The 72,089-nt window shown below is 30.3% G+C and overlaps 4 protein-coding genes and 1 long non-coding RNA gene across 5 annotated transcripts; 1 reads left to right on the top strand and 4 right to left on the bottom strand.

Annotated features, from left to right (window-relative positions):
• Window positions 1-6,305: 6,305 nt before the first annotated feature.
• On the bottom strand, window positions 6,306-7,548 carry LOC107430378 (ethylene-responsive transcription factor 1A). The gene has a single exon (XM_016041211.4). It carries the CDS (start codon window positions 7,410-7,412, stop codon window positions 6,597-6,599), a length of 816 nt encoding a protein of 271 aa, XP_015896697.2. The 5' UTR covers window positions 7,413-7,548; the 3' UTR covers window positions 6,306-6,596.
• A 9,445-nt stretch (window positions 7,549-16,993) lies between these two features.
• LOC112493382 (uncharacterized) lies at window positions 16,994-23,309 on the bottom strand. Its single transcript, XM_048464677.2, has 3 exons — window positions 23,078-23,309; window positions 19,158-19,248; window positions 16,994-18,515 (listed from the first exon to the last, which is right to left on the bottom strand). The coding sequence occupies exons 1-3, from the start codon at window positions 23,307-23,309 to the stop codon at window positions 18,311-18,313; spliced, it is 528 nt and encodes a 175-aa protein (XP_048320634.2). The 3' UTR covers window positions 16,994-18,310.
• On the top strand, window positions 23,238-24,583 carry LOC107430379 (ethylene-responsive transcription factor 5). Its single transcript, XM_016041212.4, has one exon. It carries the CDS (start codon window positions 23,380-23,382, stop codon window positions 24,448-24,450), a length of 1,071 nt encoding a protein of 356 aa, XP_015896698.2. The 5' UTR covers window positions 23,238-23,379; the 3' UTR covers window positions 24,451-24,583.
• Window positions 24,584-59,628: 35,045 nt separating this feature from the next.
• LOC112493472 (uncharacterized) lies at window positions 59,629-61,204 on the bottom strand. Its single transcript, XR_003057953.3, has 2 exons — window positions 60,296-61,204; window positions 59,629-60,121 (listed from the first exon to the last, which is right to left on the bottom strand). It is a non-coding gene; the product is annotated as an uncharacterized LOC112493472 (long non-coding RNA).
• A 1,952-nt stretch (window positions 61,205-63,156) lies between these two features.
• LOC132804036 (protein ALP1-like) lies at window positions 63,157-63,787 on the bottom strand. The gene is made up of 2 exons (XM_060817916.1): window positions 63,685-63,787; window positions 63,157-63,593 (listed from the first exon to the last, which is right to left on the bottom strand). Exons 1-2 carry the CDS (start codon window positions 63,785-63,787, stop codon window positions 63,157-63,159), a joined length of 540 nt encoding a protein of 179 aa, XP_060673899.1.
• Between the last annotated feature and the right edge of the window lie 8,302 nt (window positions 63,788-72,089).

Here is a 72,089-nt window from a genome sequence, read left to right on the forward strand (position 1 = left end):
ATACTTTTGGAGCAATATGACAATTTTTAAAATTCGAAGTACAAATCACATAATTATTTTGGGTGCAAAAAATATATTTTACCATATGCATCATTCGAAGACATCTTATGACCAACTAAGAAATCAACTTCCTCTCATTTCCCATATCTGTGCAAAATATTGTCATTACTCTGTTGCATACAAGATCACTATATATTGTTTTACTGCAGAAACAATATATAGTACCTTGAAAGACTTGCCACATCAAAGCTTTCATGAAGTGCATAACATTTTTTTTTTTGCTTAAGTCATGAAGTGCATAACATAAGCATATATTCAAAGCTTCATTGTATATTGAAGGCATTGTAACTTGAGTGCATCATCAATTGGGGCCAATAATGTGTTGAATAAAGCAACATTGTAACGTGCCTTGAAGCAGCATCAATTGGTAGGGGCCAATAATGTCTTAAATAAAGCAATATTTGTAACGTGCCTTAAGCATTAGAAAATTTGAGTTTATTTATTTTTGTACTTCTTCAACTTCTACATAATAGTAAATACCACATTTGCCAACAATATATAGGACAAATTATAACTGTTTATTTTCATGGATTAAAATGGTTGTTAAAATGCAAATGAAACATTGTACCCAAAAAAAATAAATTTGCATAAGAGATATCTTTTTGAAGACAGTCTAATTACCAAAATAATTCTTTTGTAAATAAAGATTCAAAATTTGAATCCTCAATTTTTTTTTAAAAAAAAAAATTTAAAACTTCAAATAGGCAAAATAGTAAATATGGATTTTAATGCCAATTCAATATATTATGAGTTCAAATGCAATATTGCGCAAGATTCCAAAGGCATTTACAAAAATGAAAAAAAAAAAATTAATCGTATTTAGTCATCACTAGTATAGGATAATTTCATTTTAAACTTTTAAGTTTAAAATAGTACAATTTAGACTCTCAAATTTTAATTACTTTTATTTTAGTCCAATATAGTTTTTTGACTGATGGCCATTAACTTTATCATCTCATTTCACTAACATTAAGATATAATTTGGTAGAAATTATTGCTAATTAGCCTTTCTAGTCTTAGTTTATTGCAATGTAGACCTTCTAATTTTATAAATTTGCATTTTAATATTTTTTTAATATAGACATTATATTAGCTGTTGTTTTTTCAAAATTTTGATTGGATTAAAATTCAACATATTGAAATTTAATCATCTAAATTTGGACGGTTTAAATTTAAAGGTTTAAAGTTCAATTCTTACAACTATTGATTAATACATCATTCATTGACCAATGAGTTGGAGATTCCAGAATCGCTCTTCCCTCTCTACTCAACATCAGAGGCATCACTGTCTCACAAACCGAGAGCTTTAGGGTCACATGACGAGCTATCATAAATAAGATTTATTATAATATATTGGGTTGATTATGTAGTCTCTCGATGGTGTATGCACCGGTACGAGAAGGCTTATTATAAGATTTTGAAGTGCTCGCCTTAAGAGTATAAAAGAAAGCTAATTATAAGATATGAATGATCAAATACTAAATTGAAATCAATTAAAAATCATTTTTTTACATATATAACTAAAAAGACTATGAACTTGTTTGTTTCCCCCAAATAAAATCTTCTTTGCCGGGAATCCAAATAAAATTCATAATCCATCCAAAACAAACGTGGGGTTTTTGACAATCCTTAAATGCGATTAAAGGTGATCAAAAAGTCTTGGTTGAATAGATAAACAAAATATCCTTGACCATTGACCAATACAATATATATTTATTTATTTATTTATTAGAATGGATATTTATTGCTTGAAGAGTCTCGTGGCCTTCACAGGCCAAGCTAACCATGCATTTGCCTGGTACTACTCAACCAGTTGAAAATCTTGCTAAACAGACCAATAATTTTATAAGTGTAACCCCAAATGAACCCAGTTTGGAATATCGTTGAATTGTCAAACACTTTGAAAGAAAAGTCAAAGGTCAACATTTTGTGGGTCAGAATTTCAAACGAAAGAACGATAAGGTTCTTCGCTTGTAGCTGTACATATGGACCCAAAATCTGTATTTTTGCGGCCCCCTCGTGTGCATAGTTTCTTCATGTTGAAATAATCAGAATTCACCTTTTCTTTTTTGGGCAATAACTCTTTTACATGTTGCTTGCTTATGTGTACAAAATGTTTGAACAATTTGACCCCATAATTTTTTTTGTGTTGTATCAAATTTTATGCAAAACTATTCACTTCGCCAATCTACTATTCATGCCTTTTTTTTTAATTTTAAAATTTTACATAACAATCTTAAGTATTATAATTTTTTTTATAATTTTTAACCCAAATGCATATTTCCAATAAAATCAATTGCTTTAGTATCATGGATCAGAGATGCTCTAATACCTGTAAAATAGAAACCTGTGACGTTTGTAAAATAAAAATAAAATAAAATAAACACTATTAGTAGGCCTTAGCTTGCTGGTGCAGATAAAAAACCACTCTGATGATTAGTCAGAAGAAATAATTTAAATGTTAAAAGCTACTAGGGTTGTTATGAGGTCGTATTGATTGAGATGCATTATTACATATTTATATGGCTAAGGCATGAAGTTTCCTTGAGAGATAAGGGAGCTAACTCCCATCCCTAATGGACCGAATCACATAGTTAAAAAAGAAAGTTAAGGTAAACCCTCACATTTCTGATATCTAAACTAACATTATAGAACTTATTCAAAAGGATGATATTTAAAAATGTTTGTGGTCTACCAAATCCAAATAGAGTTCAATCTTGGAGAGTTTAATATTTCATCATATTCATCAAGTTGATAAATGTTTTTTTTTAATTTCAATTACTAGAAATAATCTAATAACCGATAAAAAAAAAATATACCACTAAAATATATTGATAGGAAAATCATTGTAATTATATGTACTTTATATACTGATTAGACAGTCACATAATGTGAACGTGTAGAAATTGTAATAATTCATATACGTAATCATATATATAATATATTAAACATGTTTGAAAAAAGCAAATGTTAGCATAGATGTAACAGTGTAATATGTAGAAGAGTAAAAATCAAGGATGTGGAAAACAGGGTGTAGTTTTGTTTGATGTGGTTGGTGGATATGAAAGGAGGGTAAGTGCAGCGTTGAATAATCTCCCAAAAAAGTGCTGAGTTGAATTGAAAGAAAAACATGGTGCGAATTGGGAAATTCTGCGTTTAAACATAAGAAAATGTCACGTTCAATGAACAGAGACTTAGAGAGACCCAGCTTAGCAAGTAATCTATTTATTTGTCCATCAATCCATTTCTTATAAAATTCTAAAGTTTTAATTTCCTTATGGGCTTCTATAAATTTTTTAAAATCCAAATCAATTTCTCAGATCGATGTGACATAATTCAGTTTGTTAAAAATAAATAGATTTGCGTATTAATTGTAGAAAAACTATGAAAATTTTGACACTACAATAATTAATATATACTATTCGGTACTGTTTTGAAATACAAAGTCAAACCTTTTTTTTTTTTTTTTGGGTAATGATACAAAGTCAAACCTTGAACTTTATATTATATATATTTGTTTGTCACTTCATTAGTAAGAAAAATAAAGAATAAATTGATTGGATAATATAAACGGGTCTGTTGAAGCGTTAAAAAAGTTACCTTTGAAGTTTCAACTTCAAAGCAAAAAGGGGCAAAATAAAATACGTAGTTTCAAAATTTTCAGAGGAAAATATTTAAAAATTTTCTTCAAAAGTCCATTGATCATCTTTAAAAAGATATACCTAAATTCAACAAATACTATTTTTCTAACCGATGTTAGTAGACAGATCAGCCCCTTTTATTTTTTTATTTTAATTTTTACTATTTACATTAATCATTTATATTTAATTTATTTTTAAATATAATTAAATACGTACATCATATTTTATTATCTCTAATTTCTTTTTAAATTAAATTCATACATATTTTATTATCTCTAATTTCTTTTTAAATTAAATTCATACATTATATGTCAGTGCTAATTTCTAAATTTCTTTCATCTTCAACAATCTTTACTGATATTTCTTTTTATGTACAATAGCCAAGGATGTCTGAGTCTATAATCACATTTACTTATCAGCTAACTCTTTTATTTATTACCAGTCAATTTCCTTATTACTTATGCTTTTTTTCTCCTCTTTCTCTATTTTTGTACAAAAATAATAATAAATTAAAATGGAGGAAAACTGTTTTGGGTTTTGTATTCATCATGTTCAACAATCCCTCTTATAATAGTTCATCTACAAAACGTATTTCTTTTTTTTTCTTTTTTTTTTTTATTTTTTCTATTTTTATTTTAATCCAGTAATATATAACCTGGAATGATATGTTTCAATTTAGATTTTATAACCCGAATATAACTACATAGTTGGATATATATAATCTAGATGATACAATTTGTTCAAATTATATATATCAGACGACTTTATTAAATTTGAATTAGAAAATCTAGATATGATTGCATAGTTCGATATATGAACCTGGATGGATACATTTTTTCTAATTTATATATACCAAACAGCTTCATGTATCTTTATGTTTTTGTTTGGATTATATCTGAAATCTTTTGATATAAATAACTCATGTGTATTCAATTCATCTTCTTCAATTTACAGAATTCGGACATGATAAAATAGTTTAAGGTGCATATACCAAACAATTTTATAGGTATATAATGAAAACAATTGATTGAAAAAGCAGATAAAATGAAAATTAAAGAAAATCAAATTAAAAAAATATATAGAGAAAGCAAATAAATAATAAAAGAAATTTAAAGGATTGAAACGAATGTTTTGTTATTATTATTATTATTATTTATTATTATTATTATTATTTTTTTTTTTTTGCCTTTTGATAACTAGACTTCATTGTCTTGATTTTTTTTCTAAAACTCTATTGTAGTAGTATATGTAACAATTTATTTTTATTCAATCTATGTACTTGACAGTACTTTTGACTTTTTCACAGAGGATATTTGTGGAATATTAAAAGAATAATTAAAAATGTAACTACTCCATTCATACATGTTACATACCTATCCAAGTACAAACAATATATACATATAATATAACTATTGATATCTTTTTTCTTTTGGTAATAATATAATTATTAATATCTATCATAAAAAAAATATATATATATATATATATATATAAGAAAATATAAACAATAAACTATAACTAATACAAATGATATTTTCAATGTTTTTATGAATGCTATATTTTTATTGTTACATCAAAAATATGAAAAGAAATTAATAAAAAACCATATTATTGATAAGTGTTAACCTCCTTCTCCTTCAAAAGGTTTGTTACACAATATCACTCACCAAAACAATCATTTTTACCATTATTTTGTCCCACCATATTTCCAATTACGACACATGTAAAATATTTATTTTATCCACTTTTTAGTCCAAGAAACATATTTTATATGCGAACCAAATTAAAGAAGAGGGGGTTAGGAACTTATAATTACCACTAAAACTTTTATGTATAATTTCTATTTTGATGTATATGCGTGAATAAGTGGGCCAACAATTCTAGTCTTTAAACATACAATTTTATATTTTCAAAAGAGAAAGACGAAGAAAGAAGCACTTTTTTTTAAAATTTTTTTAGAGATTACATTATATTATACATTAAAGGAGGAGATTTCATCCGGAGCTAATCGAATTTAAAATTTTAAAATGTTTTTTCAATAGTTTTTACAGCTGGATGAATCTAATAAATACAAAAAGTTATTTTGGTAGTCATGTTTAAAATGTGAAGCATCATAAATGCAGCAAGATTCGAGCACCCGTACAGCAATCATTCTTTATAAGTTAAAACCCACAATGATATAAAATCCACATCTAGAATGTGAAAAAGAAAAGAGAGAATCATTCACCAAAAACAAAAAATAATAATAATAATAATAAAAAGAAAAGAGAAAATCTCTCAGTTCTAACTTTTCAAACCTCGGTCGTTGGTGATAGTGCATACAAAAATGTAGTAATTTAAATTTCTACGCAAAATTCTATACATCTCACATGCATCATAGCTCTCCATTTTTCTAAATTTCATATTACAATAAACAAATCTAAATTTCAAACTCTTAATTTTATTTAATAGTAAATGATAAGATATCAGTAATTAGTCAATTAAAAATAAAAAATTTAGTTGATAAAGAAACTCAATTTCTTTAGTATGATTTAGCATCTTTTTTTCAAATGCCATATTTGGGAACCCAAAAAAAAAAAAACAAAAAACAAAAAACAAACAAAAGATTACCAATAGTAACTTTCAATTTAGTTCAAAAGAAATAACAAATTTCGTATTCACAATGCCAAACACTCACTCATATCCCAACTTTTTTTTTTTTTTTTTTTACTTTCTTTTTTTCACTTCTTTTGTTCTTCATATCTAACAAATATTAATTTTCCAAAATTATGGGAGCCCCTAAAAAGAAAAAAAAAAAAACAAACAAAAAAATAAAAATCTTTTTTTTTTTTTTTTTTTTTTCTCTTCAGATAATTACAATGTGTTCCTCAGAGTGGCAATTTCACCTCCACAAATTTAGCTGACCAATATCTGTTCTCCAACTGTTGCAACTTGTCTTCCCACTTGCTGCTCCAATCCATTACCCATTTCAACAACTCCGGGTTGCCCCGATGACCCGGAAGTGAAACCCTTCTTCCTTCTCTTCAACGACGGAGATCCACTCTCCGACGACGAAGATGGTTCCGGCGACGACCTCTTCGAAGTCACTCTAACCGGGTCGGGTTCACCGGAGTTCACCCGGAGAGGGAAATTGAGCAAAGCTCGCGAACCACGCATCCGATAAGCGGCTCGGTCGTAAGCCAAAGCGGCGTCCTCAGCCGTCTCGAAAGTTCCGAGCCAAACCCTGGCGCCGTTCTTAGCTGGGTCACGAATCTCCGCCGCGAATTTGCCCCATGGCCGTTGCCTCACTCCTCTGTAATGCTTCCCCTTGGGAGGAACCACCGCCGGCGCCGGTTTCTCCTCCGGGATTTCGGTCTTGATAACCGTCGTTTGTGGAACCACACTCACCGCCGGCAAAGTCTCTGGTTCAGCTTTCACCGCGTAAGCAAAAGAACAGGTTTCGGGTCGATCCGACCCGAGTGATGGAACCCACCCGACATTCATGGCGTCGCGGAGTACACCAAAGAGAACCATGTCCTCCGAATCGTCCTCTTTGAGTGGAAGGTCGCCCCAATTCTCGGTTAGACACGGGTGCAAGCTACTGAAACTGGAGCTCCGACAGAAAACCGGAGCGGAAAAGCCCGAATTGTTGTTGTTGGATCCAAATCGGACCTCGGATTCGCCAAGTAAGTGTCTGCGAATTGAATCGAGAATAGCGTAATCAGACTCCATTTGCTGAATGCGAAACTTGAATCCGGAAAAAAGTCGAGTCGGGAGTTTTGTGTTTGTTTAGAAAGAGAAGACTTTATTTATTTTTTGTTTTTGGTTGAAAGGAAATTGAAAGGATCTGAATTTTATTTTTTCTTGTGGAAAGACGAAAGAGGTTTATATAGGGACGAAGGTGCATGCACTTGGTGATATTTATTTTCTAAAAAATTTTATAATATTAAATGTGGATTTAATTGGGAGGTCTGAGCTTCTGTGAAAGTTCCCATCCGAGAATGCAAATTGTATGAAAGGTGGGGGCGAGGTCTGTTTTAATCACGTGATTAAAATTGTTGGGCGAAGTATGACGTCATTATTCTTACAGAAGCAAAATTTTTTCTTGTGCCGCTTTTCTCACTTTTGTCTGCTTTCTTCCTCATTTCCTCCCCACCATACAGTCGCCGATTTGTCATTTCCTCGTTTTCATATTTTAATAATTAATTTGGAAAAAAAAAAAAAAAAGTTGTCTCATGAGAAACCTTTTAGTATAGTAAGAAATGAGAAACTATGAATGCTCTTGTCGGTTAACCTATCATATTAAATATAAGGGTTTTGGGAACTTATATCATTAATGGTAATTTTACTGTGATATGCATAAATCCATATTATAACGTGGATGTAAAAGTATTTTTAGATACCAAAAGTATATTTGTCACTACTTAATTAGTTTATATATTAATACAATGTAAAAATAAAAAAGTAAATTTTTGAAAGGATAAACTAATTAAGAATTCAAAAGTTATATTAATATGTTAATCAATTAAATAATATTATATATATTTTTGGTAAATTAGATATTGTCAAAATAATTTCTCTACATTCTTTTTTTTTTTTTTTAAATACAATATTGCTTCCAAATTTATATGAGTCTGCCAAATAGGTTTCTCTATTATATATTTTTCTTATTTTTTTTTATATAGATTTTGGCATCAAAACTCACTTAATGTTCAGTGTGAGTTCCCCCTAAAATCAGAAAATATATTTACATATAAGTTATACATCATCATTTCATTGTTATTTATATTTTAATAATGTTAGAGTTTGTAAAATATTCAGTAAATGATTTGTCAATAATTAATTATTTTTTTATTTACTTATATATTTAAATATTTATTTATTCATATTTAAGTTAATTATATTAATATTTCATAAATAATATATTGATATATATCATTTAGTAAATGTATTTTTTTTAAAACAATTTGGTGTATACTGCTTTTATAATTTTTAAAAACATATAATTTTAACTTCACCTTCCATAATGATAATGACCATCAATAATAATCTCAAATTCTACATTCGATTGAGTTTAGTGCCACTATAAAAAAAATTAAAAAAACATAAAAGGTTTTTAACTTAAGCCACCTCTTTCAAAAGACTGAAAACGATGCTTTCCTGCAATATTTTTGAATTTTTTAAATGTCCACATAACAAGAACGGGCTTCAAGATCTTACCTCACACTTTGATGAAAAATGGACCAAACTTTGCCCTGCAAAAAATGACCTTTCATAATTTCCTTATTCAAATTGTCATTATTTTATTTATAATAATCAATATAACTACAAATTTTTATATATGAAAGATATAAAAGATTAAAAACAAAAACAAAAATAAACGAGGGAGCGATGAATTGGGGAACAAGGCGAGGGAAAGGACAAATGGGCGAGGTATACGGATTCATCGGTCCTAGACATTTGGCAAAAGAAAACGTTTGGGTTTTGGATAAGTCTCAAAAAAAGTCAATGAGCCCATTAGCATTTGTAGGTTGCCCGACATCTCTCTCCCTCTCTGTCTTTCTCTGCGAATTTGCAAATTGCACTCCTTTACTTTATTGTTCTTTCAAGGAAGGTGAGCCACTCACAAACTCCCACTTTTTTTTTCTTTTTTTTTTTTTGTAATTTAAGATTTATCTTTAGCTCTCGGAGTATCTAATGGCTCAAAAGCCCTACTTTTTCTTCTTAAAATGGGAATAGCTTTCAAGTTGTTATCGTTGCTTTTGTCTTTGGTTGTGTTGTATCCTCATTGGATTTTGATCGTGAATCCACTTGTATGATCAATCATGCACTCATTTATCTTTTGGAATATTAGGGAGTGTTTTCAATTTGTTTAAAACTGGTTCTTTTTTTTTAAGGCTCATAATGCACTACAACTCAAGTGACAATTCTTATTTTGTTATTATGATTATTATTATTATTATTTTTATCATTGCTTATTTTGTTAATTTGTTGACAACCTTTTACACTTAATTTACCTCATCTATGTTGTCTCTTCATTGTTAAGTTATTAAAAAAAATAAAAAAAATAAAAACTAGGTATTCGTTAGTTTAGTGGTTTATTATATTAAAATGTTTTATAACTATAACAAATAGTAAAGTTAATTAATAATTGATCTTACTATATATATATATATATTATTTACGGGAATAAACAAATTAAAAATTGTTTTAAAATTTTTTTTCGCGTAAATGCAATGTATCATCAGAAGTTCATTCAAACATGAAGGACTTGTGACTCTTTTAATTACTTAATGATGGAGTAAAATCCCTACTATCATAAGGATTTTATAAACCCTGTAAATTGATGATGGAATCCAATAAGGAGGAAAATAAAAAAGAGAAATGGCAATGGGAATTTTCTACCTTTTCTTCATATATATATATATATTTGAAAATGTTATTCTTTCTATACTATTTTTACGTTTTTAATATTTGAAATTAAACAATGAACATTAAATGTTTGACCTTTTTTTTGCACGGATGACAGATTCACCTTTTTTTTTTTTTTTTTTTTTTTTGGGGACGGGAACCACCGTACGAATAATAGTACTTTTTTTTTTATTTAATTACAGTACAATTGATCATACCTATTTTTGGAAGCCCCAAATAATCACAACCTTCAAATTTATAGGGGTTACGAAGTATGCTTTCAATTTTTTTTTTTAAAAAAAAATTCGTAAAATTAAATACTACTATGAGACAGTGTGTACACTTAATAATTTAATTCACCCATCAAAATTTGGGTTGTTGGTGGGCATGGTCCTGAACTATACAACGTTTTCCACTTTGATCCCTAATTTTATTTTTTTAGTATTAACATTTTGACATTTTATCCCTAAATTCTATTTTTTTGTTGCACCGTCGTTAGCTCCAAACTAATTTTCCATCTAAAAATCTATTAAATCTGGGACAATTAATTTTCTCTAATGAGCTCGTTTCGTTTTATGTTTCTATTATTTCACAAAACGGCGTCGCTTTGTAAGGATGACAGATTTTTTTTTTTTTTTTTTAATCATGTATAGTAGGGATTGTCTTCTTAAAAAGAGAAGGTATAATATAAAGACCACACGTGTAATAAATGCGAAACAATTTAATAACATTAAAAATATTAGTTTTATTAAGACGACATATATAATTACAAAAAAATTATCTTTGAAAAAACAAAAAGGTGAATTTGCAGGTCCTCAAAAATATTTAGCCCATAAATGTTATTTTCAACCAATAAAAAATTGTATTTGTAAGTTTAGTTGGACAAAAAGAGATAAAATATGATAATTATTCTTAGTCTTTAATTTGGTGAAAAAAAAAAATAACGTAGTTTTAATGGTAGAACATCTCTATTTGTGTCTATGAGAACATGACTTCGAATCATGAAAAGAAAGATTTTGAATAGTTTATAAATTAGGTGAATTATTAAAAAAAAATGGAAAAAAGGTAAAAAAAATAAAAATGAAAAAGTGAAAAAGAAAATTAAAGTAGCATTTTTTTTTATTTCTTGAGCTTTTAAAAAGAAATAACATTTTTTTTAATTTTAAAAAGTTAAAATTTTATAAAAATAAATAAGCTAAATTTTAAAAATTTAAACAAATTAAAAAATATCAAAATTATAAAATAATGTATTATATTCCTCCATCTAATCATATACCGTTTAGAGTTTTTGATTGAGGTGAAATTTTTTTCTTTCCAATTTTAATAAGTTTATTGATAAAAAGGTCCAAAAAACAATTATGACATACGAAGGATTAAGAATTTTGGAATGTTACGGTTGCACATATATAATGACAACTGTTGATAAAATATAATATTTATTTTAACAATTGTGACCTCGTGGGTGGAATTTAAAAAAATACATAAAATAAACAGATTTGAAAAGGTTGGATATATCTATCTCTCTCATCTTGAAGTCTATCCATAACAAATAATATATGTTTATTTTCCGATTTATTAAATTGTTTTAAAGATCATAATTACTACATCATCACTGACCGTCCGATACAAATACAAAGCCTTGGCACATCCACGATCAACATCGAGACACGTCATCGTAACTTTCTTACCTTTGAAGTTGACCAATGACCATCTGGGTCTTATTTGACTTTGACCATTCTACTATTCTTCTTTCCATTATTGGCAATAGACAAGTCCACATGTGCAAACGGACAGCACGTGCGAGGCGCTGAAATGTTTGAGTTTGAAAGGAATTCTCAAGGGATGATACCGAATAAAGACAAAATAAATGGGACCCACTTTGTTAGATACATGAATTTAAAAAGGTTAAATTTCCAACGTGCGCTAATAGGAGGGTGCATTGTACCTTCTTAGATTTTGTTTTTTTCCACTGTCAGAGTCTTCAATCGCGCAGTAGATTTTTAACGTAATGATTTTTGTTGTTTATCTTTTAATTAATTAATTTATTTAATAAAAGATAATATTATTTTTCAATAATATATAATATTACCTCCCAATATTTTAATATGAGGTAGTTGTTGAATTGAAATTCCAATCCTAAAGCTGGCTGTATTATCATAATTTGGATACTATTTATATGCTTTTTCTTAAAAAAAATAAAAATAAAAAAGTGGTTACTTTTTTTTTTTTTTTTTTTATTATTAAGATGAACAATCTTTATTTATATATATATATATATATATATAAAAGAAAAGACAGAATCCATGTGCTACATTGTTTATGTACTAAATCTGATGGCTTAGATTGCATCAAGAACAAGTTTGTCAATCTTCACGTGGTCAAATTATACTTTGATAAGACCAAAATAGAGTTTAGGATGTTAATTAGATGAGCTAGCGCATGAAACTAGATGATGTCGGCCATATAATATATTATAATATAAACATATTATAAATTAAATTAGGCAGCCGTATAGAATCTGCAATGTCTAAATCATTTAAGACTAATAATCTTTGATTTGTGGGTTAAGGATGAAGGCGACTAATATTAATTATTGTTATTATTAATCAAGATTCTGTCAGCATTTGCTGCAAACAAAAACTACTAGGCCTGTTTGATTATTCAAATTAATTCATATTAAGAAGTAGGCCTTTGTTCTTCAAGTTGAACCCCTTTAAGACAAAACATGCATCCATTTGATTCCAATCTTCTACTCGACGCACGAAGAAAATCGATCCAACATCTAATTAGCTTCTGGCTAAAACCTCAAATTGCTACCATATTCTAATAATAATTAATTAGAATTTGAGTATTAGTAGTTGGGATTTAATTCATTTCTTAGTTGTCAACCGCTACTTTCTAATGCATTAATTAAGATTATGAATGATTGCACTTTAATAGTTACTCTTTTGGAGGGATAGCGGCATTTTAGACCTATAAACTTAAAACACTACAAACTTAAACTTTCAAAACTTTCGGGGTGTTGTAATTTGGTACAACTGACTTTTTAGCAGCAATGTTTAATTAACATCTCGAACCCATATATATTTGTCAATGCTAAAATGCAAATTTTTTTTTTTTTTTTGGGACTTGAATGTTAAAATGCAATTTGGTCTAATAGAGAGTCTAGTTTTTTAATTTGTTGTGGTCTAAAACCCCCTAGTTGTGATTTGCTGAACTTGAATACCAAAATATAATTATTCAAAACTAAAACAATACTAAAATGTAACTAATCCTTTTATAACATAACATATTGCACTAAGATTGTTTATCGTCAAAAACTGATTTTACACCTGAAATGATTTATCTATAATTTCGACATGACAAAATCATTATAAGCAATCAACAAGCCTTTATGAAATGATAAATGCCAAATCAAAAGTGACAAAAAAACCCCACCACTTCTGTTTGGTTCTTTGTATTCCACAATATACAACATTTGACATTTCCTTTTAACTTTCTCTTCCAACATTTCCTCTCTTCCTTAACAAACCAAACTGAAGCTGTTTTGAGAAATTTGAGAAAATTTATTCACTTTATTACAAGACTAATTTTACATACAAAAGTCCATCTTTTCGTCAATTAGAGACAAACGTGTAGAAGTTGAATTCAAATGTTTTGGCGTTTCTAAATTTTACTTTGTTCCAATCAAAATATAAGATATTTGTGAATATATATATATATATATATATATATATATATATATATATATATATATATAATTTGAGGGAAGATAAAAAAATTGAACTTACCAAACTTTTTCTTGCGGTTGACTTAAAAATCTGACTGGGGATAGAAGTTAAAAGAAGAGAGCTACTAACCGACTCTATGTTGCCTTAGCCAATTCACTGAATCAACCAAATGAACAGAAATATGTTAATTTTAATTTGAATTGGAACTATAGAGATTATTAGGATATAATGCTATAAAATGATATTTTGATGTTTACTATTGTTATAGGTATCATAAATCATCACCAGCAATTATTAGTTCTTAAAAATTCTTTATTTTCTACTAAATTTCTACTTATTTTCATCTTAATATAGTGTAAATTCAGGGTAAAAAAGAAAATTACTTTTCAAAAAAATGTTTTCAGTAGTGTAAAAGTGTTTCCCAGTTCTCATAATTGATTAACCAAATTTAGCCCTCCATAATTGAAATAAGAAGTCATATTCCAAAACTGGAAATAGTCTTATAATGTTTGTCAATAACAGAAATAACACGTGCCTGCCGCAGTCACTGTTCATAACCTGCTTGCATACACTTCCCACTTGTCCCGACCGATTTCAAAAAATTAATTGTTGACCGTTAGAAAACATTACCAACTCAATTATAAAGTTTCAACGAGTATCCCATTTAAGATTTTTATATATACAGAGAACGCATTAAGAATTTTATAATAAAAAATATTTTATGTGGTAAGTTATATCATCTAAATTATATTATATTATTTAAATAAGATTTATTTTTTAATTAATAAAATTTAAAAAGAAAAGTAACAAACCTGGTTTGAGAAACAACTAAATGTTTTACAAAAGGTTAATTTCATTTTTTTTTTTAAATTTGATTGATAATTTTTTTCCTATATGGCAATCAATATGGACGACATAATTTATCATATAGAATATCTTTATATAAAATCTTTGTGATGTCTTTACTATATCAAAATTATACATATATATATATATATATATATTGATAATAAGAAATTATTAAAATACCATATAAACTATATACATATAAAAAATTCATCAAGTAAGATTAATTGAGTTGGTATACTAATCACAACGCATCTACAAGGTCATAAAAAATCTAAAATAATATTATACTAAAGTTTTTAATTACAATCATTAATTACAGTCATGGATTTCTTTGGATTTACTTACGCTTAAATTTAGAGAGGTTTGTTTTTCAAAAATTAGAAGGTTGATTTATATAAAAGAAAAGTCTTTTCATAAAGTTTGATAATATTATATTAAAGTTTTTACTCTCATTCATGGAATTTTTGGGATTTATTTAATTGGACTGCCTATCTTCTTAAATTAAAATTAAAGGGGTTTTCCTTTTGTCAAAATTGAAATGTGTACTAGGGCATTTGGCAAACTGTATATACATATATAAAATCTCTTATTAGATAAATTTACTAATACTATCTAAGGTTTTAATTATAATCGTTGCATTTATTAATAGGTTGAACAAATTCAATACTATCATATTGACCTGATATTTATTAATAAATTTATCAAATTCAATATAATATTATTGGATTAACTTGATAGAAAACTGATTATATATATAATTATTCTCTTATATATTTATTAATAAATTTATCAAATTCAATATAATATTATTGGATTAACTTGATAGAAAACTGATTATATATATAATTATTCTCTTATCAAGATTGTCATGATAAAATTATTAAAACTTTTATCATGAACTTTTAAATTACTTCAAAAGCTAAGATTTGAATATATATTTTAAATTTATATAAGTATAATAAAACACGAAAACTTTAGAAATCAAGATAGACCCATAAAATATAAACCCAAACATATTAAACTTCTATAGATTATTAATTGGACGAGAGGGAGGGACTCCTAGCAACAAACTTGTAAGAGGGGACCCATGAAGATGCAGGGATGTAAGAGCCGCTAGTCGGATTGACCAATAAATGATTGGCCAGAAGGATAGGCTCCTTCGACGAATATCCCTAGCACGTATGGGTGATGGGTAAAAGTTTTTCTTCTTTTTTATTTGTTCTTTCATCCCTTATATTAGCCCAATAACCAGCTATCCCATTGGAAATAGTCCCTAATATAACATCATTAGCAGAAACGAAAAACGAAACTATTAAAAGAGACCTACAAACCGCATTCCATGCACAAGAAATAGGCTTCGGCCAGCTTTAGGCTTTAAGGAAGAGGATTCTGATTCAATCTCTCGGCTGTAGAATAAGCTACTTCCACTTGGGCAAGACTGTCTTAACTGCTTAGACTATATAAACTACCAATACTTAGGCAGCACGCATAAGGCTATGTACTGAATACTTTATACCAACTAAACTGGTCCTTAAAACAATCTAAGGGCTTAAAGGGAGGTTTTGATGGTTTTTCATTAAGATAATCCCTGACTTTAATAAGTATGTGATAAGTGTTAAACATTGTTACATCCTATATAGGGTTTTAGATTGAATTCAAATATTGATTATCACTTTATCGAATGATTATATAATTGTCACATAAGCATATCCAATTTAACCAAATTGAGACTTAGTTAATTTTACATTTAGGTGTTTATCAAAAAATAATAATAATGTAACATTATTTAGATAGTGTAAATTGCCATGTAGGATGTCCTCATGGAGTCCTAAAAATATCAAATCTCTTATTATATAGAGGAATTCCCATATTAAAATTTTGTTTATCAGCATTTAGAATTACTTTAAAAGTAAGGTTTAAATTTATATTTGGGGTTGGCTTTAGTCATTTACTTTACTATAATAGAATTTTAATATTTCATTAAATTCATATAATCTATTAATACATTTCTAAACTTAGTCCTTAAAAAAATCTAAAAATTAATAATAAAAGTTATGACAGTAAAACCATCACCAAATTTTGAAAAAAGAATAACGGTGTATCTATATATATATATATATATATATATAATGATTCTACAAATATATATATAGATATAATTTTTCTATTATATGGCTATATTTAACTCGTAGATATCTGTATGAAGAAATCGTCATCTATGAATGAAATGTTGATGATGCTTTTCCTAAAAACTATAGTCTTAATGTGCATTTGCAAATTTAAAACATGCAGATATTCATATCACAGAAAAACTCAATATATATATATATATATATATAGATATAAGCATCAAGCAAAAATTTGTCTCAGTCACCGGGCATTCTAGTAGAAAGAGCAAGAGTTAAAAAATTTTTACTCGGCCAATAAAAATCCTTCTATGGCATTCACAAATCACGTGAAACGCATCAAGCTCTGTAGTTCTAAAAGATATGCTTTTGGCTAATGCTTCAAAAGCCACTAGTTGATATTCAACAACAATTCAGGCATATCCCCTATAGAACATATCATAATGTAATAATTTCTGATGATTTATGACAGCTATCCGTGGTTCAGCTCTGATTCGCTGATCCAATACAAGAAGAGTGGAGCTAGATGAGTTTTGGCAACATTAGCCACCATAAAACGACACATATTCGGGTAGAAAATTCAGTACCCATGGTTACAAATTTAGCACACAAATCAACCAGATGACGAGGTGATAGAAATTAATGTCAATTACAGCAGATAAACAAGATCATATAATTCAAACACAAATATTAAATCATGTCACAAAAAGCCGCAACTGAAATCATTTTGAGATGTCATTTCATAAAGTGATTTTAGTTTTGTGGAATATTGATATAATTTACAGCAAAAAGTTGAGGTACAAATATGGTGTCTCATATTCCAAGTTGGAAGCATCATAAGAAGGGGAACCATCATACATAATTATATATATTTATACCAAATATGGATAGCAATAACAGCAATAATTTTCTTGTAAAACAGCTGTAACTTAGATGCTTCAAAAGGGCCACTAAATAAAAACAGGAATATATATGCAAAGATAAGCAAAACATGAGATGATACAGACAGAAAATTCACAAAATTGAGATTTGGTATTCATGTTTATATTCTGTGAACTAAATTTATTAGTTCTATTTGTGTTATGTCCACAGCAAGAGTTAAGTTCAAGACATTACTAAAAAAATCAATGATTAAAGGCATTTTTTTTTTTTTTTTTTTGGGGTCTGGATCCTCCATGTAATAGATGATATAACAACATTTTGATTTCACCTCCATGCATTTAATAAAAAAGCCAAATTTATTATTTTCTTTCTTGTATACAAAAGATGGACGGTTCATAATTGTATAAGAATCAGACGCAATTTTTAAAGATATTTAACCATAATGAAATCCATAAGAAGATGCAATCAGTTTAACAGATATTGCAGATTTTAAAAAGATGTAGTAAACCATGAAATTTTTCAACTTTTACTACAAAGGAAAGTAAACATAATTGGTAACAAAGACTGGCAATTGATATCATAATCCATAATAGAGATTTTACATAGATATCATAATCCAAGAAATTATTAACTAACTAAAAAGGTCTGATAGGAGGAATGCTTTAAAATGATAAAATCTGCTCTGTTGCATACCTGACTTGCGGCTATTCAAACTTGAGAGAGTGAAAGAAAATATGGTGTGTTGGATCAAATTTTTATGAGCAAAAGACTGTGCTCTCTGTTCTCCCTTTTGATTTAAGCCTGAGCTCCAATAGGGATGCTTTACTCTCTGATTCCTTCACAGACAACATGATTCCATAAGTCACATAAATTTTTTCTGTTGCTGGTCATTTATTATATGAAGTTTCTCAGAGCAGTGGAAATGTCTTTGATGCATTTAAGTATTGTTTCATTCAAATGAAAGCTGAATGAACCGCGGTTGTCCAGAAGAAACTGGAGATGCTGAACTTAGGCCTTGCAATCTTGGAGCAATTTTCTATTTTCTTTCTCTAGGTGCAAGAAGACACTTTTTTGGGAAACTTAGCATTAATCCTAGAGTTTCAAGATGCAATTGCAAGATCTTGCATTAGTAACTGATCTCCACAATGCTATGCAGAACCAGTTACGAAGTAATCTCAGAAAAAAGAAAACTGCACCAACAATTGCAAGGCCCAAGGCCAGTTCCTCACCATGTCCTGATGGAAGCCATAGAGAGTCAGTCTACATTTGCATCCATCTTTAGAAACTTACATGCACCAAACATACTTGCCTTTGCTCCAGATATGCATTAAAATTTTGAAGGCTGCACATATGTAAGATAAGGTAGCAATATGTTCTGACAACAAACAAAAGGATGAAAACCAAATCATGAATGTTTTAGTGAATCCTTATGTAATACAGACTACATAGAAGGTTCCTTTTTCCTGCTCTTACCTTACTCTTTCTGAAGCAATTTCTGATCCTCACAGGCAACATCAGATTTATTAAACCACCTAAATAGTTCTGCCAATTTTACTTGCTTTTTATGACCTGCAAAACCGTTGTGTCATTGGTGAAATCATTATGCATGTCTCAAAAAAAAGTGCTTTCTTGCATATATCAAGCTCCTATACAAACATGCAATTCCATGACCATAAATCCCTTTCGGATCTTATACCCCTCCTTCAGCTTTTGGTTGGTCATGTTACAGGTGCTCCATTTGAAACAATCTGTTTAATCTCATTCTTGTTCTTGTAAGATATTTTATCTTTGAACTGCTTTCCACTGTTTCCAATTTGCTAATGATATTTTCTAGTGCATTCTTCTTCTTTCAGCAGGCGGCCAAACCTTCTTGCCTCTATCTTGCCTTGAGTTCCGGATAACAATTTCTGAATCTCCATTAACATCAAAGGAAAGAACTGATTCCAATTTGGAGAGTCCTGTCTTCTAATGAAGTGAAGTTTTGTTACAGAAAAGAATTAAATTTTGCACTCTCTACTATAGTTCTCAATTCTAATCAAACTGCCAAGATCATATCTGCGAATGTACATGTCTCAGTAAAGTATTACTAGCTTCTTTCCCGTCCTTTCAAGTTATAAAGCACCAATAAGTTCATGTCTCCATATTTTTTCTACTACTCTACTAGCTCCTCAACAACAATTTTCCTTGAACTATTTTTTGGCTTTGATTCAATAAATTTTAAAATATTTGAATTACAAAGAAACCACAGCTCCTAATAAACTTTCTAATGAAAATTAGGACATTTAGTTGAGACATTCCAGGGTCCTCAAGTTTTTCCATGTTGGAAACCGTACAAGATCAAGCTCTTAAAGCTATGAACAACTCACCGTTTGGTCCCTGGATGAAATTGATTAGCAGATGTAGGGATACAGGCACAGAACTTAGAAGGTGTCTACAGACATTGCAGCTTCAGGGCTTTGTAGAGGAAGAAAGTGAAAACCATGGGTTAGGCTACACAAGAAGAAGGCATTTGCCATTGTTCTACTCATTATAGAGACCTGAGGTTTAATTAGAACAGAGGGCTATTAGTAAATTTATTTGAGAATGGTGATGCATTATACTAATACAATCATAGTTTGGGTTGGAGCAGTATATATTCATTTAAACTGTAAATGGTACCACTTGAAGTTTTGGATTTTACAAAATATATTATATGTGAAAACTTCATATTTATTTTCCTTCAGCCTTCATTAGACAAAAAATAAAGCAAAAGAACCAACTTACTAGACATCCAATAAAAACTTTTTAAGGTCAATGCAGTAAGATGAAAAAAAATTTCAATTTTGATACGGTACTTAATCTTGAACGCCTCAAGGAGAATATGGTATATTCACAATCTCTCTCTCTCTCTCTCTCTCTCTCTCTCTATATATATATATTTATATATATAATATTTTGCTTATTTAGTATTTGCTATGAAACTTTGCACCCACTATGCAACAAGATTTGTCTTTTGCATCAACAAAGAAATTTTTTTATCATCTTAGTGTCAACCAATTCACTTCTTTCTTAAATGCAAAGAGATTAACTAAGGGTCCAGTTGAGAGTGATTCCAAGGAATCACTTTAAGTGATTTTTAAAGACTTACCTAATTGGTGAGTCTCCTAAAATCACCAAATAGGTGATTTTTTTACTACAAAATCACCAAAAAATGGTTTTAAATTATTTTTGTCAAACACTGGGGTAAGGGTTTTTACCCTCTCTGCAGCACTTTGCCTCCAAAAATCATTCCCAAACAGGCTCTAAGAGTTGGTGCTGTAATAAAGAATTGATCACTTCCCAATTATAAAGAATTAGGTTTATGCATATACCTTTGGCTAGGAATGCAAATTCTCTAAAATTTAAAAGGCAGAAAGCAATATGCTGAAATTTGAATTTGTCTTCATCAGATTTATTATTATTATTATTTTATTCTTATAATAATTTTTATTTAGCTAGCAAGACCCAGCTTCCATCTACAGTATGGTAGCACAGTATTAATGATGAGTTTAGTCAGCCTATAGAAAATGACTCAATTCTATTAAATATTGTAAAAATGAAAATTTATTGCTTCGCCCAATATGAAACGAATGCCAAGCAGCGGCATGGAAAATATAGGATTAGCTCACTGTTTAACCTCAAGGTCCTTTACGACTTGGCAAATTGTTGGACTTAGTAAAAAGCTCCCACTCTAGTTTCTCTATCCTGCAAACCCATATTCAAAATGAGAAATATAAAAACATTTCCTCAGGCGGTTCCTTATAATAACAAAGGTATTATATTAATTAATTAACAAGAGTGGTTGTATTTAGTCGGAGACAAAATACTTGAACTATTATTTATACAACTGCAACCATTGACTCCTTCCCGTCCTTTTACCAATAACATTCATACGGCCCTACCTCTTCAAACCTTGTTTATACCACACATACATACAAGTTTTGCGCTTCAGGTTGGGTCAGGTCAACCCATGGAAGAAAATTTATGCAGTTTGTCCAATTCTTCCTCACTTATTATCTAAATACTTTTCTTTGTTCTTTTCCTTTCCTATCCTTTCGTTTCTTTCATTAGGCTGTAAATGAGATGGTAGTAAGTAAATATACTTGCAGGCTTGTTTACTATTTCTATAGATATTAAATGAAGATTGCCAACTACCATAAGACAACTAGAATGTTACACAGGGCTTCTAAACAAAATTTTTGGTGATAAGACGTGGGACTTGGTCACTATTTTCCTATTAGACGACTTGGTTTTAAAAAATATATAATAATAATAAAATAAAATAAAATAAAAAAATCGTAAACGCTAAAGCACACTGTTTTCACAAATATTTACAGAAAATAAATAGTGAGACAAAAATTAGAAGCTATCAGCATCGACCATAGACTGCAAATAAAATTCTTCTCTTTGAATTAAATTTATAAAAACAAAAAATGAAAACCATCTTTTCTCCAGATATAACCGTTACCAATTGATCAAAGAAAATATCCTAAATAACAGCTAACATTCTCACCTAGAATTTACTAAATAACATCTAAGATTCCCATCTAGGAGGGGGAAAAAAAAAAAAAAAAAAGAAGCTCTTTTAATCAACAAAATCCTTTTCCCATTGAGGGTGGACTAGTTATAAAGAAAAGTAACACAATTATTTTTTAATTTCGAATCTTCCATCACAACACAATGAAAGAACTAATACACCGTCTTTAAGTAATAAAACTATTTTCCACCATTGAGGCCAAGAAGCAATAACAAAGCAAAGTAACAGTTTCTTCAAAAAAAAAAATAATCTAATTTCGAAATCTACTTACCAATAAAAGAAATCTTAAAAAAAAGAAAAAAGAAAAAGAAAATAAGATTAATGAAAATTTTCTTTATATAGCATTCATGTGATTAATATAAACAATTTTCCTGGAAAATAAAAATTACAAATAGATGAATGCAAAAGTTATCCAACCAAGAACATATTGTTAGGTTAACCAAAAAAAAATAAAAAAATAAAAAAAAAAAGATAAAAGAAGACCACTCAAGAAAAAAGGGATTATAGTTGCTTGCACGTTAATGTCAATTTTTATATTGTTTCTAGAATTTTATATAACACCTCCCATAAGAAAAGAAAAATTGTTCGTATAAACGAGAAGAAAAGGTTACACCTCCATGACCAAATCTAGTTAGATCATTTCGTCTTTCACCGCGTGACTTACTGTGTTGCATCAAATCTATAATGATAATGGAAAATGTACTTTTTTTTATGTAATAGTATACTTTCATTCTTGGAACCAACCAGGAAAAAGAGAAACCAAAATAAAATAAAATAAGCATAAAAAAATATAAAAATAAAAAGTAGTGGCCAGGGAATGAGGAAAAGGACAAAAGTGTTTACCTTGAATAATCCAACGGTGGAAAACGTAAGGAAGAGACATACGTACAAAGTAACAAACATTGGAAAGCGAAATGGATAGAGCAAGACGATGCTTCCATGGAGCTCCGTTGAACCTCAGCATGAAAGTCTCCCCTTTTTTGTTTATATATAGCCTTTCCACTCTGCCTTCCACTCTCAAGAATTCCAAAGACAAATTAATAATCCAATCTCTCTCTCTTTCTCTAAAAACCATCTTCCATTTTCTTCTTCTTCTTGGAATCTCAGAGATTTGATTTTAAGCTTTGGAGAGCTTTTTTATATATATGTCTATGGCGAACCTTGATGAAGTTTCAGCGCTCGAGACCATCAAGCAGTACTTGCTTGGTGAATTCTCTCCCGTGAATACCTACTCGGCTATCCTTGACGATTGGAGTACTTACGCGAATAATGCGGAGTTCTCCAGCTCTCGATCTGATTCTCTCTGTTCCAAAAGTTCGAGCTCTGATTCGAATATTGGAATCTCTGACTGCTGCTTGAATTCCAGCGAACTCTTCGAGTTCGATTGGCGAAACCACCCGAACGTTTTCATGGAATTCGAATCGAAACCTGCACTGGTTGACCTAACAACGCCTAAATCTTTTCAGAATTCTTCCAATTCTAATTCTCAGTCGAGTTCTAACTCGTTTGAATTTGAATTGAAACCTCAAATTATTGCTTCAAACCCCCAATCGAACAGCAACAATACCTTCGAGTTCCAGCCGAATTCCCAAAACTCAGCTACGAAACCGTCGAATTCGAGCCCTCAATCGAATCGAAAACCATCGCTGACGATCTCGCTCCCTGAGAAAACCAAATGGATACAGTTTGCGGCTCCGAATCCGACACTGCCTGTAGCGCAACAGTCGGTCCAGAAGGAAGGGAAGAAGCACTACCGGGGTGTCCGACAAAGGCCGTGGGGCAAGTTCGCCGCTGAGATCCGCGACCCGAACCGGAAAGGGTCTCGGGTCTGGCTTGGGACTTTCGACACCGCCATTGAAGCCGCCAAAGCGTATGACCGAGCCGCTTTCAGGCTACGCGGCTCCAAAGCCATCCTCAACTTTCCTTTGGAAGCCGGAAAGTCGGACTGTGTTAAGAACGTAGAGAAGAAACGACGCCGTCAAGAAGAAGAAGACGAAAAAGTGGTAGCAGAGGAAACGAAACCCGTGGTTGTGGTGAAGAAGGAAAGGCTAACGGAACGTGATGAGACCGTCAATTACTTAAAGGATATTCCGTTAACGCCGTCAAGTTGGAATACCATTTGGGACTCTGATGTCAAAGGGGTGTTCAACGTGCCGCCTTTGTCGCCGTTATCTCCTCTCCCGCCGTTTGGTTTTCCACAGCTTATGGTTGTGTAACGGATTTTTACAGTGAATTTTCCTTTGGCAGTCCGTGCTTTTTTTTTTTTAATAACTTATAATGTATAGATATTTAATACAGATAAATATATACAAGTAAATTTTCGGGAAACCGAGAGAATTTGATTGATTATTTTTGTTCTTTTTCCTTTCGTTTGCGATTTATGCTTTTATTTTTCGTGGAAAATAGAAAATTGGAAGTGTGGATTTTGACAATCATCTTTTTAATTTTTTACTCAGTTCATCTAAGCATGCTCTAACCATTAAGAGTACATTTCTAAATTCAATGCATAATATATGTAGTAGAGATTATTTTCTAAAATGTTTTATTTCTATGCTAATGGATTATCTCTAAAATGATAATTAATTTTTGGTCCAAAAAATTTTATAAGAACAATTGTATATAGTTCTTTTGTTCTAAGAAATTGTATGTTATGTTATGAGAAATTGTATTTTATATCATTGAAAATTAATCTTAAATATATTTGTCTTTTTTTTTTTTTTTTTTTGAATAATCTTATATATGGTATGTTAGCATAAAAGGTTACCTTGTATTTGACAACAAATGCGTATTGTACTTTAATGTGTATTATATAATGTTAACTTTCTTTAAATCAATAACTATTCAAAAAACTAAAAAGGAAAAGGAAAAGTAATTACTTTAACATATTATTTCAAAAAAAAACTGTCGGATTTAGTTTTTATTTTTTACAAACAGATTTTATTTTATCAATATGTATCATTTTGTTGGTCAATAAAATAACAATTTAAGCTTAATTAATTTAAAAAAAAAAAAATTCTTTACTGTATTTGTATTCAGTTGTATTATAATACTTCAAGAACTTATAAATATATTTCTATAATGCAATATTATCAAATAAAATAAAACTGACATAGCAATTTTTTTTTTTTTTTTGGGGGTAATAAACTGACATAGCAATTAATACAGATCAATCTAAAAGATATTCATAAAATTCTATGATTTGGTTAAGGGCGTAGAAACCATACATGGTGGAATTTATATTTAATTAGAGATGGTGATTTTTTATATTTTTTATTTGATAGGTTGAGCATCACTAGCGGGAATGATTGAGAAAGTGCTTTGGAAAGTTTTTATTTTTTACAAACAGATTTTATTTTATCAATGTGTATCATTTCGTTGGTCAATAAAATAAGAATTTAAGCTTAATTAAATTTTTTTTTAAAAAAAATTTTCTTTACTATATTTGTATTCAGTTGTATTATAATACTTCAAGAACTTATAAACATATTTCTATAATGCAATCTTTCAAATAAAATAAAACTGAGCATTTTTTTTTTTTTTGGGTAATAAACTGACATAGCAATTAATACAGACCAATCTAAAAGATATTCATAAAATTCTATGATTTGGTTAAGGGTGTAGAAACCATACATGGTGGAATTTATATTTAATTAGAGATGGTGATTTTTTATATTTTTTATTTGATAGGTTGAGCATCACTAGGGGATCTGAATGATTGAGAAAGTGCTTTGGAACGAATAATACTCATATTAGGTTGAGCATCACTAGGGGATCTGAATGATTGAGAAAGTGCTTTGGAACAAATAATACTCATATTTTCCCATGGTTGAGGGGTGAAATTTATAAATGCATGCAGTAGTTTTCATATTTGTTTTGATTGGTAGTTGCTATTTTTCTTTTCTTTTTTTTTTTTTATGTTTTATTGTTTATTGTTTGTTAATGATAGTTAATTTTTTGTTAGAAATCTCAAAAACTAATTTAGCAGAAAGCTTAAATCATAACATTTTAAGTTTGAAATTATAAAATGCAATGTCTATTCCAAATTAGAAAATATTAAAATGTTAAACCTTCGTATTGATATTGAGGCATACATAGCTCTTGCTAACCAATAAACCAAAGAAAAGAAAACGCAAAAACGAACAAATAAATAAATAATAGAAAGTTAATTACGTCTAGCTGTCGCAATTCACATTGTTTGGATGTGATACTTCAACGATTCAAGAGGCTTTTTGGTGCCAAATTACATCATAGCATGTCCCATTCCGTTGAACCAAACCTCTCCATATTATTGACATAAAAAATTCTGAAGCTTTTTTATTTTTTTATTCAAAAAAAAATAAAAAATTCAGAGTTAAGCTGTATTCAAATTTCAGATAACATAAAAGGCCATATCACGACCGCTGCTTCGAGTTGAAACAATCTCAACGTTGCTTTTCACAATTTGAATTGGTTTTGCGTAGTCAGATTCAAATTTCAAATAATCTTTTAAACGTGTTTAAATTTTTAATATTCATTTAAACGTATTACTGATGTTAAAATTATTAAATTGATTTTATAAATGATACATATATAATACTTTATTTATCTATGTGTCAAATAATGATATAGAGAACAATATATGATTTTATTAAAAAATATTATTTATCATTATTAATAACGATTATCAATGAAAATTATATGTTATTTAGTAATTTAAATAATTTTTTAAAAGTATTCATTTTATAAATTAGTTTTTTAGAATAAAAAATTAATACATTTAACAAATATTATTTTAGTCCATTAATGATCATCATTATTAATGGCAAATAGTATTTCCATTTTATTGGTTTGTATTGAATTTAATTTATTTGTAAGGAATTTTTTTCCAAATTACTATGGGTTTCTACCTTAATATATATAATTTTAATTTAAAAACTTAGATGATGCAGTGAATTTTCATATTTAGCAACTAGAAAAAAAAAAGAAAAAAAAGAAAATCCAAACCCAAAAAATTTAAGTCATGCTTACCATTTCCCAGAGAAATTTAACAAAAAAAGATATATATATATATATATATATATATATATATATATATATATAGGAAATGCTCCTTTTTTTTTTTAGTTGGTAACTGTTATCTACGAGATGATATAAATTTTTAACAGCAACAAAGAAAAAAAATGATATAGATTATAGGTTCCACTCAATAGTTTTGTTTTATAAAGAAAATATGTTTCTGGGGAAAAATACGGTTGACATTTGATAATCAAAGTTTCTCGAACTTTCTCCTTTGGAAATCTGAAAAATGGTCAAACCAGCTCATTTTCAACTCGGTGGTTTAGAAGCAATAGCTTTAGAATGTATATTGAAAACATCAAATTGGAAAATTTAATACGTAGTGAAAAATATAAAATGCATGATTAGCGTGTGTGTATATAGCTTTTTGAAATTGCTGTTTTGAAATTCGAATAAGGTCAAACCTGATCATTTTCAACTGCTTGAGATTATAAATTTATATATTTAATTTTAATATAATAAAAGATTTATTGAAAAAAATTCCAAAAGATAATTATTCATATCTATTAAATTCATTCGTAATTGTCATCTTACGGGGTTGTAGATGATTGTCTCTCTACAAAGAGGATATTGGCATATTTATTCAAATTAACATATATCAGAAAATATATTATCTAATATTTTTCTTTTAAACAATATGTTATACACATGTTGCGTGATATACATCTATATGTTTAAAACTAAAACGCTTGAACGTCAGTATAATAGAAAAACCATACATAAAATGAAAATTTTTAAAAGATTTATAAAGAAAAACAATCATCTATAAATGTTGGATTTATATTACTATATGGTTGTTGGTTATTATTCTCTATAAACTTCTCACAATCTATGTATCATATCAAAACTCTCTTTGTATATGTATATAGACGACTTTACTTTAGTAAGCATCACACTAAGAAATTAGTCCCATGTAGGTAAGAAGGATCCTTGCTAGATTGTAACCCTTGGGAATTTAATCTTTGCCGTCGGTACGAGGCAATTAAAAGTCAAAAAGCATATACAATCTTTTTGCCTGTCCTTATTCATGCTATTATATTTTATTTTTATTTTTTACTAATCTGATATGGGTCCCTCATTTCATTAGTTGGAATTATGAACTAAGTGAGGATCTAGATGGTCACATAAAGAAATCCCATCCTCAACTATTACATAGATTTTTTTTTTCTTTTAAACAACTATTATATATTATGATATGATGAAACAGATCATTTATAATTTAATATTATTAAATATTTATTATTTATTAATTAAAGTGGTTTTTTCAATATTTAACATATTACTGATGAATAAATTATATTGAAAACATATTTCTAATGGAACAAATCTTCTTCCCTGTATATATTGATTTAAAACTGCACAAATTTATAATAATATAATTTTTATACTGATGTCATTCATATAAAATTACTTTATGTATTTATGTAATAAATAATAATAGAAGTTTTTATTATTGTTCCATGGTAATAACTTAGTAAGAAAGTTAATCACTACTTATTTAAGATCCATAGTTTAAGATAATCTAGGTAAGTAAATTATAAATTGAGATAAAAATAAATCATAAACCCCCAACTAATTTTCCAAATTCCTTTTAGTTCAAAAACTTTAAAAAAAAAATTCCAAATTATTTTGTTCAACGTCTCTGTAATGTTCCAAATCATTTTGTTTTTCTATCCATATGCTGCCAAATAAAAAGTTAGGGTTTCGATGGTGGTTAAATAACTTAAACGAGAATAAAGATGAAAAGTCGAGAATTTATCCAGATTCAAAGTAACAAAAACAATTTTAGATTTTAATCTCAATAAGGTTGCCATTAGCGAAGCGGCAGATCAGGAACCAGTTTTCCGACTGGCCAGATGGTCTGAAACCGAAGTTAATGGCCAAAAGGCCCTTTAAATCGTTCATGGCTTTCTGGGTTTCCCTTTATTCTCGTTTAATTTCTTTTATTTTTATTGAAAAAGTGAAGAAAATGAAAGACTTAAAGCTATGATAAAGATTGAATAAAAAAAACAAGAAAAACAAGGAAGAAGGAAGACGCAAAGTCATGAGCTATCAGGCTAGGGCATTTAAAGACGGGCAAAAGAAAAGAGAAAAATCGAAGGGAGAGCGGATCACATCAGCATGTGCATGGGTCCCACTGAAGACTTTCTCGGAGTTTTATTAATTTTTCATAATTGTGATAGTCTGTCAAATCACAAGTTTCAGATCCGTGTAATATTCCACTTGACTTGGTGGTTCAGCATGTAGATCAGTCTGAATTAATTGAACAGTAAAGCAAGAATTGAAATCGTATTGGTGGCGGCTTGTGAAATTATTTCAAAAATATATTTTGATTTTTATTCATCATCATGTGCATGTTAGCTCCAATTCTCTAAATAATTGTTATGATTTAAGTAATAATTGTCCAAATATGTAAGAGTGACCATAAATACAACGAATTAATTTAATTAATTCAAAATTTAAGATCTCTTTGTGTCCACTAAAAAAAAAAAAATTATTCTTCTTTGTTCATTTTATAGAAATGAATTTGGTCGGTTTACTTGCTCCAACTCCACCATATATAGTTATTCACCAAACAATAAAAAATAAAAATAAAAGTTATTTACCAAAAAATAAAAAACTCAGCTGCATAGTTCTATCGATCTAATCAAGTTAAATATTCCCGGTTTGTGTCCAATAAAAAAAGAGAGATTATTTTTCTTTGTTTATTTTATAGGAATGAATTTGGACAGTTTTCAAGATACAACTCAACTATATAGTTATTCACCCAAAAAAAAAAAAAAAAAAAAAAAAAACTCAACTATCTAGTTACATAAATCTAATCGAGTTGAATATTCGTGGAGAATCTTAATTCCTGAAATGCACGCATTTGGATTTTTCTGTTAAGTTTTGTATAAAAATATTTAGTTTAGTACTGATTATATTGTCTCGGAAATGGAGATTGTAAATTAAAAATTAAAAGCAATTTGCATGATTTAAATTTGATCATGATGTCTCAACCTTTTTTTTTTGGTTTTGTTTTTCTCCTGACCATCATGCTGACTTTGCTTAATTCAAAAAAATTAAGTAACCGTTTGTTTTGGTAAATAACTGTTTTAATTATTTGTTTGTCATCAAATGCATGTACAAACTTCATTTTTTTAGCTCCTTCAGTTTAAATTTTTATGATTTGGTTGATTTCTAATTGGTGGGTTGAAGTGAACATGCTTATGAATGTAAAACTTATTTCAAACTTTTAATAAAATTTTTCCTTGCTTATTTTTTGTGGAGTGAATTTGCTGGTTACCACTATTAAAAACTAATACAAATACATACTCCATAATTCATATGCATTATATTTTATAGGTCAAGATTCTTTGATTATCTCGCAAAACATATTTGTATTTTTTCAGTCAAGTATAATATACACTTCCTCTCTCGCTAATTTATAAACTAACAGCGCAACAATATGCAATACATAAAATTAAGAGTTATTTACACTTTAGTATATTAAAGTTATAAAATATCAATATTTTAGGCCATAGTCTTTCAATCTTTGCAAATTATACATTTGATTAACTTGCAAAACATATATATATATATATATTTTTTAGTCAAGTGTAATACACATTTCACCTCTAGCTGATTTATAAATTAACACCACAACAATACGCAATATATAAAATTAAGAGTTAATTTACACTTTAGTGTGTTAAAGTTAAAAATATCAATATTTTAGGCCATATTCTTTCAATCTTTGAAATTTATACATTTGATTTTCGAATTACGATTTGTCAATTTGTTTTGGTCTAATTGAATTCTTGACGCTTAGAGAGGCTGATAATAATCCTACAATGATCATTATTAAAATACATTTGATACCTCTACAGTTCAAGAATTTTACATCCATGTACCTAATTTAGGTGTAAAGCCCTGATTTAGGCTTTATTTATTTATTCATTTTTACTATATTAGTAATGAGAGACATTACTGTAATTTTTATTATTAAACTGTCTCTAGTCTACAGTAACTGAAAGAAAATAACCACCGTTGTGTTTAAATGTTGATAACCAATACATTCTACCATAGACCTTTTTTTTCTGGGGAAACATTCTTCCTTAGATGGTAGAGTACGTAGCCGGTGGTGGCTATTCCGACCATATTCTCTAGATTTTGCACTTGCTTCAAAATTCTTTACCAGGAAAAAAAAAAAAAAAAAGAAGAAAAAATGGAAGAAGAAGGACTTGGCAAGCACATACACATAGTTCACGCCAAATCAAGGCTGGATTTTAGGAAAATAATCATTGCTTAAGCAAAATGCATTGTTTCCATTTTAATATATTTAAATTAATTAATAAAACTTCCAAATTTAGCTGTTTAGTCAAAGTCATAGCAATTCCTTTTTTCAATCCAAAAACAAATCAAAATAAAAACTTAAATGGGTCTTTGGTTAATGTCGTCTCTGAATGACTTAAAAGTTTCCCTTTTTTCTTTGTTGGTTTGTATGACTATGCAAGTAAAGGAGAATTAAGGTGAAGAAAGCAATGTGTTTGACAAACGACCGAACATTAATTGTTGTCTACCTAGTTGGGGAAGTGTCCCAAATTTCATTCGCCCAGATTGACTTTTTTCTTTTTTCTTTTTTAAATATAATACAAATTCGTAACTTTTTAATTTTGATTAATTCAAATTGGATGACGATGAAGATTATTGAAGATTGAAAATTTCCTCATGCATACGCTATGGGATATTTGACCAATCAAGGCCGGCTAAAATCAACCCCAAAAACCTCTTTCATGTATTATTGAAGAGAGCGTAAATTTATCAAATGAACATGTGTAAGTTAGACCCACGAATGGAGGTCAATAAAGGATACAATAGAGGTTGCTTTCAACGTATGACTTGCCTGTTTTTGGACCAATAATTTAGGACTATTTTTTGGACCAATAATTTAGGACATAGTCATAGTATATTTAATACCGATAGCTACATTCACCTCTTTCAATTATGCTACCTTTTGTACTTTGTTTACTCTTCTCCTCTATGAGAATGTAATTCAAATAATCTTAATGATTTAAAATAAATAAATAAATAAAAATTGCTACCTTTTCTGCTTTGTCATTCAAACTACAAAACTCATTTCATTTCCTCTTGAATTTTTGTATTAGTAATCATACAGTTGAAAATAATACTAAATTTGGCAAAGCTAGTATTACATACAGATGCAATATAACCATTGGTGATAATTTTCAAGTTTTAAATTTAAGATCTGGTTTAAAAATATGAATAAAAAAAATTTATTGCATACGATTCAAAAGTTAAAAAGAAGAAGACTAAAACAGTTTCTAAACATAATTATATGGGTTATCTATGTTTAGCTTCATTAAATTTATCAATCAAAGTAAATAATTAGGCTTAACAAATAGGAAATTAATATAGTAGGAACTTTGCATAATGATACTATATATAGAAATAATCTTCATGTAGTTATAAATTTTTTTCTTCCCAACTTCGGCCAACTATAAATAATAATAAGTTACATATTGTAATAAATTATTATTTTTTCATCTTAAAGAACTTGCTTTCACACAATAATAATAATAATTATATGTATATTGAAAAAACTATGCGTATAATTATGTATTGGTGTGCTCATTTTGAACCAAAAGTGTCATTGGTAATCGGAAAACTCATCAAAAGTTTTGGCCAAACTTCTCATTGATGGACCTTTTAAATCGTGAAGAGTTTTGAAAAATGAAGATTACATTCGAGCTCAGAGGGTTCCACAATAGTAGATAACGGGTATGGGCCAACCTAGAATGGTTGGAAAATATCTAAATCACCATAAAACCCACAATTCGCCATTATCGGCTTTAAGCTACCGATCTTAGCCTATTCACCAGCCAACTGGCCGGAAAATTTAGGGCCAAGGTCACCGCTAGGTGGGCATCCATGATGGCCAGCACATGTGGCTTATGTTGGCTGAAAAATGATCAAAACAGGCTTGACCTGGTTGATGTTTATACGGGTTTGGGTTGACCCAGTTTAGGTTAGTCTCAAGGTCTATTGGGTTTTTTCAAAGATTTTGGGACTTTTTGGATATTTTTGCAATTGTTTAATGAAGGCACGATTCTTCATGTATATACATAAGGTCCTCGATCATTAGTGAACGAAAATTTGGGAGTAGTTTGGATACTGATATAATACTGATATTTAAAACTTTTTAGAATCATAATTTTTTAATTGTAACTCAAAGTTAGGTGTGCCACCATCCTATAAACTTGTGTCTACGGGTTCTACGTAATGGTACAAAAGTTAAAGTGAAAATCCAACTTTAAATAAAGTTAAATTTAATCCACTTAAAAAGTTCAAGTTGGTTAATCCGTCCAAAATTTCAAATTTTGGGTGTTTTCTTCGGACAGTTGTTAATTAAAAGCCACCATTATATCACCTTCTTCTATTGGCGGATTTATCACTCTCTTCTGATATTATTCTCAATTTAGCAACCACACTCGGTATGAGATTTTTTGTTTAAAGCTTCCCAAGAGATCACCCATTTTAGAATTGCCATTTTAGAATTGCTCTTGCTTAAACATGCTTGAATTCGGAGTTCTTTCAAATCCTGAATCCAACCACTTTGAAAAAGCTTCAACGTTATAAGACTAACTATTATTATATTTGAATAATCTTCTGATCTATACCAAGACAATGTGTGATTGGACACTAGGTAGCCTGCTAGTGCTTCACATCCATAGGAATAGCAATTTATCCCGAACGACCTGATATCCATGGTGCATCGCCCTTAACGGGGTGGTTTTTAGCCAAAAATGGGGATTGCAAGACAAGCTCAGAGAAAATGCTTAAAACCCAAGTCGGGGATAGGCCGAGGCTGGTGAATAAAAACCCCAGCCCAAACTCAACCCCATATATATATATATATATTTATTTATTATAATTTCATTTATGTAAAAATTATTTTCTTCTTTTCTTACAAGCTCTAACACTAACAGCCCTCAAGCTGCCAACTTTCTCCGATTGTTCTATTGCTGCCTAGTAGCTTTGGAGTTTCTATCGATCGTTCTCCACTTGAGGGAGTTCAAAAAGTTTAAGAAATCTTCTTCTCTTTGCTCTGTATCTATCTCTATTATGACAGCTCAGACCACCCGCATGCGATATTGGCCTCTTTGAGCATGGAAAATCCTCTTATAACCCAGCCCTTAAGGTTTTAAAAAGCCTCGCAAGGGAAAAGTATCCACACCCACTTATATGGAGTATTTCGTTCCCCTTTCCAACCGATATGGGACTTCACAATCCTCCTCCCTTGGGGCCCAACATCCTCGCTGGCATACCGATCCAGGTCCGGCTCTGATACCATCTGTGACAGCTTAGACCATCCGCATGCAATATTGTCCTCTTTGGGCCTGGGGAATCCTCTTACAACCCAGTCTTCAAGGTTTTAAAAGGCCTCGCAAGGGAAAGGTATCCACACCCACTTATATGGAGTGTTTTGTTCCCCTTTCCAACCGATGTAGGACTTCACATCTATCGTTTTCCTCTCTATATCTGTTCAGGTACGATATGCTTTGTTCGCTGTACATATAGGTTAGTTTATATGTGCATGTTTCGGGTTTTGGTTTTGATCTATCATGTGGTTTTTGGATCTCGAACTTAGGATTTCTTAGATGGATTTGAAGTGGATCTTGAAGGAACTCAGGGATTTCCAGAAGGATCCTCCTATAGCTTACAGTACCAGTTTTTTATTTCCTTCTTGATCTTTTAATTTTTTCTTTTTTGTTCTTTAAGTTTCCCCTGGTTTGATATTCGTGTTGACTTTTTTTTTTTTTTTGGTTTTTTTGTTGGTGTTTCTTGTTCGTTGTTGTGTTTAAATTTTGATGAATAGTTGTTTTCTCTTTTGATATTTTGTTTGCATTTATTTCAATTTTCGATGAAGCCATTTTGTTTCGTATGAATAATCTGGAATAATTGGTAGAGTTTCCAAATTTTCGATGCCAGAAGGTGTTGTCATTACGTGTAAATGATTACAGAAGTTTGCTATTTGAATATTCATCTTTCCAGTTAATGAGAAGAGAACTAAAGTAAAAGGTGTTGCCATATGCTTTACATGGGCTGGTTAACTGCTTAAATTGTACTTCAATCTTTAGGCGTTAACTAGGACCAGTTTAAAAGGAAATAGTTAATTGACTAATTGGTTTGTTTTCCATTTAAATGTTTATTTCCAAATTCCCAATAATGTCTTTTATATAGTTCTAGACGTCCATTAAAAAAATTTGTAGTAAATTGTTGTTTCTGATAAATTTGCTTAGGTACAACATTCATCCAATTCCCTTTGTTTGTTGTAAACTAGGGTTTACCTTTTGGTGATGCTATATGACTTTTTTTTTTTATATATATTTTTTTATCAATTATAAAAAAAAAGAGGGAAAATCGTCTTGCCCTTTCTTTGATTGGGAAATCCCTATTCCCACCCCGAATCTAAAGAAACAAAAAAACCCGTAGGGACAAGATGGAAAATTCCCTGCAGGGATAGAGACGAAATTTTAAAAACTTACACCGTTCCATCCCTTTGACATTCCTGCATATCCACCCATACTGGTCATCACAATCCATCCCCCTTGGGGTCCATTATCCTCGCTGGCACACTTCCGATCAGATAAAGGCTCTGATACTATTTGTAACACCCTATCTCTATTGGCAGATCTATTATTCTTTATTGATATTGTTCCCAGTTTAGCTACTATACTTGCTATGGAGTTTTTTGTTCAAAACTTTCCAGGAGGTCACTTATTTTAGGATTGTTTTCATTTGAGTATACTTAACTTCGGAGTTCTTTCGAACCCTGAAGTTAACAACTTTGAAAATGCCTCAGCGTTATGAAAGTAACTATTATTATATTTGAATCATTCCATTATCTATACCTGGTTAATGTGGGATTGAACACTAGGTAGTTTGTCAGTGCCTCGCATTCTTCCACATTAGTCATCATAACCACCACCTAGCAAAGAACCTTTCTAAATGCAATAGGTCCACGTGGCTACCGTTCTACTATTCGTGTGTCATGTGGTGCACATTCACACATTGTCCTGGCCTATAATATCTTAGGTTTGATTTTCAAAAAAAGGCCTCTATTGTTACTATTAGTGTTACTCTCGTTGAGTTACATTTTAACTTAAGCATCGAGGTTTGCATCTACTCCATTGTTGGCACCCCCTAACACCTCTTTTCTATTTTCAAATCATCCCAACAGATCATAATTTGGACTGGGAAGATGCTCAGGTCACATTGACAGGGGGATTAGCTCAAGTTGAAGGCTGTTTGATCCTTCCACTAGTGATAGCATCCCTAAATTTAAGCAGGAATAGAAATTTATGGTGGTTGTTCCTAATTATTGCATATGTAGCATTTAAAGTTTAACCATTGGCAGGGTAACAAAAGAAATAGAGAGAGAGAGAGAGAGAGATTTTTTTTTTTTGGTTATTAGTGGGACAGACAATACAATAGATATTAGAATTGTTAATTGATTTCATTTTTTCAAACTAAAAAATCTTCATGGAAAAAGAAAACATATAATAGTATTGTAATTTAAAATATATATATATATATATATATATATATATATATATATATATATATATATTATGTCAATTAAATTTCATATCAGCTCATCATTGATGATAATTAACCTTTTTTTTTTCCTTTGAAATAAACAAATATGTGAATGTATATTGATAAAATTTAAAAGTTTAAAATTCCATAAAACATGATATTACCATAGTAGGATTTATATATGATGTATGCTTTTAGATTTTTAATTTTTATTTCATTATGTTGGTATCTTTATTTTAAGAGCATCTTCAGGGGGCTCTTCATCCACTATATGTTCTTTATTTTGAAAAGCCAATCTTTAAAATCAAATTCCAACTCCCTCTGTATCTTGACTTTTTAAAATATAGTGTGCGTTTGACTCTTCAAATTTGAAGAGCCAGAAGCATCCTTTATTTTTAATATTATTTAATACTTATCAAATTCCAAGACTATTATATTATATAAATATATTTTAAAAATATTTATTGTTAAAAATAAAAAATAAAAATAGAAGAAAATAAACATAACAATAAATATCCATTGAAAAAATAAAAATAAAAAGTGTGATATAAAAAGTATTGTTGGAGAAATTTTAAAAGTTTCACTATTTATGTTTAAAGATATTGTTTATTATATGAAATATGCTTTTTATTTTCAAATAGTCCATTGAGATGCTCTAAACGTGTCAAAGTATGCATTCATATATTTTTCTCTTTTATTTTGTTGTTATATAATGAAAACTAAAATTATCAATGCATATATAGTTATAAAAAAAATAAAAATAAAAATAAAAACTTTTTGGGTAAATTTCTTTGTTTGAAAATAATGCCCTATTTAGAAAATTTCTGATGTGGTTTAAACGAACCTGAAACCTATGCTTGTTTTTCTTTCTTTGATTTCATTTTTCGAACTAAAAAATCTTTATGGAGAAAGAAAACATATTATAGTATTGCAATTTTTTTTTAAATATTATGTCAATTAAATTTTCATATCAGCGTCAGCAATTGACGACAGTTAACCTTTTTTTTTTTTTTTTTTTGGGGTGAAATAAACAAATATGTGAATGTATATTAATAAAATTTAAAAGTTTAAAATTCCATGAAACATGATATTAGAATAGTAAGCTTTATATATGACGTATGCTGTCCGATTTTTAATTTTTATTCATTCTGTTGGTATCTTCATTTTAAATGTATCAATGTATGCATTTATATATTTTCACTTTTATTTTATTATAATATAATGAAAATTAAAATCCTCAATACATATATAGTTATACAAAAAAAAACAAAAAAAAAAAAACTTTTTCAGAAAAAAAAAAAATTGAATTTCTTTGTTTGAAAATAGTACCCTATTTAGAAAATATTTGACGGTGGTTTAAACGAGCCTAAAACCTACGCTTGTTTTTCTTTCATCTTTGTATATACCTTTTTATATATATATATATATATATATATATATATATTTTTAACATTGAAAATATATATCCGTATATGTTTTATTTGGATTTATTTAACTTTTAATTTTTTTTTTTATGAAATAGTTTTGTACAATCCATTTGATTACCCATTCATATAGAGATTAAAAAATAATTTACATACATAAAAACAAAAAAAAAAAAAGAAAAAAAAGAAAAACAAAAAACAAAAACAAGAAAAACAAGCACAAGATTCTAATGGTAGTTAAATAGCTAGCAGGAATACTTGATAAGGTGGATGGCAAAATGGTAATAGACAATGTTACTTCTCAATAGATAATGAATATGGTCTACAAACATTTATGTCGCATTTAAATTAAAATTTAAACATCTCTATAAATTTATTTATTTACAGTCAAAATATAATTTATTTAAGTTGTTTATAAGGGTGTTTTTAAAAACAATTAAATCCATATTTTCATCAAAATACTTAAATTTATATAAAATAATAATACATTTAAAAATATTATATTTAAATAGCTTATTTATTTTAAAAAACGTTATTATTTTCTTAACTAATAATTTGAATCCCAATTTTATTTATCGATAATAAGTTAAAATATTAATTGCAGAAGAAAATTTGAATTAACGTTGCTTTCACAACCGTTGACAAGCCTATAATATAATATACTGAATAGGGTAAAAGTAAAAGCCCATTTAAACAATTTTTTCTTTTTTATAATTTTAATTTTCAATTAATACCTGAAAACCTTTGAATGTCAAAATCCATTGGTCAAAGTCACTGCAGAATATTGCCATAAATGTCTTAGCAGAAGACAATTCCCAACAAGCTCTCCTACAGTTAATCATAAAATAATTGCACCAATAATTTATTCAAATACTGATAGTTTGACTTACATGGCTACTCGATGATTAAACTCGAAATACAAAAATGGATTAAGATGACCACGTGTGCCGTCTCAGAATTGCACATATATATATGAAAACTAAATAATTAATGCTGATCGAAGGATTACGTTATATTAGTTTATTTTATAAAGAAATAATTAGAAAAATTATTTTCTTTGTTTTATTTGATAATAGCGGACATATCTCTTCATAATATTTGTTTTATCTAACTCTATTATTATTATTTTTGTCATTTTCTATTTTAGTCAAATACTTCCACTTAATCGTGCATAGATGATTCTTATTCTGCCTGATTTTTTCCCCGAAGTCATAAATTGATTATTGGAAGAAAAATTATTAGGTGGAAGTGACACACGATGTATTTCTTTATTAGTGAATACTTTTATTTGCACTTTTTATATTGAGAGTTTTAAGTTATGAAATAACCCTTATATATGTAATCTTTTTTTTGCAATTAATTTTAATTTTGAAAGTATAATATTCAATCTCGAAATTATTGCTCTTATATATTTACATTTTTACATGTATATTTTTTGTAGAAATGTATGCACGGTAAGATGATTATTGCAGTGGATGCTAAGTGGTCACTGGGCTGTGAAGCCCATAGTAAGTTGATTTAAATGAAGCCCAAAAAGTATTTGTAATCCGATCCAGATAGTTCATTTTAAAAAAATCTGGCCCGTTTATAAGGTCTTGACACCAAACGAAGAAGGAAGTGTCTAAGATGCTCCTTTGGAACAAGTATGGAGCTTCAATTTACAATTTTGCCGTACCAATTGCATTATGATTGTGATGCACAGAATTGCTTTGTCTAATGAAAATTTTCCTTTTATAGTCCAAAAAATAAAGTAGTAAATATTATTATAGCTCCTCCTATATTGTTTTTTTTTTTTTCAAAACTATATGTCTATTATAAAAAATATTAATAAAGCCTCCTTACATTTTATTTTTATTTCACTATTATATTTTTGGTCGTATATCAACGAATATAATTTTTTTTGAAAGTCCTTTCTTTAACATTTTCCTTGTATATGTCAGGCAATGAATATTATTGAAATACTGAACAATAATTCGTCATGTTAGAAAGACATCTGATAGGCAACCGCACTTTTTTTTTTTTTTTTTTTTTTTTTAATGCCAAGAGACAAACTTATCCTTAAAATAGATACAATAAGCTCCGGTAGAACATCGATCATCAATATTAGATGCCCAATCCACATCAGTATAACTATAAAGAGTGTTCTGGGAAGAAGGACGAATATGTAGACCAGCATTTATAGTTCCTTTAAGGTACCTTAAGACTCTTTTACAAGTTGACCAGTATATATCAGTAGGCTATTGCATGTATTGACTTAGCTTATTAACAATAAAACTTATCTCTAGGCTTGTAAGAAGAAAGTATTTTAAGGATCTCATTGTACTTCGATAAAGAAATATGTTAGATAAAAAATGTTAGAAAAGGGATTACCAGCATGTTTGCTCAACTGAACTGACGTGGAGGTCAGCATTGGACTGAATTGTATTCAAGCATGTCTGTTTACATATGTACTTGACTTGTGAAAATTGAAGACCTGTGGAGTTCCGAACAACTTCTATACCAACAAAAAAGGATATGGGACTGAAATCTTTAATTGAAAAAGAAACATTGAGCTTCTATTTAAATCTATCAACAGCCACAAAATCAGAGCCAATGATGATTATCTGCATTAGGAGTGGGCAAAACCCAAACCAGCCCGATCAAACTGATCGACCCAAACTATTTGGTTCGGTTTGGGTTGGTTTTAAGTTTTTAAAATGGTCGATTCGGTTATGGATATAAAAAATCCATTATGTTCGGTTCGGATTACGGGTTGGAAGAAATTTTATCCAATCCAACCCGAACCAACCAGTTTAAAGATTTCAAATCAACCCAAACCAATACAAACCGAACCAAATAGTCCAAAATATGATTGAAGATTAATAATTAAAAAGATCTAAAAAATTTTTATATAATTTTGATCTAATGTGTAAAATTTATATTTTAAAATAGCATACATAAACTTGTTAAAAAAAAAAAAATAAATTCAGAAGTTTGGGCCGAGGCCCAACATGAGGTCCAAACTGATCCAAACCATAAACCCAACCCAAACAAACTAATGGCCATCAGTTCGGTTTAAAAAAACCCATAAAACCGAACTGTTCCGCATCGAGCCCACCCCTAATCTGCATAAACTAGAGCCTTTAAATTATAAAAGGCGATTAAAGAACAAAGAGTAGAACGCCAAAAACCTCAAGTGCATAAAGTGGATTTAAGTCTATCATACCAGACCCCTAGGGCTTGTTTTAAACCATATAATGACCTGTTTAATTTGTAAACATAACTTGACTGTGATGGTGTTTGAAGCCTTCAAGTTGTGCCATAAAGAGCTACTCACTAAGTCATCCATTAAAGAAAACATTGTTTATATCAATTTTGCTTAGGGATGATAATAGATAGGACTAACCTGATTGTAGCTGACTTGATAACTAGACTGAAGGTCTTCTTGAAGTTAATGCAAAGGTGTTGATGAAAACCCTAACAACAAGCTTAGCTTTGTAATAGTTTATAGAACCATCAGGATTCTTTTTCAAGTTGAAGACCTAGCAATTGCCCACAATATTCATTAATCTAAAGTCCAAGTTTTGTTTTTGGATAAAGTTTCTAACTCTTCCTACATAGGTTATCGCCACTTAGGATGGGACAAAGGTTGTTTCACTGAAATGGGTTCTGTGTGATCAAGCGAAGAAATTGATTGAGTTAGGAAAAGTTTCTTTTTAATTATAACAGACTGTGAACAAGTTTGTATAGGATTTGCCAACACCAGTTGCATCCTATTCAACAAATGATATAAAATCTATTTTCTTGTTCCTTAGACTTTGTATGTGATCTTCGTGGTCAAGTCAACCATGGAAGTCTATTAAAGCTAAAAGAGTAATTTCAAAAATTCAAGAGAACAGCAAATAAGTTTTGTCCACTGGGTAATAATAGGAGGTGTCTCCTAATCCTATAAGCTTTACCATATATATATATATATATATATATATATATACAGTCCGTCTATGGTGCGGACGGTCCTCATGCGGACCACAGTATTGGTGACGGTTTTTCATAGTATTGGTGACGATTTTCTAAAAAACCGTCGTTAATACTATGAAAAATCGTCACTAATACTACAGTTTTCATGCGGACCGTCCTCACCATAGAATTTCCGTAGATATATATATATATATATATATATATATATATGAGAGAAACATAGCTAAGATTTAACTTAGAGAAGACATGTATTTTGACACTTGTATTTTCTAATGTCATTAAGGTCCTATTTTAGATCGGATAATATTGACATGTTGCTACTATGCTGCGGGCTCACATCCTAAGGTATGCCAGCCCTACATTTATGCCATGTAGCACCAGCTTGAAGACCAAGTTAAGTAACGTCGATGATTTTCCTGAAGAATTAATGAGCCTTATTCTGGACACCTCCATTGGGCCCATCAAATAATATGGGTTTTCCTTTGTCCTCTTCCTTAGTTAGGTTTAGACCATAATTAAATACGCCCATGAATTTCTTAGGAAGAATTTCGGTTCGATGACTATCCTCCTTGCTTCTCATTCATTTCTAATTAAATGAGGAACTAATCTTGGATATTTCTGAAATCGTGAACATATAAGTTTACAACCTCTTTATGAGGATAAAAAGTGATGATGAAGCATAGTATTTTATATATTATATATATATATATATGGTAGTTATATCTAAAAATCATTTGCAAGACTTGACTTTTGCTAGTAAATCTACCTGCTAATTTCTTCATTTTTTTTTTTTTTTTAAGAATCTTCAAGAAATTTATTTCCTGTGTAACTTGGCTGGTACTAAGTGTGCTTATTCTTTAATGAGAAATACGCCAAATCAAGGTCTTCCAATTCCAATCTCATGAGAAAAATTGTAATTCTTCACTAACTAAGAAAATGTAGTTTTGAAGTTGTGTTCTCGTAATACATTTTCATGTTGTTTTTGGTATTTATACACTTTGTTGAACATATAACTAATATGACATTAGCTATAAGTATTGGAATCTTCGGTGCTCTCCTTTATAATTATCGATCTATTTCTTATATGTATTTAACAAATGACTCATAGTTTAAACAATTCCAAGCTGTTGAAGAAGAATTAAGTAAGAGATTATGATAACTAAGTGGTTAAAGTACAAAAAGGTGTAGAATATATTGAGAAATGTGTCTTCAAATTAGACAAAAAGCTATGCCAAAACCAAATAGCAGCAGCAACCTTGATAGCAGCAACAAAAAAGATTGATTGTGCTTGTGCATTGTGGAGTGGAGGGCCTTGAAAGCTTTTGTAGCTGTTGAAGATAACTTTTTTTGTTTATTTTTTATTTTTTATTAATCAGCATATTATTAGTTTAATTTACTGTGGTTCTCCATCTTTTTGTGATTGTAGCAATACGTTTGAAGTTTGAACTTTAAAGATTAGAGGGCTTATGGATTTGAATTTGGAGGCACTGGCAATAGGAGAATTGGATCTTGGAGGCAATTTTTGGAACTGTTATTATTTATTTTCAATTTTCATTCTAAACATATTTTTTTCCTTTGATGTATGTTGAATTGTTAATGAATTGACATTTGTATTATTAGTATCAATATTTATAACTTTGTATCTGCGTTGTAAGTCTATAATTATTAGTATCAATATTTATAACTTTGTATCTGCGTTGTAAGCCTATAATTTAGCTAAATGCTTATATTTGACTATTTGTAATTTATTATGCTAAGCAGTAGAGAGAGATGTAGCATGCTAGTAGAGATGTAATTTTTAAAAACATGTATGTTTAGTTAATTTTTTTTTTTTTTTCATTTTTTTGCTTTTGCTATTAGGTCCAAAGATGTCCAAATGTGTTCATTTCAAAAGAATAAAAACTCAAACCTAAAATCTTGAAAATTTGGATGAATTTGGTATGAAAACAGGCCCAAAATAGTAGGCCAAACACAAGCCCAAACCGAACAACATAAACTTAACCAAACCAACCCATTCTGTTCGGTTGAAGATCAGTTTCCATTTAACATCGAGTCGGTTTGGTTTTGATATTGGTTCTAACTGACTGATCGGTTCAGTTGGATATTTCAGTTAAAACTGAGCCAACCCGACTCATGGTTCCCTAGTAAAGAATTACAATTTTTCTCATAATATTGCAATTGGTAAACCTAATCTAGCCTATTTCTTGTTAAAGAAAAGTCATACTTAGTACCAGCAGAGTTATACGGGAAATAAATTCTCAAAGATTCTCAAAAAACATCAGAAAGGAATAATCTAAGCTCTGCTAAAAAAAAAGTTTTGTAGAGGTAACAAGAGAAGCATTATCATTAAAACCCTTCTTTTCCTAACTTTGGAAAGTATAGTCGCCAAGTATAAGAAGGAACAATATCGAGGTTTAACATATTTTAAAGTAATTATATGCGTCATGGTATTTTTCCAAGTATGCACAATTATAAGCATCAAAGATGGTTGCATGGTCAAAACTAAAATAAAATGATCATTCATCACGAAAAACTTTTCCTATGATGAAATTAGCAAGGAAATTTATCAGCAGAAGATAAGTTGTGCAATTAATTTTTTGGCATAACTACCATATATGTCAAATGCGATGCTTCATCATCTACTTTTATCGTCATTAATAGATTAGAAACATTTTATGTTTGTGACTTCAAAAATATCCATGATTAGCTCCTCATTTAATTGAAAATAAATGAGAAGCTAAGGGGCACCTAGATAAGGGAGAGGACAAAGGAAAGCCCATATTATTTGATTAATCCAAAGGAAGTGTCCAAAATAAGACCTATTAATTCTTCATTAAGGTAGGAAACCATTGATGTTACAAAACTTGGTCCAAAAGCTAGCACCATGTGGCAAAACAGCAGGATTGACATGCCTTAGGTTGCGAGCCCACATCACGTCGGTGATGTGCACTGCGTATTTGGCTCGGTATTATCTGACCTGAAGTGGCACCGTGAATGACGTTAGAAAATGCAGTTGTCATGACACGTGACTTCTCCAGACTAAATCCTTACCATTTTTCTCCTATATATATATATTTGGTAAAGTCCATAGAGCAGGGAGACGCCTCTTTTTATTACCTACTCGACAATACTTCATCTTCTTCTTCTTGAAATTACTTTTTGAGCTTTGAGACTCTTCAGTGGCTGACTTGATCTTTAGAGTGACTGTGTTAGTGCCCACTAATGTTTTTCAGTGATTTCTGGCGTTCGAACGAGGGAAAAAGACAATTAGACACGTTGAACCTCACCGGAGCTCGTGGTTCTTTGGACTATCCAAAATTCATCATCAACACATGATACTTGAATAGAATGCTTTATATATGATTATATATTTTTAAATTTTAAATTTTTATTTCGTTGTGTTGGCATTTTCATTTTAAACGTGTCAGTATATGCATTCATATATTTTTCTCTTCTATTTTGTTCTAATATAATGAGAACTAAAATTATCAATACATATATAGTTATAAAAATAAAAAATAAAAAATAGATAAAAAAAAAAAAAGAAAGAAGAAGAAATTTTTTTGGGAAAAAAAAAAAATTGAATTTCTTAGTTTGAAAATTGTAACCTTTCTTTTTAGGAAATTTTTGACCGTTGAAGGTGATTTAAATGCCTAAAGCCTTTGTTTGTTTTTCTTACATTCTTGTGTGCGTGTGTGTATATATATATATATATATATATATTAACATGGAAAATATATACTTGCACATGTTTTATTTGAATTTATATAACTGTTAATTTGTCTTTCATAAAATAATTTTATGCAAGGGAATATTTCAGTATGACCTACTGCGGTTTCATAATTTCAAAAATAACCCTCGTATCAAGAATTCAATTACACCCCTTACTGTTAATTACAATCTGTTAAATTTAACAGAGCATGGACATATTTGTAATTATACATTGGTCATAGTCAAAATATGACTTGATAATATATTGAAAAATGTGCAACGAATTTTTTTTTTAAAAGGAATTTTCTAGCTTTTTAATCTCTAGTTCTTACCTCTTTCACTGTAATAATTTCAAAAACCAAAGGAAAGAAAGAAAAAAATACTTCACTCACCATAACCATTGGAAAAATCTGATGAAAAAAACAAAACCCCAGCAGAGAGCTATCTAGGTCTCAATACTTTCTTAGATCAAAATCCACAAAAATGTTAATACATATCCTATTAAATATACAAATACAAAACCATTAAACCTTTTTTCAAAAGGCCAAAAATAAATAAAATAAATAAAATAAAAAACCATTAAACCTAAGCTAAATCCGATGGACTAATCCTCATCTTCAACTCAATCTCAGATATCAAAACCTTAATTCGATGCTGAACCATTTGCACTTGCTTATACATCAATCGAAATCTCCCCTAAAGGTTGACTTTGTCATCTCCTCCATGTCAAGCATGATTCCTTTCTTCTTGTCTTCCTCAAATCCATCATCAAATCTTCACATGACCTGGTCTCTTTGAACCTCTTCCATCTCTAAATCTATCTCAGAACTCCCTGGCACAGATCCTCCTCAGTTTCACAATCCAACACCTTTGTATGTATAACTAGGAGATTGAAAATAAAAAATGAAGATTAAAAATAAAATAAAAAAGATGGATGAAGAGAGAAAAATTAATATACAATATGAATTTTGGTAAGATTTAGCAATAAATAGAAGAAGAGAGGAAGAAAACAAAAACCAAAATAATAATAATAATAAATAAAAGGTAAGAATAAGAAGGGAGAAAAAGATGAGAGGAGAGAGAAAATTAAGAAAAAAAAACTTTAACAATTTATAATTTTTATTTAATTTTAAAATATAAATTTTAAAGGTATAAAAATGAATTAAACAACCACGTAGGAGAGAGAGTGACAATGTCATAAAATAAGGGATGTGGTTGATTTTTATAAAACCTAAAGGATTATTTTGTATCCAAATTTCAGAAGATCCAAATGAAATATTTCCTTTATACAATTCAATGGACTAGCCATTCACTATCGGGATTAAAAAAATATTTACATAAAAATAAAAATAAAAATTAAAATTAAAATTAAAAAAAGAAAAAAAAAACAAAACAAAACCAAAAACAAGCACAAGATCTTTATTCGTGGTTAAATATCTAGAGGAGTACTTTTTTTTTTTTTTTGGTGAATTATCTAGAGGAGTACTTGACAACCTGTCCAGCTGAGCCCATGACTTGTGAATATGGGAAGTAAAATGGTAACAGATAATGTTACTTTGCAGTAGATAATAAATGATCTGCAAACATTTGTCTCACATTTATATTAAAATTTAAACATCTCAATAAGTTTATTTATTTACAGTAAATATATAATTTGTTTAAGTTGGATATAAGGTTACAAAAACGTTAAATCGACATTTTCATGAAAATACTTATATTTACCCAAAATAATAATACATTTAAAGTATTATATTATATTATTTATATTTAAATGCTGTTGTTTTTGTGACTCTAAATTAATGGTGAACATGAGGAGTTGATAGGATGATGTTTGGTGATAAAGTGAAGAGGAAGAAAGCAAGAGAAGAGGGGAAAAAAAAAAAAAATCAAAATTATAGTTTTGCCCCTCTTTAATGATATGTTAGTCTAGGAATTCATGCCAAACAGTAAGAAGAGTGTTTTCTACCTGGTTTTAGAGAGAGAAACAGCGGGTTCTTCAAAATCCCATCAATGGTGCTATGCTCTTGGTGATTAAGCTTGTAATCTCTTCAAGATAATGAAAATTATCATCTCTTTGCTTGCCCGTGGATGTAGATCACCTTGATCGAACCACGTAAAACTTTTATGTGTTTTTCTCTCTCTCCTCTTATATTTATGTGCTTGTCTTTCTCTCTCTAGATTTTTCATATGGATTTGTTTTGAGATCTTCTATTTCATCTATATTTGCTTGCTTATGGATTTTTGTGGGTTGTGTGCTATGTGTGGATATATATATTGCTTGCTATACACAGGTTAAATCTCTACAAATTGGTATTAGAGCCTAGATTGGTGAAAATCTAGGGATTGGGATTGGAGATTTGAGACTTTTGTGTAGCTTGTTGTTGTTAGCTTCTTGTAGTGGAATTGGAGGTTTCCTTAGTTGAAGTTAGGTTGATTATAGTGTTCTCAAGCAAATTGACCATGTCTACTAAGTTTGAGGTGGAGAAATTCACGGGCTCAAATGATTTTGGCCTTTGGAAGATGAAAATGAAGGCGATGTTAGTCATGAAAGGGTTAGATGTGGCTTTGGAAGGTGAGGAACATTTACCGAAAACAATGGATGTTAGAGAGAAGAGGGAATTATTGAAAAAGGCATATAGTTCAATAATTCTTGGTCTTGGAGACGAGGTGTTGAGAGAGGGGTCAAAGGAAACAACGGCAGTGGATGTTTGAAGAGTTTTGGAAGAAAGTTACATGGCTAAATCGGTACAGAACCGCATCAATTTGAAGCAACGGCTATATGGCTTCAAAATGAAAGAGGGAAGGTCTTTGAGTGATAATCTTGATGACTTTACTAAGTTGATTGAAGACATGGAGAGTATGCAAATCTCAATTGAGGGTGAGGACCAAGCGGTGATTCTGCTTAATTCTTTGCCTCGAGGAAACGAGCATTTTATGGATACTCTCATGTATGGGAGACAAACCTTGGAAGTGAAGGAAGTTATATCAGTTATAGTTGCTAAGGATGCGGAGAAGAGCTTGAATGGCAATAGTAGTGATGGGTTGGGGCTCACAGTGAGAGGTAGGACCTCGGATTGGCCTAGTGGTAGAAATTGGCGAGGTAAAAGTCGGGGTATATCGAAATCAAAGGACAAAATGAGATGTTTTCGTTGTAATCAATTGGGGCAGTTCAAGAAGGATTGTCCGGAGAGGCTTGGAAAGGGGAAGGAGAAGCAATCTGATGGAGATGCAAGTGTTGCCTCAGAAGGTTTTGAAAGCTCCGAAGTATTGCTTGTAACCGACTGAGACAATGGCGTTGAGTGGATACTTGACTTGGGTTTTACTTTCCAAATGAGTCTGATGAGGAGTTATTTTGATACATTTGAGGAACTATATGGAGGACGTGTTCTCATGGGGAACAATGCGGTTTGCAATGTTGAGAGGATTAGTACGATAAAGTTGAAGCTTCATGATGGAGTTGTGAGAACTTTGTCGGATGTGCGGTATATTCCTGGGTTGAAGAGGAATTTGATTTCTCTTGGTACATTGGATGAGAGTGGATATAGTTATAAGGCCGAGCGAGGCACTTTGAAGGTCTTGAAGGATTCAATAGTAGAGATGAAGGCTTCTAAGAAGAATGGCTTGTATATGCTAGATGGAAGTGTGGTTCAAGGTGAAGCTTCAGTCTCGGTGAATGAGAAAGTGAGCGACACCACACTTTGGCATAGAACGCTAGGCCATATTAGCGAAAAATGGCTAATTGTGCTTAGTAAACAAGGGCTTTTGTGTGGGAACAAGGCAGAGAAACTTGACTTTTATGAGCATTGTATTTATGGCAAGCAAGCTAGGATGAAGTTCAACATCACGGTGCATCAAACTAAGGGGATCTTGTATTATGTTCATTTCGATGTATGGGGCCCCACGAGAACGAATTCAATAGGTGATTGTAGGTACTTCATGACCCTCATTGATGATTACTCAAGGAGAGTATGGGTTTGCATGTTAAAAACCAAGGATAAGGATTGCACTAAGTTCAAGGAATGGAAAGTTATGGTTGAGAACCAAACCAAAAAGAAGATGAAGATGCTCCGAACGGATAATGGGATCGAGTGTTGCAATGAGGAGTTCAGACCCTATTACAATGAGCATGGAATTATGAGACACAAGACCATGCCGATGACTCCTTAACAAAATGGTTTTGCCAAACGTATGAATAGGACCATTTTGGAAATAGTGAGAAGTATGTTTTCCAATGCTAAGCTACCTACAAGTTTTTGGGTGGAGGCAGTGAATACTGCGGTGTACTTGATCAATCGATGTCCGTCGAGTGCTATCGAGTTCAAGACTCCAATGGAGAAATGGTCCAAGCACATACCGGATCTAAGTAATCTCAAGGTCTTTGGTTGCACTTCGTATGCTCATGTAAACGAAGGCAAGTTACATCCAAGATCTATGAAATGCATTTTCTTGGGGTACCCCGTGGGTGTCAAAGGCTATAGACTTTGGAATCCGAATAAAGGAAGTGTGTGATTAGTAGGGATGTGGTGTTCAAGGAGAGTTGGATGCTTGGGTTGGCAAAGGATGGAGAATCTTCGAGTGGAGGTGAAGTTGACAAGGAGACATTCAATCTTAAGATTGAGGATAATCCAAGAAAGAAAGTGACTCATGAGGAGCACCGTGATACACAAGTGGCTCAAGAACAAATTGATGAGGTAATTGATCGTACCGATAAGGAGGTGGTTGATGTTGATAACCTCCATGATTACAATTTGGCTCGCGATAGAGAACAGAGACAATCCAAGGCATCGGTGAGGTATGGTTTTGCGGATTGTATTGCATATGCTATCGAAGTTGCGGAAGAAATGGACTCAGAGCCTAACACTTTTGAGGAAGCTTTAGCTTCAAAAGATTCGGTAAAGTGGAAGGCGACCATGGATGAGGAGATGGATTCCTTGCATAGGAATCAAACTTGGAAGTTAGTAGATAAGCCTAAAGGTGGAAGGGTTGTAGGTTGCAAGAGGGTGTTCAAGAAGAAGGAAGGTGTACCCGGAATTGAGGCACCAAGGTTCAAAGCTCGATTGGTTTCAAAGGGTTATACTCAAAATGAGGGAATGGATTTCAATGAAATATTCTCTCCGGTGGTGAGACACACTTCTATTCAGATCTTGTTATCACTTGTGGTTCACAAGGGTCTTGAGTTGCATCAATTGGACATCAAGACGGCATTCTTGCATGGAGACCTCGAGGAAGAGATTTACATGTCTCAACCCGAAGGATATGCAAAGTGTGCCAAGGTGTGCTTGCTTCAAAATTCCCTTTATGGCTTGAGACAATCTCCTAGGCAATGGTATGAGAAATTCAACAAGTTTATGCTTGGTACTGGCTTCAAGAGGAGCACGTTTGATCTTTGTGTGTATTACAAAGAGTTGTCGAATGGGGAGTTCATTTATCTCTTGTTGTATGTTGATTGTGTGCAAACATATGGATGAGATTGATAATTTGAAGAGTTGATGAATTCTAAGTTTGAGATAAAAGACCTTGGGCAAGCCGAGAAAATTTTGGGGATCGATATATTTCGGGATAAGAATAATCGGGAGATGTTTGTCTCTCAAAGGAAGTATATTGAGAAGGTCTTGGAGAGGTTCAACATGGGCGGTGCAAATCCGTGATCACGCTTTTAGCACCGCACTTCAAATTGTCATCCAAGCAATGCCTGAAAAGTGAACAAAAGAGGGACTGCATGGCTAAGATGCCATATGCAAGTGCCGTAGGTTGCATCATGTATTTGATGGTGTGTACTAGACTGGACATCGCTCATGCGATTAGTATGGTGAGTAGATTTATGAGTAATCTGGGCAAACCACATTGGGAGGCTTTGCAATGGATTCTAAGGTATTTGAAGGGATCCATGAATGTTGGTTTATTGAATCGGAAAGAGAACAATGGTAATGGTGATTGTGTTGTCGAATATTGTGATGCGGACCTTGGTGGTAATCGGGACAAGAGAAAGTCTTTAACAGGTTATATATTTTCAGCTTGGAGTAATACAATTAGTTGGAGAGCATCGTTACAATCAGTGGTTACACTCTCAAGTACCGAATCCGAATATATGGTGGCCACGGAAGCAACAAGGGAGGCATTATGGTCAAAATGGTTGGTAAATGAGCTTGGTGTTCCCCAAAACCAAGTCACTGTGCATTGTGACAACCAAAGTGCAATCTTCTTGGCAAAGAATCAAGCCTTCCTGGACTGTACAGAGCATATTGAGAAGAAGTACCACTTTGTTCGAGAATTGATCGACAAAGGTGAAGTGGATTTGGTAAGATTGCAGGTAAAAGGAATCTAGCGGATATGTTGATCAAGGTAATGCCAATGGAGAAGCTTAGGCTCTGTATGAGTCTAAGCAATATGCAAAGCAAGTGATGAGGATGTGTGTGCAAGTAAGGAGTGATGGGAAGTGATTTGAAGAGTTTATGAATTTAGAGTCAAAGTGAAGAAATGTTGTTTTTGTGACTCTAAACTACTGGTTAATATGAGGAGTTGATGGAATGATATTTGGTGATAAAGTGAAGAGGAAGAAAGCAAAAGAAGAGGGGGAAAAAAAAATTCCAAAATTATAGTTTTGCCCCTCTTTAATGATATGTTAGCTTAGGAATTCGTGCCAAACAGTAAGAAGAGTGTTTTCTACTTGGTTTTAGAGAGAGAAACAGTGGGTTCTTCAAAATCCCATCAATGGTGCCATGCTCTTGGTGATTAAGCTTGTAATATCTTCAAGATAATGAAAATCATCATCTCTTTGTTTGCCTGTGGACGTAAATCACCTTGATCGAACCACGTAAAATTTTTGTGTGTTTTTTTTCTCTCTCTCTCTCCACTTATATTTATGTGCTTGTCTTTCTCTCTCTAGATTTTTCATATGGGTTTGTTCTTAAATCTTCTATTTCATCTATATTTGCTTGTTTGTGGATTTTTATGGTTGTATACTGCTTGTGGATATATATATTACTTGCTATACACAGGTTGAATCTCTACAAATGCCTTATTATTTTTTTAAATAATTATTTAAATCCAAATTCTATTATTCATACTGAGTCAAGATATTATTTGGAGATGAAAATTTGAACGGGACCATTGCTTTCACAATATTCAACGAGCCTATAATATAATATATTAAATTTTAGGTAAAAGTAAAAGCTCATTTAAACAATTTTTTTTTTTCGGAGAATAAATAATTTGAATTTTCAAATCAATTAACATCAAACAACCTTTGATTGTGAAAATCCATTGGGCAGAACATTGCCATAAATGTCTTAGAAGAAGACAATTCCCGCAAGCTCTCCTACAGAGAATAAAAAAAAAATTGCCCAGGCGCCTAGTCTTACTAATAATTTAGTAAAATTTCATTTATTAACTCCAGTTATAATTTAATTTGGGAAAAAAAAAATTCGATTCAACTACTGATAGTTTGACTGCACAATGATAACAATCGAAAAACAAAAATGGATTAAGATGACCACGTTTGCTGTCGTAGAATTGTACATGTATACGAACACTATATGATTTATGCTGATCCAAGGTTTACATTATATTAGTTTATTTTATAAAGAATTAATTAGAAAATTTATTTTTTGTTATTTATTTGATGATAGAAACATCTGCATAATATCTGTTTTATCTAACTTTTTTTTTTTTTTTCATTTTCTATTTTAGTCAAATACTTCCACTTAATCGTGCATAAATGTTTCTTATTCTACCTGATTTTTTCCCCCTAAGTCATACATTAATTATTGGAAGAAAATTATTAGGTGGAAGTGCGACACACAATGTATTTCTTTATTAGTGAATATTTTTATTTGCACTTTTTATATTTGATAGTTTCAAGCTATGAAATAGCCCTTGTGTATGTAATCTTTTTCTTATTATTAATTTTTAGTATTGAAAGTATAATATTCAAACTCGAAATTTACATGCATATATGTTTTTTGGAAGAATTTATGCAAGGTAAGATGATTAATGCAAGTGGGTGCTAAATAGCCAGTGGGCCGTGATGTCCACAGTAATGGACTTAACTGAAGCCCAAAAAGCAGTGATAATCGGATCCAGATAGCTCAGTTTTAAATCACCTGGCCCCCTTGATAAGGTCTCGACACCGAACAAACAAGAAGAAGAGCAGAAGTGTTTAGGATGTTCTTTGCAACAAGCATGAGCTTCAATTTGCAATTTTGCCGTACCAATTGCTTTGTATTATTGATTGTGATGCACATAGTTGCTTTATCTAAAGAAAATTTGCCTTTTAAAGTCCAAGGTAAATATTATTATACCACCTTCTTATATTGCACGTTTTTCACAATTATATTTTTATTATGAAAAATATTAATACACTCATCTCACATTTCATTTTTATTTCAATATTATACTTCATTTTTATTTCAACGTTATACTTTAGTAGTTAGATTGTATACCAATGTATATGATTTCTTTAGAAAAGCCTTTTTTTAATCTTTTCTTATGCACGTATGGAGACAATCTATAATAATTATTCAGTTTTTAAATTTTAAATTTTTTGTTTTATTTATAAGTTATTATTGGTTTATTATTTTTTTTAAAGAACTTTATTATTTTCTACTAGAGATTTTGTTTAGCATTGTAGAGTGAGATGCCATGATGGGGTGTTTGGTAAAAGAGAAAGTATTGAAGAAAACTGGTTTCCGAGAATCAGTTTTTTGGGATTTAATTTCCAGAGAATGTGTTTCTTTGGGATTTTTTTTTATAATGTTTGGTTAATTATAGAAGGAAATAGAATTTATAAGTAATTAAATAAATTTATACATTAAAATTAAAGGGTAAAATTGTATTTAAAAAATATATAAAACTAATTTATTAGGAATTTTAAAATGATATCTCTTTGATATGATTTACTTTTCCTCTCACTTTCCCACATTGTGAGATTTATTTTTTGTTAGAACCCATCAATTCTTCCTTTTAAAAACTATCCAAATAAAAAAAATTTTCACTTTTGTAGGAAATTTTAGATTCCCACTAATTTTACCATTACCCAAATACCTCATCAAGGTCTTTGTCGGATAGACAAGCAAACCGATCATTTTTTTATTATGATTTTTGAAGGTATGGAAAAACTTTCATTTGATTTTCTTAAAATAAAAAATTGAGGAAAAAAAATAGATGCAAAAACTTTTGATTTTTTTTTACTCACCATAATTTATTATTATTATTATTTATTGGTTGTTTTTAAAAATTACATGGGGTATAGTAGACCTGGCAATTTGGGTCATGACACAGCGACACGACTCGAAAACGACACGGAATAAATGGGTTTGGATTATTATAAATGGGTTCGGGTTATAATCGGGTCAACCCGTTTAACACGATTATTAATCGTGTCATTTTCGGGTTGACCTGTTTAACTCGAAATTGACCCGTTACGATCTATTTATTAAACATGTCAGTTTCAACCCGACACGATTATATACCTATTACAACCCATTTAAATTTAATTTTAAATTAATATTTTATCACTAATATAATATTTAATGACTAAAAAAATATTATAAATTAAAAATTTTATAAAAATAATTTTCTATTACTAATTTTTTAAAGATAAAAAATACATCTTTAATAAAACAAAAACATAAAAATAAAAATAAAAAAATAAAAAACTTTTTCGGGTTAATAGGTTAATTTTCAGGTTAACGAGTTAATAGGTTAATTTTCGAATTAATAGGTCAATTTCAGGTTAACGGGTTAATAGGTCAACACGACCCGTTAAAATAATCGTGCTAAACGGGTCGTGTCGTGTTGACCTCTTTATAAACAGGTCGGATTAGTGTTTTGGATACCTGACACGATTAATAAATGGGTCGTGTTCGGATTAGGCATTTTTGACACGATTATTAAATGGATTAACACGAACACGACCCACAAACACGAATTGCCAGGTATAGGGTATACCACCATAAGCATGCAATAATGTGGAAGAGAAGCCAGAGAGAAAGAGAGAGGTGTTTTGTGCCATGGGAAGGAATCTTTGAGTCTTTCTAGCATTGAAATTTTTTTATAAGAATTTGAACATTCTCCAAATCTCCAAATTATGAGAAGAACAAAGTAAAGTATAATAGTGAATAACTACTTAGTATTTATCTATTAGTTGTTTGTTATTATCTCTAGTTATATATCCGTGTATTACCAAGATAAGTATTATTGTGTATATGTATATCTAGTTGTTAGATTTAGATTTATGGTATATTAATATCTTTGTTACCATTTCCAATTGCAATTTCATATGGGCCATCATATTCAGAGTGTAAAGATAGACTTTGGAAGTCATTAACAATGTGATCAAGTAGCATCAAGTAAAGCCAGCTCATCGATAGCAGACTTAACATCATGCAAGTACTCTAAGACAGATTGGTTACCTTGAGACCAAATGAGTTTCTCACGTAAACGGATCAATCTCGGACGTGAAACCTTAGCGAATGCAAGTGCAACTTTATCCCATGCCTCTTTTGAGGTGTTTGCAGTGGAGACCAGGCGATGAACATCAGGTGACAAAGAGGCAAGTAAGGCACAAAGCAACAATGAGTCTTGATGGATCTACAAAAAATAATCTAGATTGGTGTATTTATCTGGCAGTGTTGGAGAAGGACATGGAAGAGAACCATCAATAAATCCATAAAGATTGTATCCGATTAGGAGAGCATCAAATTGTTTTCATCAAAGAAAGTAAGTTGTCTCTATTAGCTTTAAAGGTGCCTGGCTGTTGCGTTGATAACAACCGGTGTTCTATTTGCAAAGATTGGTTCTGTTGTAATTTTGAGGGGATCAGCAATTGCTGATGATTTTGAGGAAGGAGTGGTCGTCATTTTGACGAGCAAAAGGAAGAAGAATTATAGAAAAGAAGAAAGCTTGTTAAAAGGGAAGAAGAGTTGTAGAAAAGAAGAAAACTTGTTACAGCCTATGTTGCTCTCATACCATATGAGAAGAATAGAGTGAACGTGAAAGAGCTATTATTCATTGAAGCGAACAAAGATATTAATACACCGTAAGTTTAACAACTATATTTACATTTACACAATAATATTTATCCTTGTAGTTATTCACTATTACAAATCTCATGAAGTCATATAAATGAGTTAAATCCACTTTTTTTAATCTCACCCATTCAAATACTTCGTTTCTCTTATATTGGTTCATTCCAATCTAAAGTAAAGCAATGAAAATTAAAAAGTAAAGCTATCACTACAGGAAATTGAAAATAATAAAATTCTTTAAAAAAATAATAAAGTAATAATAACTATATAAAACAAATATAATAAAATATAAAACCTGAATCATTAATATAGATAGTTCGAATACATGGATAAGGTTAAAATAATAAAACAAATGGATAGGGAGAAAGGTTAAAAATATCATTCTAAAAACATTATAAACACTAATATATAGATTGATCACCAAAGAGTTTTATATTGAAATAAAAATGAAATACGAGAGATTGTATTAATATTTTTTATAATAAAAATGTAGGTTTGAAAAATTAGCAAATTTGATGGGGCTATTGTGATATTTACTCTAAATAAAAAAGATAATGCAATTAAGGATCCAAAACTAATAAGTTTGCTGTGACAATCAATTAGAATATTTCTACATATAATCCTACATTTAGTCCTACATTTACGGCACAATTGGCAAAATTATTTCATGAGGAATCACTTTTATTCTAGAAGGCAGTTTATGAGCAATCACCAAATTGTTTTTTTTTTTTTTTTCAGAATTACCAAAATAAGTGATTTATCTAAAACAAAATCAGTAACAATCACTTTTATTTATATATATATATATATATATATTTTTTTTTTTGCCAAATACCATAAAAAGGAATTTTATGCTCTTTACGGTGCTTTTAAACCATTTAAGAATCACTTTCAAATACATTCTTATTTAGTTCTGATTGGTAAAGTGGTAAACAAGCTTGATCAGCTCGTGATTCAGTCGAGCTTGATTCGATTTTAACTTACTCAAATTGGACTTGTAATAGAAGGAAACCAATTTTGAGCAAAACAAAGCTTACAAGTAGATATTAAACAATAAATCAAAATCATGAGTAACTTGGAATGGTTTAAATTTTTAATTTATATATCCATATAAAAATTATATCATGAATTCAAACACATCAAATGCTTATAAAACATAAACAATTTTTTTTTGTTGTTTAAAAATAAATTAATTTTATTAAAATATTAATAGAGTAAACTGAATTTATTAATAATTAGTGTTAATTTTTTTAAAAAAAATTGTTCAAACTTTTAAGTTATATTGCAATGAGTTGAGCCAAACTAAACTTGAACTTTTTTATGAATGGGTCAAGCCAATCTTCAACAAGTTGTTTTAAATTTTTGTGAGTTTAAACCACGCCTAAACATTCATAAAATAATGTTACTCACGCTTGAGAATACTGATACTGCTTATTTACACCCATACTCATTAGTGTAAACATTCTTATAGTTTCCTTAGGGCCATATCGCGAAACATTTTAAGTTTTTTTTTTTTTTTTTAAATGGATTAATTACATGGTTAAGGATGTATTTCTAGATAATATTAATATTTTTAACTATATTGGAAATATTTTTTAACTCCAGTAGTTGATAATAAGTAGGTTGTGCATTGTTTCCGATCCAAATGGATTTTGCTAATATTCAAATTGACTAATATAGGTCAGTTTTTTTTATTGTTCAATCTAATTTTATCCAAATGTAATAAAAAATTCAATCCAACCTTGGTGGATTTGGATATGTTATTTTTATTGATTTGGGTTGGATCCAATTTTTATCCAATCCACTCCAATTTTTAATGTTTGAATTTGAACAAATTGTCTGCGAAAACATTTTTAGCTACATTCCCTCTAATACGTATAAATTATTAAAAAAAAAAACTACTAATTAAATAGCATCTCAATGATGTGATACATAAAAAAGATTACACAGTTTTCGAAGTCAACTTACCAATAACAAACATATATTATAACATCAAAGTTGAATTACTTTGTTTCATAAAATATAAATTAATAACATAATAAAGGTCCAAATCAGCTAAATCATAGACAATCAATAATCACATCTAAATTATAAGCTTTTGTATGATAAAAAATCAAGCTTCAAAAATAGTTATACATCTAATTATTCTTTAACATATTATACGCTTAATGGATTTTTGAGCATTTACAATAATTTTTTTCAATTATAAATATAAATGGTTTACTAACTGAACTAATCTTATTTAACATATACTTAACCGATTTGATGAGTTTAGATTGGTTATTTTGAAAAATAATTCAACATGCAAAAAAATAATAGTTAACTTAAAATGAAATTTTATTTTTGTATTTGCCATGGAAATTTTATCCTTTAAGCCTTAAAAAAAGTAAAAATAAAATAAAAACTCAGTCTTAGTCCTTTAAGCTGATTGTTGTTTTTAAATAGCCAATATTTCTCTCTCTCTCTCTCTCTCTCTCTATGTTTATCAAGAATGCCAATATTTCTCTTTTAAATATTACATAAATATATATATATATACATATATATTTTGCATAAATTATATATAACATATTTAACATATATAAATATGCATGTTTAGTTATTTTGACCCAAAAAAAAAAAAAAGAAAACATAATCACTATATTAACTAATACAAAAATAAAAAAAGAGTTTAGATAGAAAATAATTCATACGGACCTATTAGTGAATTGTTCTTTTGGGCTGGGCCCCGTGACCAACATCGTATTCTCACGTGCGTGAGAGAATAGCCACCTATATATATTATAAGTGTTCTTATCTATTCAACAAAAATAAATAAATAATTAACAGTGTCCTTATCCACACAAACTTTCACCTACTCAACTCAGGTTGACACGTGGATCTCACACTTCCCTCACCACAACCACTAAAATCTAATAAAATTTAATATATAAGGCAAAATTCTGCTCTCTCTTAACGTCGTTATCAAAATATAACCGACAATTGTCAGCCGTCTATCTTCCATTACATTTTGTTGTCGGTAGACCTGTACACGGGTCAGGTCGATCGGATTGGAAAAAAAATAATAACCATCCCAATCAAATCAAATTGATCAGGTTTCCACCGATAACCTATAATAATTCAATTCAATTCAATAATAATTAGGTTGGATGAACAGATTAGGCTTAAAGTTGGACCTATAATCCTTTATTTCTCTCTTCATTATTTATATTAAACTTATTTGTTTTGTAAAAAATAAAATAAAATAAATTTAATATCCAAATTTTCTTCCTCAATGAAAATACCTCGATCATCATGCAAATCCTCTCTCTTTCTCTATGCAAACCCTTGGTCATCATGCAAACCCTCTTTTTCTCTTGCCCTCTTCTCCCCATTTGTGTCATCCTCTGAAAACTCCCCTCCTTCTTCATCTCATGCAAACCTTCTTTTTCTCTTGCCCTCTTCTTCCAATCTCTACCTCTATATCTGTATCATCCCCTGAAAACTCCTTTCTCTCTTCATCAACACTCTTTTTCTTATTTTACCTCTTTAACCATTTCGCTTTCATATTCCTTGGTTTCGCTATTTCCAAAGACTCACATCTTTTTCAAGCTTATCGTCAACACAAACAAAAAATAATAAATAAATAAAAGATTCTTCTTCTTCATCATGTCCTTAGAACTGGCTAGGTTTCTCTTTGCTATGATGTCGATAGTCAAACTAAGATGAATGGTTAGTGATGACTAGGCAGTGGGAGAGAGTCGAAATGGAGAGAAGAAGAAGGAAAACCAATTTTAGGGCAAAATAGATTGGGAATTCTTAATTTCACGAGTTATGACAGTAATAGGTAATAACGTACGGGTCGGGTCAGATTATATTGGGTTTTTAATTCATAATGCGATATCCGACCCAATGAACTCAAGTGGAAAAAATTAACCCGCAACCCGCCCGAATAGCATTGATTTCTTTTAGGTGGCGTTTGGTATGCAGGACAGGATAGATCCGGATCGGACAGGATTGGATCGGATAGAATAGTGCAGTATTGTGTTTGGCACAGTTATGGACTAAATGGTAGATAAGTTGTCCAACGTTTGGTGCAGGATCGGACTGGATTGGATTATTTTATAATTAAAGTTTTATTTTTATTTTAAATGAAAGTTTTAAAAATTATTGTTATGTAAAAAAAAAAAAAATCTTATTTATATTAACATGCAAAATTTATTTTTTTGTTTTTACACCCATAAATTACGTTAATATATTGTTTTGAACATCAATTAAAATAAAATTGACATATGGTAAATCATAAAAAATAATTAATAACCAATAAAAAAAAAGCTAACATTATGCCAAAGTTAGCATTTGGTTTTACTTGTAACAATTACTACATCCATATTGGCTTTTACAAGGATAATCTAATTGTATAACAAATAAGTAAATACACACATTGATAGTACTCCAAATAAACAACCTAATATAAAACCATTACGCCACTCGTTGTTCAATTGAGCACGTGTATATGTGGTGGGATTTTGTATTGGATTTGCCTCATTACGATTTCTTATCATTTGTTCTACAAACTAAACATATGCTATTTCAGCTTCTTCAGTTGTATTATAGGCTTGATATAAATTTTCTTTAAATCCTTGCACTTATTGATGACATTCAGGCTAAGAATTATATATCTCTGGTTGTCTACCTTTAAATACAACATAAACTCTTTTCCTTGCCATTCAATATTCCTGCATATAATAATAAATAATAATATAAGATAGTAATATAATCAAATAAAATAAAATTAACTAAAGCAATCAAGTGCGTGTTAATATTCTAAAACATAACACATAATGATCAATTATCCTTACATGCATAATTAGAAACCAATATCCAATACCTTACAACATATGTCCATAAGTTTGAAATTGAATTATTCATAATTGTTATCCACTCATACATAGATATAAATATATAATCCACAACAATACTAATTTAGTTATCTAAAAATTCATTAGCAAATTCAATCTTCTCCGCATCCATTTTCATAATCTTGAAAACCTCTATGTTTGATGGATCCAATCTCATTGCCTTAGAGATTCTGAGATTGTCTTTAATAGGAAATCCTAACCTATCAAGCTCCATAGCTAAGTATTGTGGATAAGTGATATCGAATTTTTCTTGTTTTTCTAACATTGCAGCCAATTTACTAAACCATTTATCCACTACATTGTCCAACCCCTTTAGGATGTCATCATCCTTCGCTTTATTTTTCCTCTTCCATCTTGCTTGGGATTGTGTAGATGGTTCACTATGTGTTTGATTAACAGACATTGGAGAACAAATATCATTAAATTGTTCATTTGCAACCTCCATATTTATATCATTAACCAAATCAATTGGAGTTTGTGCTCCAACTCCTGTTGCCCGATCCTTTCCAAAAATATTAGCAAGCCTCTCATACACGGGAAAATGTTTACTTCTCCAACTTTTTTGCACTTGGATTACACTAAAATAAAGAAAGATAACGTTTAGTCAAAAAAATAAAAAGATTAGTTTAGACATGCTAGAAATAAATTTTAGGATAGCAACCAAAAAATTCAATAAAACTATATTTCCTAAGAAAATTCAAAACCTACACATATGCTTTCCAAGCATCGTCACTGTCAACCTCCACACATTTAAGAGAGTCATTCCATCCAAATCCACTTTTGTTGAGCATGTCATATATTATACCATATTGCTTCTTCCATTTTTTCATCTTTGACTCAATATGTGGACTTGCTTGCAATTCCGAATTAGGACACATCTCGGCTAGTTGCCTCTCAATCATATTCAATGTGCCAGGTTTAAATGCTCCTGTGTTACAACGTTGCCCACTAGCTACAGCTTCATCTAAAATATTCAGTAAAACCTCTTCCTCACCTTTACTCCAGGTACGCCTAGCTTCATTTCCCTTGTTATTGTTACTGCAACCTCCAGCTTCCATTGCTATTCACGTATAAATTGCATTATTCCAACAACACCATAACAAGATGCAAGAAATTTAACATGATTCTCAAATGTTGCACTTAATATAAATTAGACTTCATACAAATTATCCAAAAGATTAAACAAACAATAATATTTAAGCAGTTACAACAATCAACATAATATTATACAGAGCAATCAACTACTAACCACGACGACCTCTCCACTCATCAAACATTTGCTTAGCTAACTCATCTCTCCAGTTAGTCCATTGACTTAAGGAAGCAATTGATCCTATAATGTCCTCGTCTGCACTAATGTCCACATCTTCCACCCTATCATATTCAATTTCTCCAGGATCAAGTGTCATTTCTCTTCTAATCAGATTATGTATAAGACAACATGCAGTAATTATCTTGATTTGTGTTGCAATTGGATAGAACGATGGACTTTTTAAAATTGCCCAACGCATTTTAAGAACCCCAAAACATCTTTCTATGATATTCCTAGCAGATGCATGCTTCATGTTGAAATACTTTTGATAAGTTGTGGGTGCACAACCATCTTTCCATTCGGAAAGGTGATATCTTATTCCCCTATATGGTGCAATAAATCCTTCACCATTAGTGTAACCAGCATCCACTAAGTAATAACAACCTATATAAAAAAAAATCTCCTATCAGTTTATGCACTGTTAGTCCATTACAATGAAAAAATTAATGATTGGTCTTACCTGTTGGTACTTTTAAGCCATTTGGTCTACTTAATGCATCTCGAAGTACTCTAGAATCCGAAACGGAACCTTCCCAACCAGATAATACAAATATGAATTCCATATTCGGATTACATACACCTAAAACATTTGTGGCTATCTCACCCTTCCTTGTTCGATATCTTGGCTTATCGATTTCAGATACTTTCACCTTAATATAAGTTCCATCTAATGCTCCCAAACAATTCTATGTCACAAAGAAATTCACTCACATAAGATAATACTACAAATAATCTAACTGTAAGATTAGTAATCAAACTATTCCACAAACATACCTTAAACATTTTCCATCTATCATCCAAGCAATTATCTGACACAGATTCAGGTTGCCTCAACAAAATTCCATGTAAACGTAACACTCCATTCAATACTGAATTGACATATCTACTAACTATTTCCCCCGATCTATAGAATCTACTTATAATTGTACAGTTCTTTGCATGATGAGCAATTATGTGCAAAAATATGCACACTTGCTCTTCCAATGTAACAGTACCATCTCTTTTAACATAACCATCCTGACGTAATAACTCACATAAAACACCAAATGTTCTCCCATCCATCCTCATTTGACTAATACAATTGACATCTTTATCTAACAAACTATTTAAAAATGATGTACGCAATTTAGTCCCCCTAGTTATTCGATTCCTAACTTCTCCATTATTTCTCCTTCGCCATGCTACATACATATACATAAGGAAGACAACTATAAAGCACGAACAAAAAGATTGTATTGTGAATAATTTTCTTCGATCCATATCTACCAAAAAAAAAAAAGGACAAAATAAACAACACATTACATGGAATGTGATCAAGTGATAATTGATAAAAATTACATGGAAACTTCTCTATCATTAAGTGATAATTGATTAATTGCTAATTTATTCCCTTATTAAGTGATAATTGATTGACACGGTCTACACCTTCTCTATACACATTATAGTTGAAAACTTAAAGTAAAAAGTGGATTATATATTTATTTATACTCATCTAACTAAATATTTATAGATATATAGATATATATATATATATATATATATATATGTTAACATAAAAACAACATATATATATATATATATAAATTCTCTGCATAATCAAGTTAAGCAATGGTCTCTACTTGGCGTCAGTTCTTGAGAAACTCAACGCTCATAATATATAATTAGCTTTAGAAAATTGGAAATATGATCTGTGCTCATTATTATTTGTCCCATAACAACTACCAAACTCCAAATAGAACTTTAAAATTCAAAATGTTGTCCTATTTAATTTATTCTAGTACTTCTTGCTTGACCAATTGGGTAAGACTTCAAGGGCCTGATGGAAGATGGAGACATTGGACGTAGTAGGACAGAGTTGATCGAAGATCCAATTTCACGGGTTTGATTTAACGATTTTAATGATCCACTAGGTCCACCAACCATAGCCTTGCAATTTTAATTTTTATTTCCACTTGGATACCTTCCTTCTTTAAAGTCGTACATTAATTCAGAGTATATTAAAATAATATATATAAAAATAAAAATAAGTTGCAATCTTTATACAAATTTGTTCGAAAACTAAGTTAAAATCTTTTATATTCATTTTTAAGTTTTCAATTTTTTCTTTTTCTTGGAACAAAGTTCTTTAAAAATTGTATTAGCATCTTTATTTTTCATGAGAGGTTTTCTGTAAATATGATGATAATGTAGCATATTTAATTTTAATTGAACTACATGCATGTGCAAAGTGCAAAAAGAAGCTAGTGATTTTAAAAAAGGAAAAGAAAAAAAAAACAGAAGAAGAAGAAGAAAAACAGTTGTTGGACTGCAAAAGAGACACCAAATTTACCAGCTGGTATGATGGACGAAGAGAGAATGATAAAGGAAGAAGCTGTCATAGACTCTGTACTCTACCAATCTAGTACATCTAAGAAGCTTTTTGTGGAGGTACTCAAAGAGGAAATTCAACAGAGGGAATCAGCATTTTGAGTCACATTCATCATTAACGTAGTCTTTTTCCTCTCTGGTGAGCTTCCTTCTTCTATAGGAGACTTGACAAATCTAAGGTATGTAGGTTTCATGCTAAACCAACTAGTGGTTCAATTCCTATGGGAATGACTAATCTCACTAAGTTTAATAAATAAGCAACTGGGTACTAATAACTTCACTAGCCATTTGTACTAGTTCCGACATTTCCTTCATGATATATAATGACTGAGGTTGCAAAAACAGTCCAATGCTAATGAGAAATCCGATTTATTACTTTGACGATAAGCTAAACCAAGACTATACTAATAAGACCATCCTAAACTTCCTACATGAGCTTGTTCTGTCTTGATAGCCTCCAACAATTCCTCAATTTTTTGTTGGGATACATTATTATCTCTGGCCTTAAATTCTCAAAAGAATTACCTACCTTCTTTGAAATATTCCATTTTTATATATGCTGGCTAACAGCTATGTATATGAAATAAAACAAAGTAGTTAAGTGTTTTTAAATCCTAATGAATGGCTAATTTTGTAGGAAAGAGTGAACAAATTCAAAGGAGGAGGGCAAGTCCAACTGCTGTTTTTCCTTGTGTTAAAGATGTTAAACCAAGAGCAGTAGATTCCTTGGACACTTACCGGCCAGATGAAAAAATCTACATCTGACGAAGTTACACTTGAACAGAGATGAGATAAGATTTCTGCATATATGTTATAATACAGAGATAATGAAGAACAAGTTGGTTTTTGTAACAGATGTTGCTGTTAGAAACGAAGAGGTCTTCATTGGTTGGGAAATGTGGAGTTGTTGGGGATTGTGAAAATGTTATCTGCAATGGGGTTGATGTGGTTAAGTGATGGTGGAGGACAAAAGCAAAGAGTGGTTGAGCATGCTAGTTTTTGATAGAATGAAATGGGAGGGAGGAAGAGTGGGATGGGAGGGTGGGGTTGAAGGACAAATGAGAATGGAGAGAGCAGAGGAGTGTGGAGGAATAGATGGATACTAGAGCAAATTTGGTTGCTTTGTGTTGGTGGAGAGATTTGTACTAAAGAGAATGGATGGAAAAACATTACAACACCCATGATTTCAGCCCACTTACCAGATCAGGTGCAAATGGGAATGAGAAACTTGTATTAAACTATTATAATATATATATATATATATATATATATATATATATATATATATGTATGTATGTATGTATGTACATACACACACACACACACCCCATACTATTCAGCTTTAATCTTTTCAAAACATCTACTCTAAGCTATAATTGTTGACATGGAACAATGGAAAGTGCTAAGGATCGTCACTTTCCCAAATAAGGTGTTTATATGTTTAAGCTCCATCAGTAAGATTATATGTTTAAGCTCCATCAGTAAGAAAATCTAATTTATTCAAAAGTTCTAACTGCCAACATTGGTCAAAGAATCAACGACTAATGAATGATAGTCTCTTGACCCTTTGTTAATGAAGTAGTGACTGGTTGGCTTAAGTCATCAATGATATGTAATGTATTACCACGCAATCAAGTGAACATATTTAAATCATTAACAAACAATTAATTGAGGTTTTAGCTTCTAATTTCATTTCACCATATCCATAGGTTTCACCACTCAATGGAATTTACCAAAGAGATAAAGAATTAAGCAACGAAGAAATCCTTCCCCAAAACATAAATATAGATCCAAAATAAAAGAGAACACAGATAAATAAGTTTTCCAGCTGTCTTGCACAAAAGTACTGTTCACGTGCAAACCAGCACCCCTTTGGTAAAATGGCCATATCTTCATCTAGAAGACTCTAAATTGAACAACATTTGCTTTTAGGTGCCATAATTTCATAAGTTTCGAGCTAAAAAATGATGTACAAACCCGAAGAAGAATAATGAAATGATGATGATGGAAGATCGACAAAGCAACTGACATTTCCCAAAAAAATTTAATAAATTTTCAGCTAAAAAAATTAATGTAAAAAAACAAAGAAGAAGAACAAGATGATGATGATGGCAGATCGATGAAACAGAGGAAGGATGTAGCAGAAGATAAACTCACCAGAAATCAACTGCTTCAAAGGGTAGTTTAAGCCTCCAAAATCAAGCTTCTTCCTCCTGAATATCAAATCAAGCCCTAACATAAATAGATCGAAGCTTATTTCGCAGATCAACAAATGATATTTCCTCAAAATATTTCATAATTTTTTAGCTAAAAATTAACGTAAAAAACAAAGAAAAATAACAAGATGATGATGATGGAAGATCGACGAAACAAAAGAAGAAAACATGCTCATCGGCCAGAGATGCTTCGAAGTGGATGGTGATGCGAGATCGAAGATGCTTCGAAGGGGGCAGCCAGAGATGCTTCAAAGAGAGCTCAGTCGGACAAAAGTGACCCAGTCTCCAGATGGGTCAGTTCTATCCCCTTCATTTGGGATAAAAATATCAACGAGACAAACCTGTCCCCCTCCCATTTTTACTTTCCAAACACTGGACTGGGATTGGGTCCTGTCCTGACCTGCCCAGTCCTACGTAACAAACATGCCTTTATTATTAGATTGGGTAGGATCGGGTCGGTCGGTTACAGGTTGACAGGTTTAATGAACAGCCCTAGTTGCCGTTGCCATTGGAGAAAAGCAAATTCTTTTTTTTTTTTTTGTTTTTTTGAAAAATTTTCTTGCAGTGTAAAATAAACTTTACATAGTTCTATAAAAATTGAAATGATTAAAATATTATTATTATGATTTTTTTTTTTACTTTCTTATTATTTTTTTTATTTTCCTCATCAATTAAAAGATTTATAGGAAACCACATCATTTGCTGCTACAGGCTTCCAGGGTTTGGTGTTGGTTTCCTAAGTTTTAAGCCTTCCATTCTTAGCTTCCATCGAAGACCAAATTGTCCAAGCCTCGGGCCACCTCGATGTTTGCAGTTCCCTACTTCATAATAAGTACTGTTGCTTAATGTATAGTAAGGAAAAAACTTGGGACATAAGGAAAAAAACTTCTCTCACTCCAAGCCTCTTTAAATAGAAAACAAAAATACAAATTGGATTAAGAAGCTAGGCTAACTTGGGACATAAGAAAAAAACTTCTCTCACTCCAAGCCTCTTTAAATAGAAAACAAAAATACAAATTGGATTAAAAAGCTGGGGCTTTCCCTATCTTCTTTTTTTTTTTTTTTTTTGGTCCTTTTTTTTCACACATACATTCTTATTTTTTATACACTATCAATAAAAAATACAAAATTTATATATATATATATATATATATATATATATATCTATATATATAAACACTTATATAGTTCTAATATCTAAGTTGGATGCATACTGTTTAGGTTTTCTCTATTGGGGTTTACTCCAGCTAGGATTTTTCTCTTCTCTTTGCATGAGATTTTTTTTTGGGGTTAGGTTTTCTTTTCTTTTGGCATAATAATTTTGTTTTTTGATCGTCACGGAACCAGTTCAACCTATATTTGAATGATAAATTAATGTTTTTTATGATGAGAGTATTCAATTAGTTTTTGGCGAAACTCACAAGAATGTTTGTGCTCAGTCTATAACTTGCTAATTAACAGGATGATTGTTTACTTTAAAAATGTTTAGTCATGAGGCTTTTCGTGTGACCATAGTTAAAGCTTGGTGACTTTGTGGAGAGGTATAGATTGTTTCTCTAGATGGTAGTTTTATGTTATTCAAGTTTCAATCTTAAAGGTATAGAGATAAAGTTTTTTTTTTTTTTTTTAAGTCCTTGGATTTTTTATAAATCTATACTTTTATTAGGAAAAGTTAATAATGAGCTTTCACTTAAGGATATATGCATAACGAAGGATGCTTTTTGGATTCATGTCTTTAATTTACCTTTCATGTGTCGCTCATATGAATTCGCTAAAGCTATTGGAGATTCATCTTGGAAAATTGAAGCAAGTGGATTTGGGTGAATATGGTCTTTGTTGGCGTTCTTTTATGTAGTTGAAGGCTACCCTTGATGTTACAAAACCTCTTAAGAGTGATTTTATGATTACTGTTGCTTTGAGGCATAATATATTCATTAAATTCACTTATAAGACATTGCCAAATATTTGTTTTTGATGTGGTTGCATCAGTAATGTGAAATTGGATTGTTCGTCTCCCCTTTTTGGAAGTACAAGATCTTTATGGATAGGGATGTAAAAAAAAAACTTGAAAGCCAAAGCCCGATCAAATTCGTTCAAAAAGACTAGCCCAAATTCAACTCGAGCCCGATATGGCATGAGTTTTGATTCCATTTAATTTCTATTTGGGTTGACTTTAGATTTAGGGTATAGAACAAGCCTGAAGCCTGACCCATTAGGCTACTTGTTGGGTCGGTCCTAAACCCAACCCAATTAGGTAGCTTGATATAATTTTATAATTTTTTTATATTTTTATTAAATGTATTATAAATATTTATTATATGTTAACTTGTATGTATTTATTATTTGTTATAATATAAGATAATTTATTAACAGTAATTCTAAATTTATAAACTAAATATTTGGTATCCCATGACTTTGCATTATTCATTGGATTTACTTTTCATGATTTAAAGAAAACATTTGCATCATTTGACATAAAATATTTAGCTAATAAATTTGGTACTTATAGCAGTGTCTATTTATTAAACTATTATTTTTATTTTATTATTATAAAGATGTTTTAAACAAAAAAAAAAATTAAATCAAATTTTAAAACTCATCTAAACTTTAAACCTGAAGCCTGAGCTTCATACCCAAGCCTGAACCCCAGCTCGATACTTATAGGGCTAGATGGCAGGTTTTAGATTCAGCATATCAGTATAGTCTAGCTTGGTTCAGTCCAAATTCTCTTTCTAGCCTCAAAAAAGCTTAGCCCGAATCTGCTCGAGCTCGAATTTACACCCCTACTTATGAATCATGGATGTGTGCAATGAAAAGTTTGAAGAATGTAGTCTGGGGGCAATCTAGTAATGCTACTAAATCAAGTTTGAAGGTTATGATGAAATCATGTTCAAATTTTGAGAAGTTGCTATTGGGTTTCTTTATTGACTGTTTAGTCGGATTTTGCTAAAAGCAATTATTTAATAGTGATTGCTATATTAGTGTGGGTGTTGTTTCTAATGATGATGAGATTCTAGTTCAAAAGACATTGCACTTTTTAGGGTCTTCTTCTACTCCTCAATTATTAGATTATGAAGTTGACAAGACCATCCCGAAATCCATCTTGGACATCTAAAATGGTCCAGTTTAGGGAATCCCTATCAAATTATCTATTGAAAATCCCATAAAACCTCGTTTTGATTTATATATAACCTAACGACATAGATAAAGTGTCATGAACATTTTTAATAGAGTATCCACAAAGTCATGAACATAAATATCAAGGGTTCTAAGCCCAGAAACCAAGAGAAAGAAAGATAATATTAGATAATATAAGAGTCATACATATTACATTAATCTATCAAATCAAACAAAGGAATACAAATGAACAAATGCAAATTATTGAAAGCGCTTAATATATTTTATACATCAAAATCAATAAAAGGAAAAGTATATATTATTGTCAAAGTTAAAGGTGAAAAAATAATATATTAGTAGCAGAACAATATACAAATAATGAAAATGACTTAATGTGATGTATGTAACCTGTCAGCGAAACTTAGAGGAACAATTCAAAAACAAAACTATGAGAAAGTAGAATAAAATAATAATATGAAAATAATTATTTATCTTCAAACCTTTCTTTCAAAACCTTACTTTTATTCTTTTGAAAGTTTTATTATTTTAGAAAATGCTTTTTTACAAAATTCATGAATTTCCCCCCAAAATATAGCAAATCTCATATTTTATATGAAAATATTTGTAAATATGATAACAGTTATAAACTCATGTACTTAGAAAAATAAATCATAAACAAGAAAAATAAATCACAAACAATATAATAGTTCATAACCATAATCCATATGATACTAGAACCTGTGTGTCATCCCCAATACCAAATCTTATCATATGGCTTTTAGTGTCCTAAGACATCATAGAGCTAATTGAAGAGGGAGAAACTATATATCGGTCCTTAATGTCCTAAGGCATCGAGATTAGGATTTCTCAACAAGCATCTATATCACGTGATAATAGTAAATGATTGAATATTATATATATATATATATATAATTACAATTGTATCCATAATCGTATCGATTTTCGTATTTGTAACAATGATATTGCTTGACACACAATATCACATCAACATCTTACATTTATTTTACAACAAAAATATTATTTATTCCTTTATATTCATATCCAAAAACTCATTGTAAATATTTGGCACATTATATGCAAATCATATATAAATAAAGATAATATGAACAATAAAATAATCAAAACATAAGTATTTCTTTGATGC

The sequence above is a fragment of the Ziziphus jujuba genome, chromosome 6 (genome assembly GCF_031755915.1).
Source record: "Ziziphus jujuba cultivar Dongzao chromosome 6, ASM3175591v1".
Taxonomy (NCBI): Eukaryota; Viridiplantae; Streptophyta; class Magnoliopsida; order Rosales; family Rhamnaceae; genus Ziziphus; species Ziziphus jujuba.

Bases quoted from the DNA above. Each gene is read 5' to 3' on its own strand.
- LOC107430378 (XM_016041211.4), bottom strand. From the start codon at position 7,412: ATGGAGTCTGATTACGCTATTCTCGATTCAATTCGCAGACACTTACTT.
- LOC112493382 (XM_048464677.2), bottom strand. From the start codon at position 23,309: ATGGTTTTTAGAGAAAGAGAGAGAGATTGGATTATTAATTTGTCTTTG. The intron at 19,249-23,077 runs GTAAACACTTTT...ACGGTTTTGCAG, and splicing joins CCACCGTTGGATTATTCAAG to GTCATAAAAAGCAAGTAAAA. The intron at 18,516-19,157 runs GTAAGGTAAGAG...TTGTCTGTGAAG, and splicing joins CAGAAATTGCTTCAGAAAGA to GAATCAGAGAGTAAAGCATC.
- LOC107430379 (XM_016041212.4), top strand. From the start codon at position 23,380: ATGTCTATGGCGAACCTTGATGAAGTTTCAGCGCTCGAGACCATCAAG.
- LOC132804036 (XM_060817916.1), bottom strand. From the start codon at position 63,787: ATGGAATTCATATTTGTATTATCTGGTTGGGAAGGTTCCGTTTCGGAT. The intron at 63,594-63,684 runs GTAAGACCAATC...GTTATTACTTAG, and splicing joins TGGCTTAAAAGTACCAACAG to TGGATGCTGGTTACACTAAT.